The following is a 61,793-nucleotide window of genomic DNA, read 5'->3' on the forward strand; positions in this document are numbered from 1 at the left end:
CTATATATATATATATATATATATATATATATATATATATATATATATATATATATATTAAAATGAGATGATACACATGAAGAACTAGTACCTGGCACACATAAGTAGCCCAGAAGCAGTTGTCTTCAGAAGGAGATTGAGGACTCTGGGTGTTTTGGGTTCCATTGTATTGGGTGTTTATTCAATTCAATACCCTTTTTAAAAGAACAAATAATTAAAGCCCTATAACTCTTAATGAGTTTCCAGATACCGTGGAGGTGTCATACAAATTTTTTAGGCAGACTTTCACTCAGCATTAAGGGACTGAATATCACCAGAACAGGACATATGTCATAGTTGATGGGGACCTGATCCCTCTGTCTCTCTCCTTCTTAAACTAGATTATGCACTCATTCTAAAAAATAAAAAAAAAAAACAAGATAAATCAACATTTTGTGAGAAAGCTAAAGGATACTTAAAATTTGTAAGAAGTTTATATGTAATGAATCTTAAGAGAGTAAAGCCAGCAGAAATCTTTTATTCCTTGCCTTCTTCACTTTCTCACCACCCATCCACTCTTCACTTCTAATGTTCTTTGCTGAGGTCATCAGAAATCTGCTAATTTCCAAGTCCATTAGACTGTCTGCAATTGTAGTTTATTTGACCAATTCACCTAGTCACACTTTCCTGTGAACAATAAAAGCTCCCGTATTTCAAGTGCTGTGTACCAGACCTTATGCTGGAGAAGTGATTCTAATGGGGATAGCAATTTTGCCCCCTCCCACAAGAGACCTTCAATAACGTCTGGGGACGATTCTGGTTGTCACAACTTGGGGAGAGAAGAGTGCTATTGGCATCTAGTGAGCAGATATCAGGGAAGCTGCCAAATTTTCTACAATGAACAAGACAACACCACAGTAATTATCTAGCCTAAATTTTCAGTAATGCTAAGGTTTTACATATATAATTTAATCTAATCTAATCTTCACAATAACCTTATGAAGTAAGAATGATTTATTCTCTTTTTTTGCAAATGAAAACAGTTTATCATTATAAATTCTTTGAGAGTGATTATTGAGTTAATGAATTCTTTAGGTTCTCAGCTTCTCCCTACCTGAGACCAGTTTACTCTATTAGCATATTTATCAGAAAGAAAGGGGGGGGAAGCTCAGCCCAGCTCTGTGTTATATAAGTAACTGTGGTTTAAAAGAAAAATCTAAGGAGAAAAAATGTTGAAATAATTAGCTGAGAGGTAGGGAGCATTCTCGCATCTCACTCATCTCTGCTTTGATCTCCCACACCCACAACTCATCAGGCACTGCCTGGACAGCCACTGCTTACCCACCTGCTGCTATAAGGAATCTAAGACCCGAGACAGTACAATGTGAAATAAATAAATAAATCAGAAATTCATACAATCGAGATTCCAACATCAGGCTCAGAATTGATTTTCAGAGTTGAGGACTTCTCTTCTTATAATAAATCATTGACCCTTGGTTGTATTATTTTAAGTAGCTGTGAAACCTCTTGACAGAGTATAAAGTCCAGGAGATGATAATACACATTCCAATGTTTCATGCTTTCCTCTTACTTTACAGGTAAGGTGAGTCTAAGAGACTACTAGCCTGCTATAGACTCCAGGAAAGAGTGATTCTGGCCATGCCTTCCCAGGTGGCCTGGTTATAAAGGGAAAGTGTTCTGGGCCTGAGTCCCCCTCAAAGGTGAAATTATCCTTGAACAATCAGAAAGCATTGTATTTTTCCAAAAGATCTTGGCAATAACAATGCTATCTCCAGGGTAAGGGCTACCCTTCTCCAAATAAGAAAATTATTATGAAGAATTATTATTATGTTTAAAATATGTTGACTAGAAACAATGTGCCAAGATAAAGAACATTTTTAAAAACAATTCTCTGAATTCACTCCAAGTTGGTCACCCCTTTCCAATCATTTGTTCATTTTAACATTTTCACATTCCAGGCTTAAATGTTTCAAAACAAGGTACAGAATGATGGCCAATCACTTGATTCAAGTAAAGCTGCCAATACTGAGGTTGTGAGCAAATTCTAGCCACCGAGCCAGCCTCTGCTTCTGCTAGGATGTGAATCAAGAGTTCCCATGGCAGCCCCCATACACCAATAAATCACTGAATAAAATTTTTATCCTCCCACCTTGACAAATATAAATTTGTAACAACCTAATAGGCTAGGTTTAAATTTAGTATCCATAGGCCTCTAGGAATTCCATTAAAAATGGAATATACTCCCATCCCACTTAGGAGCTCTGTTCACCTCTCTTCTCACCTCAGCTACATTGACACTATTTATCTGAGCTCCAACAGAGAATCACTGCTTGGGCTCAAGAGCCCAAACATTCACATCACTGTGTATCCTCAGGGTGACAAATCCAGAATGAGGCCTATGATTCACTGGAACCAAGCAATTGATCAGGGAGTTCTGTGATCTTGACATCAGAAATGTGGTCTACATGGAGGTGTGGACTCTTAGTGGACCAGCTTCTAGGTGCTATCAGGAGGATATGGCTAGAAGAGAGAATCTTAATCCATTCAGACTTCTTATAAAATACCATAGACTGAGTTTTGTGCATGGTTAAGAAAAAGGTTTAATTTCATTTTGTTGCATATGGATTTCCAGTTTTCCCAGCACCATTTGTTGAAGAGGCTATCTTTTCTCCAATGTATGTTTTCAGCACCTTTGTCTAATATAATTTAACTGTAGTTATGTGGGTTTCTCTCTGTGTCCTCTATTCTGTACTTTTGCTGGTGGGACTGCAAATTGGTGCAGCCAATCTGGAAAGCAGTATGGAGATTGCTTGGAAAACAGGGAACAGAACCACCATTTGACCCAGCTATCCCACTCCTCGGTCTGTACCCAAAGGACTTAAAAACAGCATACTACAGGGACACAGCCACATCAACTGTTTATAGCAGCACAATTCACAATAGCTAAACTGTGGAACCATCATAGATACCTTTTAGCAGATGAATGGATGAAGAAAATGTAGTATATTTACAAAATGGAATATTACTCAGCATTAAAAGAGAATAAAATCATGGCATTTGCAAGTAAATGGATGGAGTTGGAGAATATAATGCTAAGTGAAGTAAGCCAATCCCAAAAAACCAAATGCCGAATGTTTTCTCTGATATGAAGATGCTGATTCATAATGGGAATGGGGGCAGATCATGGGAGGAATAGACAAACTTTAGATAGGACAAAGGGGAGGGAGAGGGATGGGGATAGCAAAGGAAGTGGAATGAGACAGACATCATTACTCTAAGTACATGTATGAAGACACAAATGGTGTGACTCTACATTGTGTACAACCAGAGATATGAAAAATTGTGCTATATATGTGTAATATAATACAAATTGAAGTGCATTCTGCTGTAAATATAACAAATTAGAATAAGTTTTTAAAAAATACTATCAACTGGGTAACTTATAAGTACAGAATTATATTTCTTATATTTCTGGAAGCTGAAAAGCCTAAAGTCATGGTGCCAGCAGAATTGGTGTCTGGTTCCTAGATAGCTAGCTTCTCACTGTGCCCTCATGAGGTGGGAAGGGCTAACTTATTCCCTAGGGTCTCTATTACATGAGCACTAGTTCCAAAGGCCTTTCCAAAGGTCATACCTCCTAACACATCACCTTGGAGGTTAAGATTTCAACAGATGGATATTGAGGGTATACAGACATTCAGACCAGAGTGCTGTCCTTTAAAGCACAGAGCCTGGAGAAGGAGTCACTCTTCTCTGGGTTTCAGGGCCATACTGTAAGGCACAGAATTCATGTCTTCTCCTAGAAGGTAACTTCAGTGCATACTGTCATTGACACACAGGGATTTTCCTTAGAAATTGTGAATTTTGTGACCCCAAACACCTGCAAACCTGGCTTTGAGAGCCCAGAGTGCTTTATTCAGGGCTGGACCCTACAGATTGGTGTCACTGGTATAGTTGATTGGCTCTGATACCTGTCCCACCCTATGTCCCAAATCTCCACAGTTTGATGGCCATTTCTTCCCAGTGGAGCTGTGATTGCTTTCAGATGCCAGAGGAGGGTATTCAAAGAACTAGAAGACCTGAATGCTAGTTCTGCCACTAATAAGCTGTTGGATTCAAAACATTTAACTCATTTTCCTGGGTCTCAGTTTCCCTGTTTGAAGAGTATGGGCATTAGTCTAGGTTAGAAGTCAAAAACTGGTGGGTCACTGGCCCATGAATGTGGAATTTCAGTTGAATGGAAAGGGAGAACTTCATAGGGCTTAAACATTTTTAGTTAGTAAACCAATCCTTTAAAAATTGGGAAGTTTCAAATAAAATCCCATTCATGGTTTTTCCCTAAATATAAAAACCACTGTACTCGTCCCCAGTAATGGAGATTTTCTTCCACATACTAGTCTCCCAAACCCTCCATGCCCTATGTAAGGTCTAAGAGAGAGACCTGGAGAAAAGAAAGTGAAGTCAGAGGGAGACCTAGAAAAGGCAAGTGCAGCTGCAGAGGTCAGGAAGAGGGAAAGGAAACAAAGAAACAGACTGATAAGGGGAACTAGTGAACATAGCAGTTGCATGGTGTCCTATGTGCTAGACACAGCTTTCAAAGTCTTACATATGTAACAGTTCATTTAATCCCCATAAAACCCTATGTGGCCAGTTCCATTATCCCCCCTTCCCCATTTTATACAGAAGAAAACTGGAACTCAGAGAGGTGAAGAAACGTGCCCAAGGTCCCAGAGCTAGAAACAGCAGAGCTAGGATTCTAATCCTGGCATGGCTTCCCATCTCACTCTAAGTCCAAGCATGGTTCTTTCAATGGCTCTGCCCAACCTCTGAACTGCATAACCTCCACTCTACCACAGCCTCAATTGGCTTCAGCCCCCTGATCTTCCTATATCTCTGCTGCTTGGACCACTCTCCCACCAGATATCTGGTCTGCTCCCTTACTTCCTCCAGGTATTGAGTCAGTTGCCAATATTTCCATGAGGACTTCATGATTATACTGTTTAAAAACTGTTGTCAGACACCCACTCCTCACAGACTCTCACCCACTTCTTACTCCCCTCTCTGATTTTTTGCCAAAATATATACCATCATTGAACATATCACACCTTTTATCTTAATCTGCCTTCTTATTCTGAATAGAGGGGAGGAGTTTTTGTCTATCTTGTGCATTGCTAGAACTCTGGTTCTTACAACAGTGGCTGGCATATAAGAAGACTCAATAAATATTTGTTGACATAACAAATTTTAAAATACATCTGAGCATCCAAGTTTCAAACAGTCTGGTTTTACCTACATTGTTTTCTGTCTCCTCTCAGAAATTCTTTGGGGTTACACATCCTTCCTTCTGGACTATGGCACCTCTGAACCATCTAAGTGGCTACATGAATTCCACCTGTGGGGCAGAAAATTCCACAGGTGCCAACCGGGCTCGCCCACATGCCTACTATGCCTTGTCCTACTGTGCGCTCATCTTAGTCATTGTCTTTGGCAATGGCCTAGTGTGTGTGGCTGTCCTGAAGGAGCGAGCCCTGAAGACCACCACCAACTACCTGGTGGTAAGCCTGGCTGTGGCGGACTTGCTGGTGGCCACCTTGGTGATGCCCTGGGTGGTATACCTGGAGGTGAGTAGGCTCCAGGCTGTGTTGCTGATAATGACTGTGTTTGTCTGTCTGTCTTTCCTGAGTACCTGGGCTTTAGGGCTCAAACTACTCCTTGCTGTAGTCTAGGAACTGGAAAAGGAGGGAGAACTCTTGTTCTCCCTATAATGAAGGAATTGAAACTCTCAAAGGTGGCCACCATCCATCCACATCAGAACCAGGGAGTTGTGAATGATTCAGTTCCTGTGTGTCCCATACCCAGATGACTGGACATAAGTGGTAGGACTCTTCTAAAATGATTCTCTGTGCCAGCCATATCTCAGAGAAGTGAGAAGCTAGGGGAAGCAGTCTGACGTGCATCTTCATCTAGGTTCAACAGTTATGGGAGTGAGGGTGTGAGGTAGGGCAAGAAGGAAAAAGCATTAATGAATGAGAGAAGAGAAAGAATGGTCTGCAAATAGATCAGATTTCTCTCCATGGTTCAGTTGCCTTCCCTCTTGGCTCTTTCTTCCTGGGTACTGACTCCATAGAGTCTGCTACTGAAGGAACAGGCTAAACCTGCTAATTTATGTTTTCTATGCCTCTGTTAATAGCGAAGAATCTTCCTCACTCAGAGAATGCAGCAAACCCTGGAGAATTCTGCAGAGAAACATTTCTTAAATTTGAAAGTATTTTCATTTAAAGGTGCAAAATAGAGTCAGGAGGTGATCAAGACAAAACATCCATTTTCTAGCAAGGAAATCAGGTACCTACAACTGTTCAAGAAATAGATATTCTTACCAGGAAAACATGCAATTACTAAAGAGGGTTTTTTTTCAAACTCCTTAATATGCTATTAATATTTCTCCTCTGTACTGTGTGTCATTCTAAAGAGATATCCAATGAAGGATCAAAATGATGCTATGATTAAGAGAAATTAAGATTCATCAAATTAATATTTCAGTTAATATTAATAGTAAAGGTGACAGTTAATTAAGTATGACATATCACGGGAGAGCAAAAGCTTTGAACATAGACTGCTATGCTAGTACCCATATTAAAGAATGGCTGGGAACTAAAATTAGACTGTGATCTCGATGGTGGGGGTGCATGAAGGAAAGAAATAAATAAAATAGATAAGGAAATGGAAAAGAAGAAAAATAAATAGGCTGATTGGAAGAGGTCTAAAAGCTATGGGGAAACTTGGGGGGAAATATGTTATTTATTCCTCCCAGTTAGGATAATTCTGACGGTGAAGGATCTTGTAATTATCTTGAGTTTTCTGTCAACTCAAATAGGCTGAATCATCTTTGAAGTCAGAGGCTATGCCTTTGTTCTTCTTTTCCTTAGTCCAAACATACTACCTGGTGCATAACGTGTGCTAAATAAATATTTGATATGAATGACTAAAGGAACCTGCTCTGATATGTATGTATCATATGGGTGATTTCTACTTACACCATCTGCATCTACATTCATTGTTACAGGCCAACTTAGTGGGGAGGGCAGTGAAGTTTATATATATATATATATATATATATATATATATATATATATATATATATCCAATAATAATGAGAAAGGGATTAGAAGCATGTGGTATTTCTGTTCAAGACTGAGGCACTAACCAGACACAGTGGGATACATCTGTAATCCCAGCAAAGCAGGAAGATGAGAGAAGAATCACAAATTGAAGGCTAGCCTGGGCAGCTTAGCAAGACCCTGTCTCAAAATATAAAATAAAAAGGGCTGGGGATATAGCTCAGTCGTAGAGCACCCTCCATTCAATCTCCAATAATGAAAGAAAAAAAAAAGAGAGGGAGGCACTTTATATACTACCAGATTAAAATCCAGCATGGATTGGTCAGTGTTTCATAGTACCTCCACTGCCACCTCAAAATGCTTGTCTGTCTCTATACATGATAGAGATTCTTTAGTTGGCTAGAAGGATAAATATCAAGAAGAAATGCAGGCATAGGATCTTCATTCCAATGATCATTTCTATTCCTTCTGAAATAAAAACTGGGTTTTGGTATAGATAATAAAGTCACTCAGAAGCACGCTTTGGCCATCCATTTGTGATTGCTCCAGGACTGTGGTTGGACCACATTGGAAACCCCTGTAGGTACTGGCTTAGAAGAAAGTCATTGTGACTTTTCCGCACTAGAAACCCATGGCCTCCCCTTCTAAACATACCTGCCAATAGAGATGATGTCCGCATTCTACTGCGGAATATGGGGAGGTGGCCAGCGCCTTGTTAGGGGGTTCTTCTTCCTGCCAAGGAAGGTGTAAGCCACTTAAGAAATTAAAGTATAGAATAATTAGTGAAAAAGACAAAGTCGGAAAGATAGTTTCAAAAAGGTGGAGCCCTTGATAGGTCCAGTCCACACAGGAGCTGGAGCTAGACAAATAGAAAATGGCTCCTGTGGCTTATTTAAGGGGTACATCAAAGGCAGGGATAAGGTTTCAGGGGTGGAGTCGTGCTTCGAGATGTCTTACCGTCAGCAGGTTGACTGACATCTTGGCAGGTCACATGCATTTCAGAGAGACTGTGTGGCTACAGCATGTCACCCCATCTCCTGTGCTATGTGGGATCTGGCTGAATAGAGCTCACAATGTGACTGGGCTGTCAACCAGAGGAAATGTCCACTGGAAGTTCCCAGGCACCAGATTCTCCTATTCATCAGGCTGTGATGGACTCTATAATCCACACACAGCTCATGGATGGCTCTCAACAGTGGAACCCAGAAGAGCAACCCAGTTTACAGAGAACCACATGAAATCTGCCCAAAGGCCTTAATGGAATTGATAGTAGTATCTATGGGTTTGCTCCCATGAGTAAAACTCTGATGCAGCTCTTGATTCTACTCTTTCTGTCCCCCACCAAAAAAAGAAAAAAAAATCGCTGCAAGGTTATTTGGTGTAGGTGTTCAGTAACCAAGAGCATGGTTAAAGAAATCTATATTCATTTTAAAAAATGGGAATTAGAGATATCTTTCTACTGAAAAATGGATTTTAGAGACCTCTTTTTGGGTCGTAATGAACTGTCCTCAAAGTCCTAGTCAATATCTACAAATCATTTTCTCCAAAATTCAACTGAGGATCCATTTGGATTAAAGACTTAGAGCAGATATCATAAATGGACAATTGGTTAAGATATTAGAAGTTTCTAGTTCTGAAGACCAGGTAGTCCTATCTTAACCAGTTTGAGTTTTTCTTAAATGTTTTCCTTTCTTTCCTTAGAGGCAGATGAGGTACCTTAATAAGAAAATAAGAGCACTTTGAGCCCTTACAAGGACTATGAATATATAAATCCACATGCCTCAGAGAAGAGAAAAGTGGTACTCTTACTAATTTATAATAATGATGTGCAGTTTGAGGAGCTGCTCTAGTAATTCCTTGTTTATTACTAGGAATGATAGAAAGGGTGCAGTGTTGGCCACAAAGATCTCTGTGGGTTTAAGGACCACCAGGAAGACAGGACATTCGTGAGAAGGATACCATTTGGGGGCCAAATAATTCACCAAGTCCATAGTCTTATGTTCTTTAATTTCCATACATCCATCTTCTATGAAGGAAATGGTTCATTTTGCCAGATACTAGTATGTACGAGGTAGAAATGGTTTGGCTACAAATATTGGAAAACTTAACTAGCTGTGATTTAAACAAGGAGGGGAGTTACTTTTCTCAAATACTAGAATTCTGGAACAAAGTAGTTCTTGGTGTTAATTTGGCTGCCCCATAGTATCATCATGACCATACTCTTCCATCCACCCTCTTCACTCTTCTTGGCAAGGTGGCCTATCTCTGCATCCGATCCTAGGATAACAAAGCCCCCAGGATCTTAGTAGTATCCAAAGATAGGATGGATGGAAACAGAAGAATGGGGAGAAAAGAGAAAAGAGAGGAGAGGAGAGAAGAGAGAAAGAGAGAGAGCCCTGGGCTCTATTTCAACTTGAAGCACTCCCTGAAGTCTTCATTTAAGTCTGACTGGTCAGAATCATGAAGCTACCTTTAGCAGCAAAGGAAGATAGAAAAGAAAATGTTAAAATTCAGATTTTATTTAAAAAGAAAAGATGGGGTGAGGAATAGCTGGGAAGTCGGCAATGCATTTCAACATAACATCACCTCTGTTGGAATTCTCTGGGGTGAATGTCATTCCAATACAGGGTCATTTTATGAGAACAACTCAGAACTGAGATTCAGATCACATGAAATTCAGTGAATAAAATAGACAAAAACAATACTTCTTGTATTGGGTTGACGTTAGGCTCAACCATCATTAATGGAGAGAGTAGTTTGGTAACCAAAAGGTGTACTCCATAAATAACTCACTGACACAATTGTAAGTAAAAGAAAGCACAACTCCATTTGACTTATGTTATAAACAATGAGTTGGCTTTCACAGGAACTTTAAAAGTCCTATGGTATAGTGAGCTATAGGCACAGTTTGATCAAAGTTCCAAACTCCATTTCTCTATAATTTTCCCTGTTTTGCCTTCAAGCATATATCAACTTTATCAATAGGCAAAGGCTAAGCCACAGGCTTTTCATGCACACTATACCATTCACAGCAAGAGAGAAAATACATGCCCCAGAATTTCTATAAGTGTAAAGATGTACTCTGATGGACTGGTTTATGCCATATGATTTTTTCTGAACTAACCATCAGTTAGAAGAATCAGTTTAGCATAGGTTATGTGTTCCTTCTTTAGATCATATCTATGACTCCAGAATCTCATGGATTCTCAGTAGAATCCAGAAACTATTGAAAGGAAGGCATAGGACAATTCTAAGTGTGAACTGTAGTCAGCTGTCCTTGGTGGTGTTCGCATCACTAAGTCACTCAGGCACTCACACTTGGGCAGTACATAATGGGGGACTCACAGGGGACAGCTGCTGATCCACTTCAACATTCTGTGTCCCCAGGCCTAGCAAAGAAGTTCAGAACAAAAACCAAGCAGGAGACTTCACAGGTTATATTTCAGAGGTTTGGAGGTTTGTCTGTCTAATTCAGTTTGCAGCATTTTCTGGAATACTCTTTTCAATGCCATACCAAATAGTTCTATCTCAGATTTCCTCTCAAGTTTTTAATTTCCTGCTTTACAGGCTGCAGTCTGTTTGGAGCTCCCTCTCCAAGCACAAACATCCCATTTTGTTCCACTTGGTTAAGCACCTTTTGTGATGTTTAATGCACTTACATCAGAACAGAAAGGAAAAATAAGTAGCCAGGGGAACATTAGAAACATAGACAGCCCCCAACTTTAATGGTTCAACTTACAATTTTTCAACTTTATAACAGTGTGAAAGCAATACACGTATAGTAGAAACTGTACTTTAAATTTTGACTTCTGATCTTTTCCCAGTCTATCCATATGGGATACAATAATCTCAGTGGTGCTGGGGGCAGTATCAGCAAGCCCCAGCTCCCAGTCAGCCACAGGATCCTGTTACTCCACAGGGTTCAGTATTGCCAAGCTATGATATTTGGCAGGTTGGCTGTATTAAGTGTGTTTTAAAATATTTTTAGTTGTAGATGGACACAATGTGCTTGTTTTATTCATTTACATTTATGTGGTGCTAAGGATCGAACCCAGGACCTCACACATGCTGGGCAAGTGCTCTACCTCTGAGCCACACCCCCAGCCATATATTAAGTATTTTTGAACTTACAATGTTTCCAGTTTCTGGTCGGGTATAGTGGCTCAGTAGGCTGAAGCAGGAGGATCACAAATTCAAGGACAGCCTGAATTGAGGAGGATCTGTACTAAATTCAGAGTAGTTGGGACTCAATATGGATGGGAGAAAAGCCTTAAGGAATAAGAAATGTACATATGCAAAATAAAACAGGATGGGTTTAGTCAGAGAAACACACCATAGAAAAAGTGATCAAGGTCAGACAGAGATGACAGGAAAGAATGATGTTTAGAAACAGAGGCACCTTTGGAGCTTGTGATGATATTAATAAAAATAACAAAGTCTTTTTAAAAGGGAGAGTTTTACCATAGTTTAAAAAAAAAAAAGATGATAGCTCTTGAAGACCTCCCACTGGAAAACAAAAATGAGATTCTCACAAACTCTTCACCAAACTCTGGATTTTGATTAAAGTCACAGGCTGTTAGTGCTGGAAAGGCTTACTGATTATTCTATCATCCTTTCTAAAGTGTGACTCAAACACAAGAAATTGCTGGCCACATCCTAGTGACAGGTTTTCTCTGGGATGGGCCTTGGAGTGTGAACTTACAATGAACTCCTGCAGGATTCCCTTTGCTGCTGTAGGAGTGGCTTGTTCAACATAGAGACTGTTGAGTCTACCCAAGATCTACCACACAGGGGTTCCAGGGTGGCCCCAGAAGTCTGTTGGATTTGTAATAAGCTCCAGTCCCAGTCCCAGCCCAAGTGACTTGTACAGCCAGCTTGTCATCTCCCAAAACAACATTTAGGAACCACTAACCTATAAAACCCATTTTATAGATGAGAAAACTGGAATTCAAAAAGGTGAAAAATCTTTATTTATACCCCCTTTTGTCCTGCAGCAAGCCCTTCCCCAAATAATAATAATAATAATAATAATAATAATAATAATAATAATAATAGGAAAAAGGAGAAGGTAGAGATTTTCTGGGAAAAAAAAATGGAGTGAAGAGGCTAGTTAGAGAAGCACTTGCATCTTTTGCCCCTTGGTTAGCTCCCTAAAACAACTAAACTCCATTCCTTCAAAAAAGGGATTCTTAACCTGAGGATGCCATCCTCTTGAATGTAAATAAAATTACTTCTTTATTCTCACTAAGCTGAAATTGAGTGCTTCCTTCAATTATGAATGTAGGCATCAACCCCTAGCAGAAGAAATCCTTGATGTCACTAGTAGAAATCACAGATATTTCCATTTTCAAATCACGTTCTGGTTGTTGCAGACATCTTAAAATATTATTTAGATTCGTCATTACTTTGAAATTAGAGGGATTTGGGGCCTGCCACTAGATGTTGTTATTTAGTGAATTATTTTAAAAGTACATTTACGTGGTAATTGTATTCGATATCATTAGTATCCTTTGTGATCCATTGTATGTTTTACTTTGTGCCTTAAAAAACATTCCTGTGAGGAGAGCATATAGCCAAAAGACCAATGGCATAAGGAATGCATAATTAGATCTTTCTTAAGGACATCATTCTGAAGATAATGTTATACCCCCCAAGACCACTGTTTCCCAAGCCTTCCAGGCAGTAAGAATCACTTGAGGGACTTATTATTTGGAGTGGGGTCTGAAATCATTTGTTTAACAAGAGCCTTGGGTGATTTGGGAAATGCTGCCTTATAATCAGTAAATTTGGGAAATGCTGCCTTAGGCTGTGTCTGTGGAAAATCAATAGCCAACTTCAGTACCTGAGGACTATGCTTGCTTACTCCCACCTTCTGTATTGCCAAAGGGAGTTAGTTAGATTCATTAGCAAGTAAGAGTAACACCACCTGGCTGCCTATAATTCTGAAGTGAGTTATTCATTAGAATTTAGAAGAAAGCATCAGGTCTCTAAAGAGCCTTACTTAAATCAATCAGATTTTTACTTTTTTTTTCTGCTTTAAATTTAAGTGTCGCTTTACCTTTCATGATCTCCCAACACTTTGTACTTATCTCACTGTCAGCACTTAGCATATTACATCATTATTATTTTCTTAGTTTCTACCTTTTAGGCCCTCCATTCCCCACACCCACTCATACATTACTCCCCCTAACACACACACACACACACACACACACAGTCTTCAGAGACCCTGGGAACAAAAACAGTTTTAATTCATTTCAATACACTTTCCCAAACCAAGCATCCAGTATATAATGGGGCACTCAATAAAGAGTGGGTATATGAGGAAGTGAGTAGACAAATGTCAACTCTTTTCCTTCCTGTGATATTAACGGAGTTAAATTGTACACTTCTCAGAAGTGATGTGCCAAGATGCTGACCTCCAAGAGGCAGAAGAGAATCATGGTTGATATTAAGGGGGTAAATTCCAGCTCCTTTTACTAGTTGTGTCCTAAGGAAAATAACCCCTCTATGTCTCTATTTTCTATAAATTGGAAATCATATTGACCTCACTGGGTTGCTATGAGATCATGTGTGTGAGGGTTTCTGCTGCTCTTTGTTAATGCCTTACTATTATTTACATGGTATGGAGAACTATAGTAAAATATATATTTCTATTACAAGCCCACCAATTAGAGACTCATTTTAATGAGTAAGCTCCAGGGAAGGCTAAGTGATGGCACCTTAGTGGGAATTACTTTAATCAGCTAATCAGGTTGTTTTCTTCTTGGCACTCAGCTGAGATCAAGGAGAGAATTAGAATTTTGATAGCATATTCTGGAGACAGGAAAAGAGAACAGCCAGAATGCCAGTTGCATTCTGGTGGAAGCCTGTAAGCCAGAGGACAGCAGTGAGAGGCTTGGCCCTCTAAGAGGGTTCCAAAGAAAGCTGTGGTGAGTGTCCTTTCACCTGGCTCCCAAAGGCAGCAGCCACCATTGTCTTTTACACTGTTTATCGAAACCCTGGAATAAAGACAATGAGGAAGGCATATCATTTTCTAGAAAGGAGATGATACAGTCTGTCACACACAAATCCCTGAGGAGCACTTAATTTTCTCCTTGCTTCTTGTGTCTACCCACTTCCGTCCCTTTTGCAACAGCTGCCTGCCGGGGCTTGATACCTCCCTATAGCAAATACTAACCATCTACATTCCAATGCCCTGTCAGCCTCAACTGGCCTTACAACCTTGGCAATGTGCTTAATCTCTCTAAGCTTTAGTTTCTTTCTCTAGGATGATGGTAATAATAGTCCTGTCCATTTAAAATAACAACTCTGCTTAAAGGAATAATAGTTTATTTTGAGCAAAATGAGTGACCATAACATGGGGAACATGGATTCAAGTTACCATGAGTGACACATTCTGAGGTGGAAGAAGTTACATGTGCTTTTTTTTTATAGCCACAGAATGAAGAAGGTCACAAATCAACACATTCAACAAATACATTGGTGGGAACATCATTAGGTGGGCTACAATAAAATGGGAAGTTCTTTCGTATAGGTTTCAGGTGTAATCGCTTTTTAGTTTTATGGCTGATGGAGGCTAGAGGTCAGCTAAGGTTAGTGATACATTCCAAGAGGCTTACCTAATAGTTACAAGACTGTTAGGTCAGTTACAGAGGTTGAAAGTAAATGGCTATTTTTCTAAAGGGTCTAAGATAGTCCAAGATAATGTAGCTTTTGACCTGCAACATTCCATCTATTCACAATTATGATGTTCTACTCAGTCAAGGTCAGTCTGCAGAACATTTAAGAGAGATGTGGCTTTTTCAGAGACTTTTAGCTTCATCGGCCTCTCTCATGGGATTACATTCAGCACTAGAGGCCATGTACGGAAAGTGCTTAACAGAACATCAGGAGCTTAGTAAGCACTCAGTAAATGTTAGTTTTTAGAATGAATACACAGTATGTCCAAAACCATTCGATCCTCCAAAATATATTCCCATGCCTGGGCCCCACTCTAGGAGCTGGGCAAGCAACAGTGAACAATATCTCTGCTACTATGGAGATGGTTAAGTAACCATCATTTAATCTCTTATCAAATGAAACATTCTTCAAAAAGCACTAAGAGCATACGCAGTGAAAAAAACAAATTCAATTTTCAAAATCTAAAGTTTCAGTTATAGAAATTCCTGGAATGGGTCATGTGGGTGGATGACTCATGTAGAATAATTTTTCAATAAATGTAAAGTTTGTATTAACAGTATTAGGCTTTCACGCTGGTCTGTAGATCTTGTATTCCAGAATGCCTTGCTTCCCAGTTATCTTGGAAGTTCTTTAAGGAGAGACTCTGTAATACATTTTGTTGAACTTCTTAACACACATAATGTCCCCTCCTTGTACAGAATAAATATTAGGAGTTTTACTGGTACTTGTTCTATTAATGCATGAGTAAATGAATGAGCACCCGGCAAGTTCTGAGTTTGGCTATTGTCCTAACTATCCTCTCTCATCAACACTCCCCCCAACACACAAACACAATTATGGGGAGAAAAAGTAGTTTTAAGACCAAATTAAGACCTAAGTTGACTAGTAGACATATGTTGAAATGAAATTTAGGATATAAAATTCAACTTCGAGGAGATTTTATAGCATGTAACTGTCCTTTGTGATAAGCAAAGTCATCCTTCATTTTCTCTCTCACTTAAATCCTTGTATGATTATGACTGTTTAGATCAGAATATTTCCATCTCCCTTTCTAAAAGTTTTTCATTCTCAGAATTCCTGTAAATTCACATTAGGACTTTATTTATATAAAGTAAAATGACCAAACTAAAAGAAAGTAAATCCATAACCAAAGTGAACAAAAATGATGACTTCATCATATGTTTTGACTTTCCATTGTTGCTTTTAAACTAAAACCCTCTGGTCAGCATTTCCCAAAATATACTTGAGATGACCAAATATAGAGAAAATGGGAGGCTCAAAAAGAAATGAATCCAAAGGGAAGAAATTGTTAGGAAGCAGAAGGATAGACAGACTTTCAGGTCCTTGCTTTATTGGGATAAAACAGAAATGAAGGGTAAAGAGAACTGGTTATACAAGAAGAGTCTTGGAGATAAATGCTGAACAAAACAGCAACATCTTTATGCACATTTAGTCAGTGTTTTTCTTTTTCTTGAGAAGCCATCTCAGAGGCCACCATGCCTATTTTTTACTCTTCCTTCCTTTTAAAAAGCCATGGGGCATGCTCAGGAAGGGCATCATGAACACACAGCCATCCAGAAGCACTGTGTCTCATGGGCTTCTCCTTGAGAATCATGGTCCCCAAATGGCAGCCCCATAGGCAGGAAGATGGCAAATGCCCAAGGCCCCAGGGCCCATGAACGGCAGTTTGTGGACATTTAGAAAGTGAGAATCTTCCTGGCACATTTTCCTGGTTCAACTAGGTTATGTAAAAGTCTAAAAAGTAAAATGGAAATTCTTTAGAATGTAAATTAAATTACTAAATTCCTGACTTTTTGTAAGTATGAAGACGAGGTTATGGAGCTTGGAACACATGTAAAGGCATGAGGTCAGAGCCATCCTTGCTAAATCCACGAGGGATAGAGAGAATTCATGCTCCCTTCCAATTCCCTGGACCAGCCTTTTCCCCCACCTCTTGGTGACTGGGATGTGGCAGTGGGGGTCAAAGGCAGCCATTTTGATATACACTTAGTTTATATAGGTTCTTATAGGTATTATTTCAGGATGCTTCCAAGATTTCAAACCAGAAGCCACACAGATTTTGCTTTGGAGTTATCTTTTATGAAAATGTGTTCTTAGCTCTTTTCCTGGGGACATGGTGAGCTCTCTACTAGGTAGCTCTTTGGCTACCAGCTGGGCATCTCTGGACATATCACTGAACCACCAGGAGTGTTTCTGTTTTTGACTTGATCAGTGATTCTCAAACCTTGGTATGTCTAAGACTATTTATTTAATAATGAAGATTCACAGGCCCCCAAACCATAGATTCAGATTCACTAGGTTTATGGAGGATTCAGAAATCCACATCCTTAATGAGTAACTCACTGTGGACCACAATGCACTAATTTATTTGGAAGATCACTTCCAGCATTACATCCTAACATTCTGTGAATTTGTCCCTTCTTTAGCATCCAGTCTTGGACAGCCTGGCATTCCCTCGGCACTCATCTGCCCTACGGTAACAATGGTACCAACAACAGGCAGGGAGCAGGGAGGGAATATGGGCATCTGTGCTGAGAAACACAAGGGAGGTAGAAGAGTTGGTTGGGTGGTTGTTCCTTAAACTGGAAAAACTAACATCCTTTTCATTTATGACACCCAGGTAACAGGTGGAGTTTGGAATTTCAGCCGCATTTGCTGTGACATTTTTGTTACCCTGGATGTCATGATGTGTACAGCCAGCATCCTGAACCTCTGTGCCATCAGCATAGACAGGTAGGGCTGGGACTCCCCTTCCATGCTTTGGAGAGAGGAGCCCAAAATTGGGGGGAGGAGGCACAGGCTTTGCATTCAAGATCCTGGGATTACTTCCAAATAGTACTTGCCACTGGGACATTTTTTCCCTCTCATCTCTTTATTTTATTTTATTCTGGGGGCTTTTTTTTTGGGGGGGGGGTTATTACTAGTATTGAACACAGGAGTGCTTCACCACTAAGTTACATCCCCAGTTCATTTTTTCTTTTGAGACAGGGTTTTGATAAGTTGCTTAGGGCCTACATTGTCCAGGCTGGCTTTGAACTTGCAAACCTCCTGCTACAGCCTCCTGAATCTCTGGGATTACAGGAATGCACCACTGGGCCCGCTCATTTTCTTTTAAATTATGGTTTGCAGGTGAGAAGAAACAAGAGAGAAATTATTACTCTATAAGCTTTCCCAGCCTTTCCTCTCCTCCAGACCCATAAAGAGGGTTTGCGTTTTCACTACCTTTGGGGGCTTTTTGTGATTTATAATTGGAAGGAAAGGGAGGAGGGAGGAGGGAAGAAAAGGACAGCGGTGAGCTGACTGTGTTGGTAGGAAATTTTGTAGCTGACTTATTTGTTTGTTCACTTGTTTTTGGTGAAACAGGTAAGGAGGATGGGTGGAAGAGACAGGAATAGGAGTATTTTCAGGAGGGAGAGAAAGGTGGATGCAGGAGAAAGGGAATTTTAGAAAACAAGGCTATGATCTATAGATTTTCCTCACAAAGTTTAAGAAAAGCAAGTAAAGAACGATAGGTTTTTAAGATTTGGTGTTTGTCCAGGCAAGGTGGTGCATGCCTGTAATCCTGGCTTCTCGGTAGGTTGAGATAAGAGGATGGCAAGTTGGAGGCCAGCCTTGGCAACTAAGCAAGACCCTGTCTCAAGAAACTAAAAAGGGCTGGGGATGGAGCTCAGTGGCAGAGCATTCCTGGGTTCAAGTCCTTGCACCGAAAAAAGAAAAAAAAAAGTATTTTGGCTCCTGGAATTTTGGTTCTACTCTCTGTGTATTCCATCTGAGCAACACCACTTTCTATGCTTAAGAGTACCTGAATTCATTGCCCTTACTTTGGGTCCTTTGTTCCTTGATTCGTCTCTCCTCTTCCTCCTCCTCCTCCTCCTCCTCCTCCTCCTCCTCCTCCTCCTCCTCCTCCTCCTCCTTCTTCTTCTTCTTCTTTTTGTCTTCTTCTTCTCTTTCTCCTCTCCCCCACCCAAGCCTTAGATTTACCAGGCATCAGCAGGCCCCCTGAGAGCTCTGTGGGAAGGAGGTGGTCTTTGAGCCTCTGCCCAATGCTGACAGTCAAGAGCCTCCAAGGTTCTCTTCTGAGTCCTGAATGTCCTCCCTCTCTTTTCATCTATTCTCTTTTTCCCAATAGTATAGTCCATCTACTCCACAGTTCCAACAGGTGACCCCAAATAAGATCTGACATTCATTGAGAATTTACCACATTGTGCCAAGTTTTCACATGCACTATTTCATCTTAATGATGACTCAGGTACTATTCTAATCTTCCTTCTTTTAAAAATTTTGCCGAAGTCTTGCATCTAGTATAGAGCCATGCCAGAATTTGAATTCATGTCTCTTTGATTCCAAATTAATACTGTTAAGTTTTGTGCTAATGTCACCAAATCCCCAGTTATACCCCTACCTTTTCTCCTGAATTTCAGATATCCCAATGGCTCCTATAATACAAAAAAAAAAAAAAAAACACCAAACCATCTTGACTTAGTGACCTCTCACTGACCTTATTGACACCATCTTTGTCCTAGAATTCTGGGTTTTGTTTCACTCCTCTGTCTTCCTAATCTCCCATAATCAAGCAATCTAAGTGTAGAGATTCTACAATTTTCAGATTTGCCTCTGTTTCCTTTCTTACTGCCCCTAATTACTTTAGACACCCATGACCTCTCACCTGAACTTCACGGCTTTCTAACTGGTCTTTCATGCCATCAGAATTCCCCAGAAGTATAGCTCTAACTTCCATTGCCCTTCGCAAAATCTTTCAATGTCTCCTTGATCCATGGAATAAAAACTAAAATTACCTCCACAGTCCAGGATTCAATATGGTCTCAATTTCCACAATATGGTCTCAATTCACTTTTTCAATATTTTTTCTTTTGGGGTTTCCTTCTATTCTTCCCATGCTCCAAGGTCTATCAGAACAGCCTCCTTTTCCATAAAGCCCTTCTGAATTCCTGTCATTTTATTGAGTCACCCTGAGACCTCATGATGTTTTCTGTGTGACTGTTGTGGCATATCCAGCCTGCCTTTTCTCACAGGGCTCAATGCTGTGTCCTCAACAGCACCGGCCCTCAACTTGCTTCCGTGTGCTGAAGGGGAACTTTGAACAATAACCAAAGAACAGATATGAAAATCCCTGCTGATGCTGATACCGCAAACCAACTAGCCAACTGGATTTTTTTTTTAACATTTGATTAACTAGTCAACTGAGAAGGAAAATTAAAGAACAAGTCTATAATGCTGGAAAGAATGCCATTTAAGAGTGTTTTAAAATAGAAGATAGGTTACATAATTCTGTAAATATACCAAAAACATTGAATTTTACTCTTTAAGTGGATTAATTATGTGAATTACATTTCAATAAAGCTGTTAAAAAGTGAAGAGATAGGTATTTTATAATATTTTTTAGCTCTAACATCTAAGTCCGTTGTGTAATTTCTGGACACGTAGTTACATGTTTTAGGGAATATATTATTTATAGAAATTGTGGGCTGCAGCTGGTTTACTTTATCAGGGCCTCCACCACCCTAAACTCATTTTAGCCCTAGGTCCTTCTCACCTGTCAATCTCCCTGCTGTGCCTATTGGAGAACCTTGAACAAAGAGTATTAAACTGAATTCAATGGTCTCTGGCTGAGAGTAGACATGTTCATACCACAAATAAGCATCTTTGGAAAGGACATGAAAGGATGGGAGAAGATTAACCTTGGAAGGAGGGAGAAGAGAGTATAAAGAGAGTTCTAGAGAGAAGCTGGGACAGCCCCTCCCACCCCTCTTGCCCACACACATTCACACACACACAAGTGGTATGGGTGCAGCGAGGAGGCTGTGCCCTGCACAAGGGTGTGGGAACAGAGTGCAGCCAGCCCTTCTCAAGCTCTGAGGCATGCCACAAGAGGATGCCTTTCTGTAATTTGCTAGCCAGGAGGGGGCACTTGTCTCTAATTTGCACCAACAGCGCCATTTTGCTAGCAGCAGCCATGCTTAACACACACTTCTACTTTTACCACTGAAAACACCATCAAGAATAAACCTTGAATTGACTGCTGTCCCATATAGGAAAATTCCCATAATGCATAGCACTCACTACTTGAAACCTGGCAAGGATGAGCTATGCCTTGAATCCCAGCAGAGGAGGCTCCTCTAGGCTTGTACTTCATTACAGATCAATCCTCACCAAACCTCAAAACATAGCCCCCTCCAATTTTAGGAATGAAAATAGGTCTCAGAAAAGCTGTCTCCATTGTCCTTCACAGCAGTTTGCTGTACACAGCATTAAAATCTGTTCATGTGATGCCAAATAGCTGGTCAATTCATTAAAAATGCAGTCATTCACACAGACCTTTGGTCTTCACACAATGCCAGTCACCAGTCTGACAAACTTGACCAAATGGATTCAGTATTTTTTGGTCATGAAGCCCCAGTCCGTAATAACAGGGTGGTAAGAGAGATAGGAAAGAAAAGGAAATGATAAAAGGGTTTTTGAAAGCAAGTAATACTATTGTCATTAGATTCTGAGGCACAGCTCTGGATACTTGGATTAAAGCCGCTTTTTCTTTTTTTAAAAAAAGCAGAGTGGGAAGTCCTTGGAGCACAAGCCCCCTCCCCTGGGGTTCCATGCCTTCCTAGTAGGTCAGCCCCCTCCCACCGCATCCTGGTTCAGAGCTAACTAGGGGATACGGCTGAGAATGTGTCAGAAGAGGAGGACACGACCAAGCGGTGAAAATTAGAGTCCTCCGAGAGGAGCCCGGGAATAATGCAACCAAATTCATTCACCAGGGAGTTCTTTAAGTGGCTCTCAAATGGCACCCATCACACAGGCATGCCTCCGCGCCTTTGCAGTGAGCACAATAGGTACCAGATGAGTCACAGGCACCTTGGATTTTTAGTTTGCATCTAAATAAGCACTTTATATTTGCAAAGGGCTTTCCAGTCATTTGCAAAAAGCTTTCTCCTTCAACAACTCCACGAGGGGAGTCCACGGAACTAAAGATTTATTGAGCCCCCTGTCTGACCAAATAAAAGGTGGTGAAAAGCAGCCCTCACAGAGCTCTGGGGCTCATTAAACCCAGGCGGGAGTTAGAGTCAGGCCCTCCCACCCAGGCCAGCCTCTTTCCTCCCACTGTCAGCTTCCTGAAGAGGCACCCTCGTCAATTCCACCCCCCACCCCATCGCCCACTTTGGAACTGGCCTCTGGGTGGAAATCAAACTCTGCCAGGGTACTGAGACCTTCAGTAGAGTGACAAGCCACATAGACCCTGCTGATGGAATTGTGAGTCAGAAGATACATTGCAGTTAATTCATTTAAACAAAAGTGCTCAATCCTTGCAGCAGTCCTGTAGCCGAGTCCAAAATTAGAAAAATTGGTCTTTTGAGTCCCCCACTAGTATTCTCTGAGTTGCAATCAGTAGCCCCTTTGCTATGGCAGCCCACCTCTATAGGTTCCATTCCCTTGGACTATGTGAAGCACATCCGTCTACCTAGCACAGAATACCCTGGCTAGTTCTGTGCTAATCCCAACTTGCATGAGTCTAAAAGTAACAACAGTAACAATGTTACCATTATTTCCGATGTTGCTATGTGCCAGACACAGTTTTTTGTTCATTATTGCCCATCCTCACAGCAATCCAGCCAGGTGAGTCCATTATCTCCACTTTACAAATAAAGCTTCTGAGGCTACAATGTGTAGGTAAGCCTCCCAAGATCAAGCTGGTAGATGCGAGGGTAAGGATTCAGTTACCCTCCTCCTGCTACAGCACACTGCCCCACATGGAGACAGAAGTGTGAACCTCACTCTGGGTCCTAGCTATAGAATCAACTGCCAGGCTAAAAGTCTAGGCGCTACCACTTAATAGCAAAGTGACCCTGGGCAAGTCATTTAACTTGACTCGATCTCTTTATCCATTTAGTGGAGATAAAAACTACCTCAAAGGAGTTTAGAAGGATTCATGAATTGTAAAACACTACTATTTGTAAAACAGTTCCAACAGTGCCTAGCACACAGAAAATGCTATCTACTCATTTATTTGATTAAATAAATAAATGTTAATATTCGCTGATCGTGAGGAGTAAGACAATCATAAGAACTCACTGATACAAGTACTGATCTCTTAGGGTACCACAGTAACAATGACAATGACAATAACAATAATAATAATACTGTCTTTTGAATATTAAATATGTACAGGCATTGTGCTAAAATATTTTTTAAAAGCTACAGATAACCTCCTCGAATATTTTTTAACAGCCCTATTGGACAAGTATCATTATCCCCATTGTACAGATGAGGAAATTCAATCAAGAAAGTCAAACCACTGGCTATGGCCCCATTAGTAAGCCGCAGAGCCGAGATTCAGGCCCTGCACTCAATCTGCCTCTCCTGCGGCTGCACTTGACCATAGTGCACAGAGCCAGCACTGCAGAGTAATCCACACCAGGAAGGGCCTAGAGAGCTAGGAGCCCGGGCACCGCGAGCGACAGGGACGACCCGCCAAATGTGTGGAGTGTGTCTGCGCCGGGCTGCGGCCCTGGAGCACCGTAGATAGCGCTGCAGGCCTGACCGTCCAGGTGGCCCCTGGCCCAGCCTTCCTCTCCCTCTCTGGCCAAGTGCGGCAGCGCGACTCTCGGGGGCTTTGACTGGCGCTCGCAGACGGTCTGTCGTCCGGATCGGGCCGAGAGGACACCAAAAGCTAAACAGTCTGCCGGGGTGGAAATTCGGGGTCCCTGCAGGGGGTCCAGGAATCAAGGGGTCGGGTTTTCCCTCTCTGCCTCCCCACGGAGCCTCGAGAGCCCCCAGGTGAGCAATGAACTTCTCACCCCGGCGGACGGGCAGAGTTCTTGCTGCATTATGGTGCCCTCCGATGGCTGATTCTGGAACAGCCTCGATGTCTCAGTCACCTATGGCAAGCTTGGGCCCCCTTTTATTGTTTCATCATGTTTGAAAAAGAAAAAAAAAAAAGTGTAATGTGACAGTGGTGAATTGTATTCTCATCTTTCACTTCTTCTTTCCTATGTTAACAAGTTAGAATCTTTGACAGAAACTTTCCCTAATGCAGACTTTTTCAAATTCATAAGATGCATTTGCTTGTTAAAAATACATATTCCTGGGTTCCACTTCAGAAGTACCAAATCAAAATCTCTACAAACGTGTCCTAGAAGTCTGCATTTTAATAGGACCTCCCTTCTTCCTCTTCTCAGTTAACCCCAGGCAATTAAAAAAATCAGCTAATTGGGGAAACTGTCCTGGGTACCCACAGTGCTAAGTACAACTCACCCTTGTCATTCTGACTTTAAGTATTGAGTAGAGATGCCCTTGAGAGGGAAGGGTGAACTCGGGAGACATACTGGCCTAGCCCAACTCAGTTGGCTGCTGAACTTTGGGTCCAGCATTAACCTCCTTATATCTCTGATCCCTACTTTATAAAATGGAGCTAGGTGGGGTTCCCTATATTTGTTGGTCCAGTGAATTAGTGGAGTCTCCAAGGAGTTGCTGGACATTAAAGTGTACAGATTGAGGAAATTAGTGTGCTAGAGCCAGCTTGTAACAGGCAGCAAGAACTGATTGGAAAAATTGTAGGAATTTTTTGAGTCAGTTATTAAGTCTTTGGTGGTGGTTTGAAATGGGCAATAGTAGATACACCTACATCATAGAAAATGCAAGTGTTACAAAGCAGGGACCTTTTTACCTGGAGAACCAGCTGTTAGCCATTACCAGCACAATCCTGTGAATGCACAGGATGGTCAGGTTCACTATGTGATGTGAAAGAAATGGAGAGACTTTGCCTAACTGCAGGTCTGGGTCAGAGGAAGTGGGTCCCATCTTTCCTTCCCCTGCCTTCAACTAATTGTTAGGCCATGACAGCAGATGCCTCAGGGTCACCACTAAGGGCAAGGCCTTGGTAGCTATATTTGACTTGAAACTCCAGCCATTTAAAGTCCTGAGGAGAGTGGGAGGTCTTGAGAAACACCAGGTGCTACTTGCCAGCTCCTGCACATACAAGGCAGGGATTCAAGGGAGGACATGTGTGTGCCTCAGAAGAAGGGAACTGGATTGTCATGACCTCCCTGGGGGGTTAGTGCTGGGATCTCAATTTGACCTTATTTAATAAAGACCCTATTTCTCCCTCTTCAGAAAGAACCCACCTTTGTCATGCACTATGGTGCCTCTTATGGTTTGGATCTGCAATGTCCCCCAAAGGTTCATGAGTTGAAGTCTTGGTCCCCCAATGCAGTAGTGTTCATTGGTGGCACTTCTGGGAAACAACTTGGATCATGAAGACATCCATTGGTGTCTTCATAGCTGAAGGGCTATTAAGAGACGGGGCCCAGTTGAAGGAAGTAGAACACTGGGGGCTTGATATAGAAGAGTATATTTTGTCCTTGAACTCTTCCCTACTTTCCTCTGCCATTGTCTTCTGCAATAATATTTTTGCCTTGGAGCCAGACAACCATGAGCCAAAATAAATTTTTGTTCCTTTAAGTTGATTTTCTCAGGTACTTTATCACATCAATAAAAAGCTAACACTGCCAAAGACAACTCTTGCAGAGTTTGCCTTCACCTCAGAACTCACAACTGTCTGTCTTTGAGCTGTTCTTTTAGGAATTCAAATGTTAACATTCTAAAATTAGATGCATAAGAGAGAGATTCCAGCAGCACTGGAGCACAGGAGCTGGACAAACAGGAGAAATATCAGAGAGCATTGCTCAATACCCATCAGACCAACATCTGTCCTTCCCTCCCTCAGTCCCAAGCCTTGAGGTACCCAACAAGGGTTAAGGGAGCTACAGCTCCAAATCTGGCCCCCAAGTTCCCTGAAAACAAAGAAGACAAAAAATGTTGATCCATGGCTAGGACCAGACATATCTTAGATCCCTTGAACTTTGCTAGGATTAGAACTGTTCTCATGGCCCATGAGGCAATTAGTCAACAGCTACTTACTACTTCCTTTGTGCAATGACCTATGGGGAATACCAAGACTATATAATGATTTGAGCCATTGAGTGACTTCAGTCACATGGGGGAATCAAGACCTGCAAGCAAGAGGGCAATGTAACTGATTGGCATAGGAGTAGTATGAGTTCAGAGGGAGAGGTCTTTATAAGGTAAAAAGGCCAGGGAAGATTGCTGGAGAGCTCATCTGAGATTAAAGGAAAGCAAGATTGAGTTTTGGAGGGAGGGAGAAAGGATAATGGATGGAACGAAGACACCAGTCTCCAACAATTGTAGAGTGCCCATCACGAGGCCTGTTTGTCTGGAGCATGAGCACGTGTCAGGAACTAATGGGGGTTAGGTTGGCAAAATAATGAAGTCATGTTGAAGGAGATTAACTTTAACCTGTGGGTATAAAAATAGCCAATGACAGTGTGTTCATTTACTACTGGAATATTTTCCCCTGCCCTCAGTAAATGGACAGCTCCCTCTTTTCTTTGCCCAGTTGTTGTTGGTTTGTCCCTTCTTTACCTCCTCCATTGTTCTCTAATGTGGCAACCAGCTTCCTTCATGGTAGTTTTTATTTTATATTACCACATTTGTTTGCTTTTTATGGTTCATTGGCTCTGCTTGACTCTAGGCTCAATGAGGACAGGGACAATGTTCCTTTCACATAGTTCTATATTTCCAGAGTAAGGTCTGGTATGTGGTAGAAATTCAATAAAATTGAATGAAAGGTAAATGAATGAATGGGGAAAGAATATGGAAGGGTCAATGGAAAGTTAAAGGGCCTAAGTTTTGAGTAGAGATGCCTTGAGGAAGGCAGAACATGGAACTAGAGTAAGGGGTGTGGGGCACTGGGGAGATGTTTCAGACACCTAGAGTTTTCAATGACTAGAGAATAGTCTTTCAGGCAAGTCCAACAAGCAGCTGTAAATACGTATGAGGAGTTGCCTCAGAAAATACAATTTCTAACTAAAGAACTAGGCTCTGACCATGTAAAAGTATAAAAACTGAATTTTAAATTTAGCCTTCATTGGATATAACTCAACTCTATTCTCATAACTCTATTAATTGGAATGGTATTCACTCAGGGGGTTTGTCCGGTGTTGTGAATTTTCTTCTCCCTTCTGCTAGAGGAACTCACCAACTCAGCTCTCTGCTCTCTGCAAGCACTTAGACAACCTGTGGGAAGAGCACCGAGGCAGCATGGTCCTGTTAGCCTGGATGCAGTTTCTTAAGGAAGACACCCTAGCATACCTGAACATTGTCTCTCCTTTTGAGCTCAAGATGGGCTCTCAGAAAAAAGTGCAGAGAAGGACGGCTCAGGCCTCTTCCAACACAAAACTAGAATTTGGAGGAGCTACTGGATCTGATGTAGACCAAGAGGAAGTTGTGGATGAAAGAGCTGTACAGGATGTGGAATCATTGTCAAGTCTGATTCAGGAAATCTTGGACTTTGATCAAGCTCAGCAGATGAAATGCTTTAATAGTAAATTGTTCCTGTGCAATATTTGTTTCTGTGAGAAGTTGGGTAGTGAGTGCATGTACTTCTTGGAATGTAGGCATGTGTACTGTAAAGCCTGTCTGAAGGACTACTTTGAAATCCAGATAAAAGATGGCCAAGTCCAATGCCTCAATTGCCCAGAACCAAAGTGTCCTTCAGTGGCCACTCCTTTCAAAGTTCAGCACAAGTGGAGGCAGAAAGCAAATGGTGTATTCAAAGGGGTTAAAATTTGTATTAGGACAGGAGTAGGGATAAACATCTTCTTTGGGCATAGTCCAGTCTGGAAAAGTGTGGGAGAAGGAAAGGCACCCAGAGCAGCACCCTGAGCTTTCAGAGTGAAGGGCATGTGGCTGCCAGGCTGGTTATGCTGGGCATTGACCAGAAGCTTCCCAGCTGCTCCATATTTCTGCGTTAACATTTTTATTCTCATTCCCTTGCTTTGCTCATCTTCTCCAAAAGAATGTTCTTCATCTCTCTTACCTTGACCTTTCTACACTTTTCATCCAAACACTTTTCTAACTTTTCCAATTAAAACGTTCTTCTCCTGCCATATGTATCAATCTAATTCTTTCTCTAGTAACCTCTTTGAATTTGTCTTCTCAGCAACACTTCCCCTTCCTGTCTCAACATGCCTACCCTCTCTCCCTTCCCTTTTGCAGGTATACTGCGGTGGTCATGCCAGTTCACTATCAACATGGCACTGGGCAGAGCTCCTGCCGACGCGTGGCTCTCATGATTACAGCTGTGTGGGTACTGGCCTTTGCCGTGTCCTGTCCTCTCCTCTTTGGCTTCAATACCACAGGTGAGATTGATGGTTTCACATTCAGTATCTGAAATTCAGCACACCTGAGTGACTTTGAATGGTGGCCAACCCTGACATTTCTGATCCCTGGTCAGTGTACTTTGGAATCAATTGAGTATTCTATAGACTGCAATGCTTGGGCCTTTGTTGGGCATAAATAAAATAAATACAAAGCCAAACCTCATCAATCATTGGCATAAGGGTAAAGTTTTACCCTGATTAATGAAAAAGTCTTTGAAAAGAAATATAATTTTGAAAGGCATATCATTGTACTCATTTGAAGACATATAGCAGTAAAAACAACTAATCTATGTTAACAATTTAGGTGAGGTTCGCCTAAAGATGACAATTCATAACAGACGTATGATGTAAGTTAACATCATAAAAGTCTTGGGGTATAGTATATGTTTCTTTTAACCATTTCTGACACTTGGGAACTAGTATAGATTCCAAAATTACTGAAGTATTTTTTTTTAATATACAAAAAGTGTGGCTATGATAGTTGGCACATGATATATCTTCTACTGGATGGATGGATGGATGGATGGATGGATGAGTAGATGCATGAATGGATGGATTGGATGCATAATGTGTATATGTGAGATGTTTGAGATTTTAAGCATATGACACCATTCCAAATTGATACCTCCCATGAATCAGTGTCTTTTTTGTCTGACCCATGTCCATCTCAGCCTCAGGAAATTCATATGATGAATGAAAGCTATGACAATATAACTTGTTAAGAGATAACTGAATTAGTAGAGTTCTAGTGTTCATCTGGATTTCTTATTTTGTCCATCTGAATTGATTCATTCAATTCCTACTATGTTCCAGATTGGTGAATTTCTGGTGTACATGTACTAGTCACATAGCCAGGTGCTTATGTATATGCAGATATTATAAGTAACATAGTACATCCAAGTACAGGCAAATCCTAAAGTAAAAATAATTTTCCAAATGTCATTTCCTGGACAATGATTTAGCGGTCAGAACATATTAGGAAAATAGGTTCTGGAGTCAGAAAAGTCTAGGTTCAATCTCCAGTTCTATTTATCAGCTATGTCTCCTTAAACAAGCTACTTTCCTGAGTTCAGTTTCCTTATTGGTAATTTTGGGATAATAATACGGTGGAGTATAAACTTGAGTAAATTCAAATATAATAGATTCAGTCTGTATATTTCGTCAGAAAGTTTTCAAAATTTATTTTTACATTTGGTCCCCTACAAATAAGTCCAGTGACTTCATCTCTAAAATTATATGCTCCATATGAGCTCTATAACATATGACATATTAATATATGTAGCATTCATCTTTACTTATTACTGTTCAGGGTTATAATAAAAATCATGCATATCTTTATATGTGATTTAGGGGATTTTTCAAAGCAAATTTCAAGTCTATATAATTTTTACTTCATTCATTGATCTTAGAATCTAACCTTACATACATTATAACTTCACCATACCTCCTTCATAGAGACATTTTGGGATAAAAAAAGGATTAAATTGAGATAACATCCGTAAACATGCCAAGCATATACCACCTACTCAAAATCTTCTTTCACTGTCACTTAAAGGTTAAGTGTCCAAGTAACCAAAAAATATTTCCCTAGGTAACCCAGAATATTCACAAAATATGATTGTTATCATTTGCTATTTTGATGTTTTTTATTGATTTTTTAAAAATAAATGACAGAAGATTGCATTACATTTCTTATTACACATATGTAGAGCACAAATTTTCATATCTCTGGTTGTATAAACACAAGACATGTGCATATTGCATAATCACTGCAAAACAGCACCCCTATGCTGCTAAAGAAGTTGGCCCCAGTTGGATGTGCTGGTGCACACCTGTAATCCCAGTGACTCAGGAGACTGAAACAGAAGGATCATAGGTTCAAGGCCAGCCTCAGCTATCTAGCAAGACCCTGTTTCAAAATAAAAAATAATTTAAAAAAAAACGAGTAGGGATATGGCTCAGAAGTAGAGCACTCTTTCCATTCCCAGTGTCATGAGGAAGGAGGAGGAAAAGGGGAAGGGGAAGGAAGATGAGGAAGAAGGAGAAGAAGAAACTGACCCCACTAAAATACCCTATTTGGTGAGTGTTAAGTTTACTTTATGGATTAGTCATATAACCAAGTTACCTTCTATAACCTTGTCCCTATGCACAAATGCATTCTAAGTGGAAATTTTTACTGTGGGGAGCTCACTACCATTTCTAGACCAAGGGACTGCATACCTGTGGACCTGCCGCAAATCCCCAGCAGAGTCTATCCAGAGTCTACCCACAAGCAACTCGACTTTCTCTTACTTGTGCAGAGGCTGGTGGGGGACATCTACTCTCATAGATACACACACCCTGGGGACAGATGAAAACATCTCAGATTCTGACATTAGACACACATCCCAGTTCATGTCAGCATCTAAGTGAAGAATGATGAGCTAATTGCAGAGTTGTTGTCCAGTGAGATCATTATTGTTCCAAAAACAAAACTCAGTAAAATCTTTGCAAAAGGATTTTCAAATTTAGAATGGAGAAGGCAAAAAAGGCCTGTGACTAAGCACATGTACTCTGGTTGCTCTTGCTTCTCTCCAGATTTCTCTCTAAGTTTATTAACGACACTGCAGTAAGCCCTCCAATTATTCACATATTGTCAAAATGCCAGGTGCATTGTAAGAGCCTAATAGACAATAGCTGGTGTTATTGTTATTATTTATTTTAAAAGTTTTCTTCTTAAAAAAAAAGTTCTTTTTATTTTCTTCAAAAAAAAGTTTTTCTTTTGATATTAGAGATGGAACCTAGGGGTTCTTTCCCTCTGAGCTATATTCCCAGTCCTTTTATTTTTATTTTGAGACAGTATCTTTCTAAGTTGCCGAGAGTCTCTCTAAGTTGCTGAGACTGGCCTCAAACATGCCATCCTCCTGCCTCAGCCTCTGGAGTCTCTGGGATTACAGGCATGCATCACTGCAGCCAATTCCATGCCTCAAAATTTAATGATACATTTGCTCCAAGGAAGATCTAAACAGTGATGATTCTGCAGGCGTTTGTAGGGGAGACCAGTAGTTCTTCTTAGAACACAGTTCAGAGAATTAGTGAGCAAAACCCAAAGCAGAGAATCCCAGCCATTCTTCCCTGCCTCTATCTGACCTTTATAGCAAAACTTCATTATCTTGATAGATGTTGATTCTTCTGGCAACAAGGAAGTTCCCAAGTTCATTCAAAAGAAAGTCCAAGATAAATGACTTCTCTCAACCATTCTTTCTATTTACTCTGTGAAAAGTAGAGGGGGAAAGGACAGGATGCTGCCAATAACATCTAATCATGGAAGTAGCTGGACTTTCACTAAGAAGTGCCAGACACCTACAAAAATATATCTGGCAGAGCTCTTCTTTTAAGGACATGGGGCTGCCCCATGCTGTTGTAAATTGTTAGAGAACACAAAATAGAGAAAATTTGAACTTCAATCTTTTCCAACTCGCAGCTGCTTTTATGCTCTGAGGAAACGGCACTGGTAGGTGGGATCTGGGATCACAGACTTCCACAGCTGTGGGGCCTGGCTGACCAGTGTTGCCCCATCTCCCAGCAGAGGCCCAGCAGTCTACTGAAACATCACATCAACAGCCCTAACAACTGCAGAGCATAGTGTGTCGGTGCTAGAAGCAGCCTGAAAGATCTCTGAAGGAGTAGCTCAATCCTTTCATTTCACAGATAAGAAAAATAACTAGCATTCAAATTTCTGCTAAATCAGATGGCTATTGTGTTATAAAGAAAAAAAGAATTCTAGAATGAATAAGCAATAGATGGTGACAAGGGTTTAAGAAAACTTCAAGGAAGGAAAAACTTAAAGTTAAGAAAATCCTATCAGCTGGCTTGATTTTCCTTTCAAAAAGAAATGGAAGAGTGCTATTTATTTGATTTTGGCAATAGAACATCTCACCTGACTTTCAGAACACTGAAACCCTAGGGATGGGGCCAAGCTTGGTTGCTCAGAAGTTAAAAGAAGAATAGAAGCATACAGTTAAAAGAATAATGGCTCATCCTAAAATCAGATTCATCAGCATCTCCTGTCTTTGGAATCAAGCTAAGGTCAAATCCTGCAATGAGTTTAAGTTCATGAATCTTTTTTGTTGTTGTTGTTCTGGTACTGAGGATTGAATCCAGGGGCCCTCTGCCACTGAGATTCATCCCCAGCCCTTTTTATTATAAGTCAGCTAGTGCTTATTTTGAGACAGGGATAGTCTCCCTAAATTTCCCAGGCTGGCCTCAAACTTGCCTCTCACCTCCACCTCCAGAGTCTCTGGGATTACAGGAGTTCATCAATCTTCTTTTGGCCTTGCTATTCACATTTCTGTGGGGCTCTCAAGTTCCCAGGCTGGTCCACAAAATCCTCTTAGATCCCTTAGTAGAGCTTTCTAATGTTTTTATAAGATAGAACAGACCTTCATGCATAGTAATTGCTCTATAAAAGTTTGTCAAGTAAATAGACGACTCTTCACCATCATCCTTTCTTCCTTAAATGTTGAGCTTAGTTGAGATTGGAGATCCTTCACACCTACCTGGCCTTCCCCTTATCCTCCAGCCAATGAGTGTTTATGGCTGATATAAAATGCTCGTTTATACATTTTGCTCATTTATTCATCTTTGTGTAGTTGTTCAGTAACTGTCTGCATGGTATTGTTTGGCTTTCATCTCCTAGGAAGCCTCGGCTTCCTGGAGGGTTCCCTGCCCAGATCACCTCTTCAGGACTCAACAGAGAAGCTTTCAGAATCCCTGCTGTGTGCTGCCCCTGGCTGCCCTGCTGACAGAATCCATACCCAGGCCAGGCCTGCTAGAGGCTGGGGTGGAGCCACATTCATGGCCCCTGACTTCAGGGGCTTTCTGTGCAGCCCCAAGACCACACAGCATGGGAAAATTCCAGGAGAGGCTACAAAACTTGATCAAAGGGTGGGCGGTGGTTTACTTAACCAGGGGAGGAAGGAAGGGCTGGCAGTGCCAGTTCAGTGGTTGTCTAAGAGGGCCTGCATTGATCAGCCACCCTGAAGAAGCTATGTGCCCTCTCTTCACTTTCTCTCTCATACACACACTTTCAATATTTTAATAGGAAAATAAATGCTTGCACATGATAAAACATTCATAAGGTGTAACGACATAATACGTAAGTTTATGTAGGTCTCCCTCCTGCCCCAGATTGCTCGCTCCCTCAGCCCCCTCCCTAGAAGTAAACACTAATAATCTTGAAAGATCAGGCTTGAAACACGCACACTCACGAGTGTGTGTGTGTGTGTGTGTGTGTGTCCATTTTTACATAAATAGAAGCATCCTATACCCACTTCTGACCCTGGATTTTTAAAAGTAGTAGTTTGTAGTTCATCTATAAAATTTAGAAGTTGGGTTCCCAGGACCCAGACGAAGGCAGAGAACAGTAGAGGATAAAGTGGGGGTCAAATAGGGAATATCCAGCTCACCAAGGATGGCAGCAAAATGAATCATGGAAAAGTAGCCCTGCCACCTGCCTGGCTGCTTCTCGCAGGCAAAAAAACAGCCAAGACTCCTCATTATAGGACACATTTCAATCATGGTCAGCTGCTGACAGCAGGGAGCTGATTTCAGGAGAGGGATGTTCACTGCTTACATGGCTCCCTAGAGATTCAGAAAGACCACCAACTGATACCCCATCCCTCCTCCAACCTCATCAGACCCTGAATAATAGCAAAAGATGCCAGTTTGGTGACCACTGCCTAGGGACATAAGAGCCATTTCCTAAGGGATGCTGAAATGCTTTGGTTAAGATGATAAGGTCTTTACCTGCTTCACAGGAGAATAAAGATTCTGGTGGCAGTGTTGTTGTCATTAAAATGCCTCACTGACCACTGAGCACACTCCCGCTTGTCATTTTAATTCTTAGCTATTGTTCCCTTCCTTTCCCTGCAAATATTGTCCACTCTAAGTCTCTCTCCACATTACCACTCCAACTGATACCTTCCCTCTCAAGTTCACAAAGCTCAGGTAGGTAAACTATAGAGTAAAAGATAATAATCACTGCCATTTATTCTCATTAATTGTCACAATCACTATTCAGGAAATATTTTTATCCTTTTTTTATGGGTAGTGAAAGTGAGACTTGGTGTAGTTAGGTAAGATACCCAAGGTCACACAGTTACTGAATGTAGACATATAGGTCTCACGCCTAGGCCATCTGGCCTTTATCTACCTCAGAAGACCAAGAAGCAGAATGAAGGCCCCCATGTGTCCGTCAGTTTCTTTCTCCCAGCTCACATCAGAGGCTGTATCTCCCAAAGCCACATTTGGGTCAGGGAATTCCCAATCCTTTATGAAGATTGGGCCAAGTGTGCCAATAGTTATCAAAAACAGTGCTGGACAAAGCATAAATGAGCCATGTCACAATGGTAAAGGGAGGTGGGATGCCAGAATTACAGAAAGAACATGGAGTTTGCAGTCAGACTGGCTAGAGAAATGCATTTTTCAGGCTGTGTGGCCTTAAGCCACTTAATGAACCCATCTGAGCCTTAGTCTAACCATAGGAGCAGAGAGAGTAATGGTACCTCCCTCATATAATATTGCCATAATGATTAGGTCAGATAATGTGTTCAAGGCTCTTGGCACATCACCTGGCAGAAATCAGTTAGGTTTCCCTTTCAAGGTGGAGCCCATTTCAGGCCCTAACCTGGGTTCTGTAGGGACCTCAATATCTGCTACAGAAGAAGGCAAGCTAGAGGGACCTCCTAAAGAGAGTGGCAGGGACACTTTGGACATAAGGCAGGGACAAGGACTCTTCTGAATTTGCATTCTCCACTGTGACAATATACTTCCAATTCTCTTCCTATCCTACCCTGCCCAGTGCTAGGATGCCCTAAAAAAGCAAATGCTTGTCTTACATTCAGCCACCACCTGCCCCACATCCTGAATTCAAAAGAAGCTGCTTCCTTCCACTGATTTCAGCAGCCCACTCCTGCTTCTACATTAGGAGGCCCTTTGCTGGGGGCCACACCCCTCCTAGAGTCTCTGTCCTCCTGCTCTGCACCCCACCGCCAGACTCCAAGGCTGGATTTCCATGTGACACCACACCACCAGGAAGGGATCATTTGTCTATCTGCGCAGTTACCTTCTTCAAGGGCAGACATAGCGTCGATTCATCTTTGCAGCCCTAGTGCAGAGTGGTGCCTAGCATATAATTGTGGCTGAATTTTCTTTTTAAGTGAACTGTAAGACACTCAAAAATCGATTAGACCTCTTAGCCTCAAGGAGCTTACAACATAGTTGTCTGAGACTGCCTGTCCCTACCCTCCATTAGAAGGTGGAAGCAGTGCGGGTCACCTGGGTCCAAGCTCCGTGTTCCCTTCTGAGGTCTAACGGTTGACAAACTGTTAGCTTTCCCCTTCTCTCACCCACAGGGGACCCCAGCGTCTGCTCCATCTCCAACCCTGATTTCGTCATCTACTCTTCAGTGGTGTCCTTCTATGTGCCCTTTGGGGTGACTGTCCTCGTCTATGCCAGAATCTATGTGGTGTTGAGACAAAGGAGACGAAAACGGATCCTCACTCGACAGAACAGTCAGTGCATCAGTGTCAGGCCCGGCTTCCCTCGACAAGTGAGCACCCTGGAGGGGGCAGAGGGTGGCAACATCAATCCCGGGCTTCCAGCCTGTCCTGCCACATGGGAGACAGAGATCTGGTACCACCTTCCAACCCATTGGTATTATCTATGCTTTGAAGGTAGCAAATTCAATCTCAAGCGTGCACTAACGGGCTCTGCTAGAACTCATTTTCTTGGCAAGATAATAGGAGAGTTTCTGGCTCCTTCTGCTTCCCTTCAGAGCCTTTTGTTTCCTCTAAAGGGCCAGCAGTTCAGATGTCCAATAAGGATTAAGGATTTATTTTATATTTTATTTTGCTGTTTTTGGTTGCAGGGCTGGGATGGAGTAGGGTTTCAGAGTTTAGTGTGGCACTTGTACAATGCACTGCTGGTGGGTTCCCAGAACCAACTTTTTGTTCAAATCACTCAATCTAAGAATCACTGGGGTCTCTTGAAATCTTTTTTTCCTTCCTGATCTGCCTAAGGCACTGACTAATTGGTGGAATGATTTGGGTCTTTCTAGGCTATAAAGAAAGGTTTTTGCATCAGTACTGATCTGCAATTGTATGGATTTTAAATTCTGCTAATTCCAGTGCCTGGCACATGGTAGCTTAGCACAAGTTACTCACTGAATGAATGAACTAATACCAATTGCTTATAATCTACTAGGGAAGGGATCATGGGAATGTTATGTGCCCTCTGTCTTCATGGAGCTTTGGATCTAACAAATAAAGCTCACTTCCACCCAAAACCAATGAACAGCTCAGAACTGAGCGGGATGTTTGCCAAATGTGAGGTGAAGCCAATTAAGCATCCAGGTATAAAATGCTGTGGAGATCATGAAAAGAGAAAGACAAAAATTCTCAGGAAAAAAACTTCTTAGACACAGTAGAACTGAGATTAATCTTAAAGGCAGAACCAATTTGGATGTCTAGATCAATTTCTGATGACCTAAGTGAAAGTCTGACTCTCAAAGTTGAAGTCCCAAGGATATGAATATGTTGCATTGAAAGCAATGTCAGGCTGCATGATTATATATGACAGGGCTCAACTATGCAAAGCTCAGCCCAGAACTGACTGCCTCTCCTTCAACTTACCCTAGTCTTCCTGTCTGCGGCTACACCCTACTCCGCAGTTTTCAATAAGGTCCAGGTTTCCATCAGATACCACAGGAAAAATGGTAAGTAGGCCATGATGTGTATCATAGGAAAAGAATAAGATGCTGATTTGTCTTGATTCCACTCCCATTTCAACATGTAATCTAGTCCTGATTCCACACATATATTTGCACTACCTGACAAAATCTGAGAGTCATGATTTAAGCTTCTGAATGGGATTCACCAAATAATATTCAGAAAGCATGTGACTGTTGGACTAGATCCCAATGACTAAAGCCAATGACTGTTAGATGTGGTTTGAAGATGCCACAGCCACTTGCATTAGAGCAAACAGGATGTCAATGAAACACATGTGAACAGAACCTAAGAAAGCAGGGAGAGGAGACTTTCAAGTGTCATATTTGCCATTGAACATGAAGAAGACCAAGAAAATTTTATGGTCACCTGAGCATTCTCCTTCTAATTCAAGCCAGCCTGCCTCCCTATCTCCCAGAATCAGAATGGAGCCTGGAGGTGTTCAATATAAGTTCAGTATTCCTCTCCCTGAACTCCACATTAGGGATAAAATGTCAGAAATCCATAAAGGTTTGAATCTTGTCCAGTCTCTTTATAGTTAATTAACCACTTTTTACACAGGTCTTATGTAGCAATTAGAGACTCTTGTTGTAAATCATGAAAAATAGTTAAGCAGCTTAAAGTTGCCCATTGTAAATCCAAGGTCTGAGGAGCCTTCAAGGCCAAAAGAGATGTGTTGACTACAAAGGTGAGATTGAAAAGCAGAGCAGCTTCATTGCCAGAAGTGTGAAGAATTAGGCTCTGTCCTGCCATCTGGAATTGGAGATCTCTGCCAGCCATACACAGGAATCCAGTGTTTTCCTCAGATCAGGGAGGTAGTAAGAAGGATTTGCAGAGAGAGCTGAAAAATACTCACCAACATAATATCTTGGAAGAATCACTTTTTTCCAATGTTCTCTAGTTCTAGATTTCATAGGTATTTCCAAGATTTTGATGCCATACCCCTGGTATCAAGAACAATGCATTAGCTGGCACAGTGGCACATACCTATAATCCCAGCAGCTCAGAAGCTGAGGCAGGAGGATTTCAAGTTCAAAGCCAGCTTCAGCAAAAGCAAGGCACTAAGCAACTCAGTGAGACCATGTCTCTAAACAAAATACAAAATAGGGCTGGGGATGTGACTCAGTAGTCAAAAAAAAAAAAAGAACACTACATTAGAAGTTAAATATTGCTATTATAAAAGATCAATACATGCCAGCTTTATCATAAGTGTAATCTTGATTATAAATTATCAAAATATAATATGCTCATATTAATTAGCAGGAAATTCCATCAACATGAAAAACAGAAATTTTTTGTTTTTTGTTTTGCAGGGGTGGGGTTGGTTTGGGGGTTTTGTTTTATTTTGTGTTTTAGGGGGCAATACTGGGGATTGAACCCAGGGGTACCTTACCACTGAACTACATTCTCAAGCCTTTCATTTTTATTTTAAGACAGTCTTCCTAACTTCCCCAGAGTGACTTTGAACTTGCATTTCTCCTGCCCTTAATATCCCAGGTCACTGGGATTATAGGCATGTGCCATCCCTCCCAGCTTAAAGCCAAAAGCTTTAAAAGTATATATTCTCCTAGAATTACTTTTTGCTAAGCAGTTTTTAAAACACTAGATCACCTTGATGACCCCCTTGCATTTACTCAGTGTTTATGAGTATGATTTCTTGAACTAAGTAGAGAAAAGCAAAGGATTAGGGGGACCAACACTGACCATTTATGTAGAAAGGAAATGTTATCAGAAAACTGGTCAGGCAGCTCAGAGACTCAGTAAGATGTCTGAAGAAGAGCTCCTAAAGATGTTGTTCATTATCAGGAATAATCTGGTTAGAAGACCTCACACATAGGACATTGAATATCACCACTGTTAGAGGAATCCTGAAGTCTCCCTGCTTCACTAGTTCCAGTTCAAAGCCACAGGTCTGAAATCTATGATTGCCCAAGTTTGGTTCATGTACCAGAGCTCTAGCTGCCTGGCAAGACTGGAGAGAGGACATGTAGTGAATAGTTGGCTTTATGGTAATGAGAGTTGGGTACTCCTGCCTGCTATTCAGGGTTGACACAAATGTCTGATTCTTCAAACATAAAAAGAAGTTATGATATTGAGCACAATATTCAAACTGCCCTCCCCCTGGCAAAATACCGGAAAAAAATAACATTCTGTTTTCTACTCTCAGAGGCCACTCATCTTAAACCCATTTTTCCCAGTTTGTTTTTGGTTTTATAAATGAGGCTCAGAGATATCAAATTAACTTACTAAAGAATATCTACTAAGTGAGAAATATGAGATGAAAATCCTTGGTTTTTTTTTTTTCCTTTTCTTATTTTTTTAAACTTTCTATTATGGAAAATTTTATTAAAAAAGTAGAAAGACAAATATAACAAACTCTGTAGTCACAATCAACCACCTTCAGCAATTATCAACTTGTGGTCAATCTTGCAAATCTGTGCTCCCTCCTACGTTTGCACACCCTCCCTGGGCTATTGTGAAGCAAATCTCAAATACATTATTTTAACTGAAAATATTTATGTAAGAACCTCTAAAGGATATGGACTCATTTACAAAGCACATTATCCCAATACCACATGACACCAAAAAAATTAATAATAGTTCTCTAATACCATTAAGTGTACAGTCAATGTTCAAATTTCCCCAGTTGTCTTATACATTTTTTGTTTATTTGAATCATAATTCAAATAAGGCCCATAATTTGCAATTGGTTAAATGTTGTTATTGTTCTTGTTACAAAAATGTTGAAGAAAACGAATCATTTCTCTTGTAGAGTTCCCACATTCCATGTTTTGCTGCCTATATTCCAGTTGGGTCACTTACTGTATTCCTCTGTATAATCTGCTCATTCTTACTCAAAAGGGCCAGACTACAATCTTCTGCTACCCTCCTCAAGGGATTGCTGTGATCCTCCAATGTTCTATATGTGGGAGGCGGCTTTTGAGTTGTAAAGTCAAAAGCAAATTCCATTTCCCTTAACTTGCCATGGTCCTGCCCACTCTCTCAGATAGTCCTTCTGTGACTTTCATAAATGATGCCCTCTTCTTCCTTCTTCACATTTTCTGTCGCCTTCTGGAATATACAGAAGCTAAGTAATATTCTCAGAAATTTCAAAACCCTCTCTTTTCACACCTGCAGCCCCTCTCTCCTGGCCAGGCACACTCGGAGCTGAAGCGCTACTATAGCATCTGCCAAGATACTGCCTTGAGGCAACCAGGCTTCCAAGAAGAAGGAGAGTTGAAAAAGGAGGAGATGACGCGGAACTCCCTCAGCCCCACTATGGCACCCAAGCTCAGCTTAGAAGTTCGAAAACTCAGTAATGGCAGGTTATCAACATCCCTGAAGCTAGGACCCCTGCAACCTCGGGCAGTGCCACTTCGAGAAAAGAAGGCAACTCAGATGGTAGTCATTGTACTTGGTAAGTGTAAGTTGGTGAGTGTTGGGTTGGGCTAGATTAGATTGGGTTAGGTTTAGTTAGTTGGAGTTGGTGGTAGGTGCTAGAGTAGCCACATTTGACAAAAAATGGAAATTCAATGATTATAATTTTATAAAATGGTTATAATACAATTAAAAACACTTTTGTATAAATATTAACACTGGTGGAAATTCAAAAGAAATTTATGAAGCTGAACAAGCTACCTAATTGAGTTATATTTTGCTGTCATGTGGAATTATAATGTATAAATCAAATAATAATGAAATAAAAGGATCTGAGACATGTTGGATATTTAACAAATGCTTACTTATTTTTAAATATTAAATTAAAAAATAGGGATGCAAAACACTTTGTCATTTGTATGGTAAGATAACATCTAGATTATTTTAATGCAAAGAAAAAAAACTGAAAAGAAATTCAGAGAAAAGTCAAAAGTGATTATCTTTGAGTGGTAGGTGGTAATTTTTCTTCTATTTTTCTGTATTTACCAAGTTTTCCATTATGTATATAATCAAGGCTAATTTTATGGTAGAAAAAGTATAAACTTTATTTAAATAATGAAGTTAAAAATTGCTAAGTCACAAGTGCCATGTAGATTAATGAAAGCAATTCAGCCTGTTCAGAGTTACTGACAAAACCCAATGAAGGACTTGACTAGAACCCCCACAAGGTCCTCTCCCCCACAGCAGGAACCGTGACAACCACATCTTTAGTCTTTGTATGAGAGCCTAAGATCATGTCTCACATATGTAGACACCGAATAAATGTCTGAATTGAATTGAGAAGGAGAAAAGACTAGTTCAGAATTACCTAACTACCAAACTAAAAATTGGTCTAGTAACATACGCCTGGGGTGAATCAAAGGCATTAGCAGTTTTCTCATCTTAAAAAGTGGCACAGCTGGCATAGTGGTGCACACCTGTAATCCCAGCGTCTTGGAAGGCTGAGGCAGGAGGATCACAAGTTCAAAGCCAGCCTCAGCAAAAGTGAGGTGCTAAGCAACTCAGTGAGACCCTGTCTCTAAATAAAACACAAAATAGGGCTGGAGATGTGGCTCAGTGGCTGAATACTCCCCAAGTTCAATCCCTAGTACAAAAAAAAAAAAAAAAAAGAAGAAAGAAAGAAAAAAAAAAGTGGCTAATTGCAGATGGTTATCTAAAACTTTTAGTATAGTAGCTTCATAAAGCAGATACTCAGAAGTCATTTTCATGTTATAATAAAGGGGAAGCAAAATCCTTACCCACTCTTTCTTTCTTTGCAATCTTAGGAGCCTTCATCGTCTGCTGGCTGCCCTTCTTCTTGACCCATGTTCTCAATACCCACTGCCAAGCTTGCCACGTGTCCCCAGAGCTCTACAGTGCCACAACATGGCTAGGTTATATGAATAGCGCCCTTAACCCTGTGATCTACACCACCTTCAATGCAGAGTTCCGCAAAGCCTTCCTCAAGATCCTGTCTTGCTGAAAAAGAGGTGGCAGCACTCCCTGTATCCACCTCCAACCACCAGGCTGTTGGACCCCTGACCAGAGCCTGCTCAGAAAGACCATGCATTGTCCTCTGGCATGTGGTAGAAGGAAGATTGCTGGAATAGGGTGTCCCTGCATGGCAGGTGTAACCAACTGCTTCCTCCAAAATAGAATGTTCTACCTCCCCAGCTAACATCTGATTTCCTTCTGACAATCTTTAAATGGTTGAAAGCCCCTAAGTGATGAGCAATAATTCATAGAAGTTGATAAAGCATGACTCTACACAGACACACTGTTGTCATTGGAGGCCTGATTCATCGCAGTGAAGGAAAAATGAACAGATTTCATCCTTCTCAACTTGCCAGGGGTCCTTGAAATCTCAGCCAGTAAACCATCTTGCGGAATAGCCCATCTCTCTTCTTTCAGACCTCTAATTAACTGTCAGTTCAAATAACCTTGTACTTCTGTGTACTTTTCCCTCTTGGTTGCTTTTTTCCTCTACAGTATCCTGAAATTTGAAAGGCAAGGCCAGTGCTTCTACCTCTCTGTAGATTCTAATTGGCTACGTTTGATGAGGCAAATTCCTCACTACAAAGGAGAGACACTGTCCCACATTGGGACCTGGGCTTTGTTTCAACCTTGCTATCCTTGTATCCTTATATTTTAGTTCTAAGAAGCTCTTTGACTCTATTCCCTTCTTCTCTGGGCAATCTCAACATCTCAACATCCAGAGTCATTCAAGATGGGTATGTCCATGAAAGGAATGACAGTTCCCACTGTAGTGACACTGTTGAACTTGGTGGTTCTGAACATGCTTTAGACATACTTTCCATAACACCAGAAGGTTCCTAGCTAGGGCACCTCCATCTGCTGCTTTACAGAGATGCAATAATTTCAGACCCTGTGACTTACTAAGGAGTGAGTGTATGTGAAGTGACAGTCATCTCCCAGGTTTTGAACAAATATCAATGACCAACACAGCTCCTATCCTCAAGGAGCTCACTACCTGCTCCTGTGTTTGCTCATTTATTAATAAGCCTAAGGGTGTTAGGAAGTCACCTAGACTGCCAGAGGACCTCAGAACCCAGGGTACTGGGCAGGGTGGCTGTCCAAAGTCATGATACAGATAGTCTTTGAAAACTCCTAGTGCAGATCCTAAACATCATCAATCTAACAACTGAGATAAAAAAAAAAGTATAAGAGAAATAATTTGTAAATGTCATTTAAAATTGCATTTAGAAGGAACTATTTATAATCTCACCTACAGAAGCAATTTTTATTGATTGTAGACTCAAGATAAAATTTATGGATAATTTATGAAATATTATCATCCTGAACTTTGATAAATTTACCTTTAAGAGGTATTAGTGGGGCTAGGGTTGTGGCTTAGCAGTAGAGCACTCACCTAACATATGCGAGGCCCTGGGTTCCATTCCATCCTTAGCACCACATAAAAATAAATAAATAAAGGTATTGTTTCCAACTACAACTGAAAAATAAATTTAAAAAAAAGAAAAAGAAGTATATAGGCATGACAGATTCCTGTTGCAATACTATTAAAATTTTAAAGTGCACAAGAACTTGACAGGGAATCCAAGGCCTCCCTTACTCCATCTTCTTCCTCTAACCCTGAAGTTTATAACAAGGAAATAGATATGCCTCTAGTAAGTTAGTTACCTGTTACTCGGGAATGCTTTTAATTCTAGCATTTTAAAAATGTTATTATCTATAATAATGCTTATACTGTCACTTGGTAAGAAAATTGTGTCTGCTCACTCATTCTTGTACCTGGTGTCAGCTAGAGAGCAACAGGAAGAGGCTTCATTTCTGAGGACCTTCCACAGGTCTGTTCAGGTGGTGGCTGAGCTGATGATGCCACCTTTTGCAGAAAATCTCCACATCTTGTTGGCCTGCCCCCCATGTGGACAACCCACACTGTAGAACATCCACTACTGTTTTGTTTACTTCTCTCTGAGCTACCCTGGGTTTCAACAAATGCAGGATTAAATTTGAGTTCTATCTTTTCTCTGAAAGAAAGGGAAAGGCTAGTTGAATGCCCACGGCCTCAGAGATGGTTGACATTAATGGTTCAGAGTCTTTGGGTCCAAAACCAAGGGAGGTCAGAAAAGAGATTTGTTTTTGTGAATGCTTGGGTCAGAACTAAACAGAGAGGCAGAAAGGTTAAGAGATTCACTCAGAACTGGTCGTTTCCTGGATGTCCTAACTCCCAGCTATGTGCTCTGATCATTTGGTATCTGCTGACATTAGAAAACTGAAAAAGCTTAATTTGAATCAATACACAGAGAGCAGAGAGGGCATGACAGGCAATTAACTTGATTCCTCCATTCTACCTAATTGTCTACTCATCAGCTTAGGAAGGGAGTGAGTTTCCATGACTACCTCCTGACACAAAGACTCACTGCAGGTGATGCCAGTGTCAGCTCTGCTCTGCAGCACACTGGCAGAGACAGAACCGAGAGTCCATGAAAAACACAAGGCCTGGGACCTCTTGCTTCCCCCAACCTCAATTAATCACCCCACCCCTGTGACTGTGCATTGAGTCCCTGCTTTGTATAGAATCTTCTGGGTATGGGGAGGAGAGGCTGACAGCCTCTGAGGGTAACTGTTCCCCAGACATGGAGCTGGGCTGAGCCCAAGATGGCTCTGACCACCTTATGTAAAAAATGGTGGGCAGACAGTCAAAGGCTGGAGTTCTGGTGCTAGTACAGATAAGTGACCTTGGGCAAGTGTTTCCAACCTCTCTGAGCCATTTTCCCCATGAGGAAAATGGGGATCCAAAGACCTGGCCTTTCTTACTAGAATGTTTGAAGATTAGATAAAATCACAAATTCACGTTGTTTCCATTTCTTCCTGTTGCTATGACAAAATACCACAGATTGGGTAATTTATCAGTATCAGAGATGTATTTACTCAGAGTTCTGGAGGCTAGAAAGTCCAAAATCAAAGCACCAGAAGGTTGATGTCTGGCAAGAGCCAGGTCTCTTCTTCTGAGGGTATCTTATGACTGCATCCTCCAGATGGGCAAATGCTGTGGCATTTGTAGACAAAATGCCTAGGGCAAAAGTAGGCCTAGCCAGTTCTTCTCTGATCCTTTTATAAGGCACTAATCCCACAAATGAGGTCAAAGCCCTCATGACCTACTCATCTATCTCCTCAAGATTTCACCTCTTAATATGCTGCACTGGAGATTAACTTTCAATGTGAATTTTGCAGGGGACAAAAGCATTTAAACCATAGCAGAAGTGCTTTGTCAACTGTAAAGTCCTAACAAATGCATAAGATTATTATTATCGTTGCTGTTATTTTTCCCCCTAAGCAGCTATTGTTGTCACACCTATCTGGTTCGGTCTACTCAGAACCTCTTTCTCAAGTTATTTGGCACAATCTTTTTGCGCCTCACCCGCCTTGTGAAATCAGATTTTTCTCTTGTCTTTTATTCCCTAAATGCACCCAGGATACTCCAACTTTGTAAGCTAATTGCTAGACAGAGGAATAGCACCTAAGAGGACACCCTTTCCTGTTTATATGTCACGTGCCCTAGTATGTTATGATCTAACACCCAGGTTGACAATGGCAGACACTTGCCTGCTGAAGGCTACTTGTGTCCTCTGTTTTGCAAGACATCTTTTTGTCCCTTATGATGTCTGAACCTGACAACCCTTCCTCTCACTTCACCTCTTCCTGCCTGGGGGAATGATCTTGGATATGGTGTGTTAGTTTCCTAGGGCTGCCCTAACAAGCTACCCCAAACCAGGAGACTTAAAACAACAGGAATTCCTTTCTCAGTTCTGGAAGCTAGAAGTTTCAGAGGCCATGCTTCCCCTGAGGTTCTTGGGAAGGACCTTCCCTTGCATCTTTCAGCTTCTGGTGATGGTTGGCAACTCTTGTTGTCTTATTGTCCCTTGGTTTGTGGCAGCCCAACTCCAGTCTCTGCCTCGTTTTCACACTGGGGCCCACCCTGATCCAACATGAACTTATCTTAATTCTATCTCTAAAGACTATTCCAACAATAGGATTACATTTATAAGTTCTGCAGTTTTGTACTAACTTACCTTTTGGGGGACAAAATTCAACCCATAAAAATATGGTGAGAGTGGTCTGGAACACAAGAGGATATGGAATTTGGAGAACTTGGAAAAATATTCAAAAGTTATATCATTCGGAAGGCAAGAGGCCAGATTCCAGCCTTGGCACATAGTTCCTTTAGTGGTCTGGGTCTATAAACTTCCTGGAGCTTAACTTCCTTATCAGTGAAAGTGTTAAGTCTGCATTCCTAAGACTATGCTGACAAGCTAAAAATAATTCCAGAAGGATATAAATTATCTTCAAAGCCCTAAAACCCTGTAAACATGGTTATCAATAAAAGTCAAAGCTGCTCAAAAACAAGTCTTTTTCTTTTCTACATCTTACACAAGGAATTCAATTATAAGCTCACTGAGGATGGGGAAAGCTAAATGGAAATATCACCTATGTATCCTACTCCATGCACAACACTCCAGACTGACTGAAGGTGACAGAGTTTTTTCCCTTTAAGAAAAATTAATATAATTGAGTCTTACATTTTAAGAAAAATTAATATAATTGAGTCTTACATTATGCTTGAGCAGATTCCATAATTCTCCATACTAAGGACCCTTAAAAGGCTTGTAATTTATCACAACCTATAATCACAGGATCTAAGAGATGAAAAGGACTTGAGACTAGTTCCCAAGTCATAGCAGAAATTCCCTCGAACACTTTTGACTTATGATCATCTAACTGTATTGAGACACTCGCTCATTCTTCCCAAGAAATGTGACAGGTTGCCCTTTAGAAATTCCTCCCCCTTACTTAATCTGAAATCTGCCTCCTTATAGAATCTATCCTTTGTTCCCATTCTCCCCTCCAACACAGAAACCTTTCCATCTTCCCCATGACGGCCTTTGTGGGATTAAGACAGTTCTCAAAGTTTTAATTCCTTTCTCTCTACTTCAAGTAAAATTTTCTTACACTATTCATCTTGGTTGCTTTCCTCATTTATGAGTTTCTCTTAAAGACCCCAAATAGAATTTAATTCTCTAAATGCTGTTCAACCGGTTTAGGATTCATTATTCCCCATGATTAGATAATCAATTTTTAATGACCCAACTCCACTTGCTTGACTTTTTAGGGCTCATATAGAAACTCTGAAGAAGGGGTTTGCCTACAGAATGGAGAATTTTAATGGATATGACTTAGGGATCAACACTTATAGGACAGAGAAGGAAGTAGGAGTCAGCAGTTGAACTGTGATGCGAGTCACACCAAAACCTCAAACAATCACTAGGGAGCTGGGGGAGGGGGTGTGAATACAGCATTTATGGCCACAGCCAGTTATTGGATGAGAGCTTCTACTTGGCCTCCTCACTACACTAGTTCTTGATCCACAAGCCAAGCAAACAATGGAGATTTTACCAACTACCACATATGTCCATTCCAATTATAAATTAGAATGTATAATATTTGGGAATGAATGAATCAACCCACTGTGAGTCATTATTAGACCAGTATTACATTTACTACCTGGCTTCTGTATGAACCCAATATAACAGTGGGACCATGATGACACTTTGTCCCTAACAAATACAGTCTCTGAGCTGGAAATTCCCATGTAGAAAGTTTACTAGAACTTTAGGATCAACAGGATTAACACCTATGTAGGATAAAGGAAGATTGGGCAGATAAGAAGTAGAACTCTGAAACAGAAAAAAAAAAAAAGTGGAACTCTGTTATAATAAAGGCTTCAGTAGGTCCCAGAGGGGCCTCTACGTCTGAGATGGCCCTTCAGACTTGTCCATGCTTTAAGCATTTAAACCAGGCTTTTCTATGCCCATATTGATCAATTCTAGAAAGCAGCGATCTCTAAGGAGATGGTGCAAACTAATGGTGATAGCTCTCTTCAGCTGAAGTTCAGTCCTAGAGAGGGACTCAGCAGAGAACCATTGGCCACTGGCCACAATACTCCCTGCCACTGGAGAAACAACTGCTTTGGTCTTAAAGGGAGACTCTAGGTAGTAGACCATGATATCCACTACATGGCACAACTAAAACTCTCAGCTATTCTGCTAAATCATGCCTTGCTCATCTTGAAGTTTTACAGTAGATTTTTGAGCCAATGCTGCATCTTATTTTGAAAGCTATTCAACTTGTTGGTTTTATTCTAGCATTCCAGCCTGCTAAGTCCCTTCAAATTTTAATTCTGATATCTACTGTCTTAGATTTCCCTCAAGATTTGAATTATCTTCAAAGGAAAGAAGACATTAAAGGAAATGTTGTCATGTACTAATAAAACACTGAGGCCAGGATCCTCACAGTCACAGTTGTATGATATTTGCAGGACACGCACACACTATCACTGCTCTCCCAGCCACCCACAAATGCACTTTAGATTATTATTATTACTATTATCATCATTATTAGTAGTATTATCTGTTCCACTAGTTACCTTCATATTAATGACAATATGAAAAAAATTCATAAAATATTTTATTGAATTAAAATATATGATTGTATCAGTTAGACTGTCTTTGCCCCAAATTAAAAAAAAAAAAATTCCTGACTTGAATTGTCTTAAACAGTGAGAATGTTTATTACTGTTAAAGAAGAAGTCTGAAGGTGGAATGAGCTTCAGACTGGTAGTTTCAATAGAAGTTTAGCAATGTAGTTGTGGATTCACACTCTTTTCATCATTCCTCCTGTCTGATAGCCTCAGAGGATTACTTTGCTCTCAAGCTGGTTTCCCACTGCCCCCCAACTCCACGGGTACAAGGTTTTGATGGGGCAGTTGCAAAAGATAAACAAAACCAGAAATATATTAATCTGCAACCCTTCTTCAACTCCCATTCTGTTCAAATTTTAGATAATTCCACTAAAATTTATTAATTGCTTGGTATGAGCAGATTTCTTATGGAACTGGAAGATGGAACTCAGCTTGACTTCCTTAGGGGACCTGGGGAAAATGAAAGCCAACTTCCAGATGCAGGAGTCAGAGGAAAGGGACACCAGGCTCTAGCCCTTTGATTTTGAAAGGAAGCTGAAGAGAGAACTGAAGTCCCACACAGGTGAGAAAGCAAGAAAACACATACCGTTGGGAAGTGGATTTAAATTTCTAGAGCTAGAAGAATTCATTGCTATGAACTTGTAATCATATTGAGCCTTTATCAATAATCTGTTGGCATTAATAGCAAATAAGAGAGGTGCCTGAAGGCCGACGACTTTTCTTAAAAGGGAACAGATTAGATTCTAGACACTAGAGATCAGTAAGCAAGTCCTGGCATCCATTCTACTGCAAAAGGCTAATTTAAGCCTCAACCACTCACGGTATTACACTCACTGTGCCAGGATGGATTGCTATTGTGATTCAATCCTGGTTAGTAAGACAAGAGGGAAGTCTGCTAGGGCTATCAGGCAAAGAAACTCAGTGGGAGGAAGAGTGCTTCTGCTGTTGTAGACATTCAGTTCTTCTAGTTCTCAAAGCTTACATCCATTTCCAGGGGTTGCATTTTTTTCTTGCCTTCTCACCTGTGTGGGACTTCAATTCTCATTACACCTTCCTTTCAAAAGTCTAGCCTTGTGTCCCTTTCCTCTGGCTCCTGAATGTGGAAGTTGGCTTTTATTTTCCCCAGTTCCTCTAAGGGAATCAAGCTGAGTTCCATCTTCCATTTCCATAAGAAATCTGCTCACACTAAGCAATCAATGAATTTTAGTGGAATTTTCTAAGATTTGAGCAGAGTGGGAGGTGAAGGGGGTTGCAGATCACCTGATTCCTGATTTTCTCTCTCTTGTGCCTGCTTATCATCACCTTTCCCTCAAATTTGTCCTCAGGGCTCCTAAATCTTTGCTTGATGCCCAGACTCTGGGGATCTCCATCCCCTTCCCAACAGGGCTAACATCAGTGTATACTTTCCCCTCAAACATGCTACCTCTCTAAGAGAACTACCATTTTCTCCATCTTGTCAAAACTACTTTTTGTACCTTGGGGAAAAACAGAAGCAAAATGAACAGAGAGGTAAGAATTACTCAACTTCTCTTAACATTGCCATACTTACCCCCAAAGCAAATTGTTCTGTGTTTGTGCTTCTCCGTACTCTAAGTAAAGCAGCTGTTAGCAGTTTTTGTAGAGCTCAGCTCATATCTACTTCATCCTCCTTTATTCTGTTCTTGAAGGTTCATGAGTCTTTTGTGTTCAAGCTTATCTATAACCCCCTCCCTCTGCCTTTTGTTCATGTCCTTTTCAAAGCCTGAGTTATGCAGAGCTCCCTGTTCAACCACCTCTCTCTCTTTTTTTAAAATCTAACTCCCCCTTTATCACTGGAATTATTTCCTATTATATTATAACCAGGAGTTTATTGTTTAAATCTCCCACCTCTCCCAAGTCATATTCTTTTCTAAAGTCTCACATCACAGAATCACACCTGTGGTAAATACTCTTTTGAAGTGAAGAGTTAATTTGTAATGCAAATAATTACTTCTTTATTTATCTCATTTTCAAGTAAGAATTCTCACATATCAAATTTTCATAAAGATAAATTGAGGGCAAATTATTTCACACATTTTCCTTCTCTGTCACTTACTCTCCTTCCCCCTCCCACTTTCCTTCTGTCCTTTTCACCTCTAGTTGTCTCCTGCCTCCTTCCAGAATTGGTGTAAACCCCCTGGGTTTCTCTCTGCTTTTATTGAACTGAAATACTTTATTTTCCTGTATTGGAGCAAACCTTTTTTTTTTTTTTGTACCAGGCAAAGCCACCTACCTCCTGCTTCCAGGAAAAAAAAGAAAAAAAAAATCCTTGAGTGGAGGAAATTGGCTGTATCTGTAAGCCCTGATAGCTGAAGATTTCCATTTCTTAACTATCCTGCTTTTATCAAGTTTGGTTAAATCCACCTTCTGCGGTCAACAAACTTTAAGGGGTAAATTTCTCCATGAAATAGGTTCCTCAGACAATAAAATGAGGACAGTGATCTTTGTGCTGCCTACCTTACAGAGTTGTTGGGGGAAGATAGGTAAGAAAATATAAATTGGAAAACATGAATCATAGATAAAAGAGTATGCATTACTTGTCCTTAATCATAAATATGTTGCCTGAAAATATCAAGGACAAGATTTTTGAGTGTGACACTAGGCAGAAATGAATTGTCCTTAGGGAGGATTTTTGAGCTAGGAATACTAAACTTTGTAAATCAAGAATTGGCCTCCTTGCCCACATGGAGAGGAAGGAAAGGCCAAGGAAATAGGAGTACTTTGTGAGAGAACAATGGTACTGTCCTCTTACCCGGTTTATTTCACTTTTGAAAATGTTGTAAATACAAGGTTGTCTAGAAGGAGGAGAGTGGAAATAAAGGCAGGGCTTGCTCAAGAGGGCCAAGGGAGCTAAAGTGAGGGAGAAGTTTCCATGAGATAAGTGAAACTGGTTTTCATTGAGTAGAAAAAAAGACGGAAAAAGTTTTCTCAAAGGAAATCAGTTAAATTCTGCTCCAGAAAAGGAGAGAGAGATGCTGTTAGTGAGAAAGCAAAAATTCAGTTAGAAAGAAGAAGAAATCCTTTCAGTCAAGAAGAAGATAAAATCTTCCCTAGAACTCCATCCCACCCATCTTTCCATTTGCACCCACCATTACAACCTTCAAACCTTCACCAGGCCTTTATCAATTTCCCTGAGGAAATATAGGAGGTGTTTCAAAGTTCTTGGATTATTCATTTCATTATATTGATTGATGAGCAACCCTGTAGGGGTGGAAATCAAAGCATGAGTTTCAATTCCTGTCAGAATAAAAAAGGGGGAGGGTACAAACAAACACAGCAGTTGTTTTGGGTGCTGCTCTGGTGATTACACAGACAAGACCTCAGACCAATTCCCAAAGAGCTAAGAGGAGAGCTGGAATATCCAAGTGGCAGAAACACTAAGTTCTGCTTATTTTATTTTTGAAAATATTATAAAATATATCAAAGACTTAAAATATTTTAAAGAATAATACCTGTATCTGATGGTTTTATTAAACATTGATATTTTGTCACCATGCCTAGAATCCCAGCAATGGGAGTCTGAGGCAGGAGAATTACAAATTCCAGGCCAGCAACTCAGTGAGACCATTTCAAAATTAAAAAATGGCTGAGAATGTTGCTCAGTGGCCAAGCACCCACAAAAGAAAAAGAAAGAAAAGCTACAATGAGTACCTTTGTACATATATCCTTGGGCGTGTATGCTGAATTTTCTGTAGAATATAAGCCAAAAAGAGACATCCCAGGTAGAACTACTTGCCATCTTCTACTTCAGTAGATATTATCAAACTTCTCTCCAAAGAAGTTGTATTAATTAAGTTTCCTATCTCTAGTATATGAAAGTTTCTATTTATCCACATTGTTTTTAATTCTTTAAGTTAAATACAGACAGTCTCTAAATTACAGTGATTCAACTTATGACCTTTTAGCTTCACAGTCATGCAAAAGTGATATGCATTCAGTAGAAATCATACTTTAAAATTTGAATTTTGATCCTTTCCTGGACTAGCAATATACAATATGCAGTGTAATACTCGTTTGAGAGCTGGGCAGCAGGAGCAAGCTGTGCCTCCAGTCATCTCTGATCATAAAGGTGAACAACCAATATTCTACAATGTACTGTGTTGTTAAGCTGTTTGTTAGGTTAGGTGTGTTGAATGCATTGTTTACTTAAAATATTTTTAAACTTATTGATTGGGATGTAACTGATCGTAAGTTGAGAAGCATCTATATTTAACTCACTAATATAATGGGTATGATTTCTAGACACTTCATAGTTTTATTGAGATTGTTAGTATCATTATGGTTTGCAGTTTCAATGCCTATTCCTGGTATATAAAAGTTTAATTGAATTTTTATGTTGTTCTTATATCCACAAGCCATCAGTGAGTAACTCTTGTAGTTTATAGATTCTCTGAGATTTCCCATATAGTCAAATAGCTTAACTACAAATAAGATCTGTGCGGGTACCTCATGTAATTTTTGTACATGAGGTACAAAAATTTATTTTTTTTTCCCATTTATTGCACTGTCTAGGATTTCCAGTAGAATGTAGAGCAGAAGTGTCAATATAGTTTAAGGAAGTTTCATCATTAACATTCTGCAAGGTTTTTGATAGATATCTTTTGACAATTAGCATTTTTTCCTCCTATCCATAGCTAATAACAGTTCAGTTGTTTGTTTTCTTTGTGAACTAAAAATCCACTGCACACACTCCCATCTCGAAGTTTTTATCCATTATTCCCTAAAATATCAGCATGGCTGGCTTCCTCATTTCCTTACCCTGCTATACTCAAATGTCACCTACAAAAGACATACTGTATATATACAGCAGCAATTCTCCCAACACCTACTCTGAAAGTCTCTTTTCCTCAACTGAATGAATATGAGAATGCAGGAATGTTTACCAAATGTGCTTGCTTTTCTCTATATCTAAGTTGATTGTATTTACCCTTTTATTGGTTTGTGTAGATTCGTAGATTTTCTGATATGAAGTCATTTGCGTTCTGGGGGTCAATTCATCTTGGCTAGGAGCAAAGTGGCAGGGGAAGAGAGAGACTGAGATTTATTTAGGATGTTTAAATCTATGTTCATAAGTGAGGCTGATCTTTTTTTTCTTAAATGGCTTTATCATCAAAGATATAAGTTCATAAAATGAATAGCTTTTCCTCATTATTTTTCAAAAGGTAGGGATTATAGGTTGAAGATTTGTTTAATTACTCTGTTAAAGAGAAAAAATCGACTGGGACTTGTGTCCTAGGGTGAGGGCCCTGGGAGAAATGCTATGGAGTGAAACACTTTCTCCTAATGGGGTTCTGACTTTGTACTAAGGCAGAAATGGCCTATCTGGAGACTTCTGCTGGTATCTCACTGCCTGGAAGCACTCACATGACTACCTCAGTTGCAAGGGAAGCTAAGGAGTCAAGCATTTTTAGCTTAGCACATTGCCTCCCTTCAGGGAGAATCAAGATTATGCTATTAAGGATGGAGAAAAGGCAATGGTGTTTGAATAGGCAGGCAGCAATGCTTTCTACAGTATTAGATATGCTGGGATGTTGGACCCTTTCAATCTATCCCTCATGTCTCTTAACTGAAATAGATCAACAAACAAATCCACACATGTATATATTCTGAATAAATACACACACATTTTTGTCTCTCTGGGTTATATTTTGAATGAATTTCACAATACTATCTTCAATTTACTAATTCAGTCTTCAATTTTTCTACAGATTAGGGTTTTTCTTTCTTCGATTTGATAAAGTACAGTGTATTCCCCCTCCATAAACAAAAGATATGTTGAAGCGCTACTTTCTAGACAGAATGTTACCTCATTTTGAAGTAACCAGAGATCCCCGGAGTGAGCACTAATCTAGTCTGACTAGTATCCTTATAAAAATGGGAAGTTTGGGGATAGACACACACAGGGAAAATGCCATGTGAAGTCAAAGACAGTGATCAGAATGATATGCCTACACACCAGTGGAGGTCAAGATGGTCAGCCAAGCACCAGCAGCAGCTAAGAGAGAGAGGCATAGAATAGATTTTTCCCCACAGCCCTCAGGAGAAATCAATCCTGCTGATGTCTTGATTGTAAATGTCTAGTCTCCAGAGCTGTGAACAATAACTTTCTACTGGTTAAGCCCCCCAGTTTGTTGTACTTTGTCATAGTAGCCCAGGCAAATCAACATTATTACCTGTTGTGTCTTGTTTGTCTTCAATGATATATTTTTTTTTTATTTCCAAGATTTCTAACTGGTTCTTTCTCATATCTATATATTCTTATTTTGCTTTTCCTTATTCTGTTTCATAATTTCTTGAGTTTTTCAATGGGATTAGTTCTTTGTTTTTTCTTTGAGCCTTCGAAATACATGTATTTTAGAGACTTTGCAGGATGTCCTATAAAATAACTTTCATTTAGAATTAACTCATGTTATAAATAGTGATTTTCATTGACTTATTATTGATTTTATTTCTTTGTGTGATTTAAAATTTTGATTTGCAGGCACATTTTAGATAGCATACTTTTGTTCTGTTCCCATTGTGGTCTGGCAGACTTCATTTACTTCTAGCCAGGCTCTGGGTCTTATAATTCCAGACCAATGATAATACAGAGATTTTTTTTCCCCAAAGCCTATACACCAAACCAGTGGAGGCTTGATTTGATTCCTCATTATGAGACTATCTGTCCTCTTAGTACTTTGACAGCTGCTGTTTATACTTGAGCCCTAAGAGAGGTCAAGAAACTTTCTTGTGTATGTGTGTGTGTATTGGGGATTTGCTTTACCACTGAGCTATAGCCGTAGTCCTTTTTATCTGTTATTTGATACAGGGTCTTGTTAAGTTGCTTAGGGTCTATGTTACTGAGACTGACCTCAAACTTGTGAACCTCCTGCCTCAGCCTCCTGAGTCTCTAGGATTATAGTCATGGGCCACCACACCTGGCTAAAAACATTTTCTTTTTAAAGAGCTAGATACTAAGTAAATATTTTGGATTTTGCCAACCATACTATGTGTTTCACAACTATTCTTCTTTGTAGTACAAAAGCAGACAAAAAAAATTACAATTTAAAAGAAGACAATATGTAAAAGAATGAATATAGTTAGGTTCCAATAAAACTTTATTTATAAAAACAGGCAAAGAAGCTGGGGGTGTAGCTCAGTAGTAAAACTCTTACATAGCATGCTCAATACCCTGAGTTCTATCCCCACAGCACCACAAAAACAAAAACAAAAGCAAAAACAGAAAAATATCTGGATTTGGCCTATTATTTCCACCACTCCTGCCCTAGGAGATAATTAAAGCCATTTTCCAAACAAAATTGCCTTAAATAAATCTAGGCCCTGGCTCTGGTTCCCTGTCTTTCTCAGGATATATTTTATTTTATTTACTTATTTTGGTACCAGGGTTTGAACCCAAGGGCTCTTTACCACTAAGCCAAGTTGAATCAGGTTCTTGTTGCTTAGTTTGAGACAGGGTCTCACTAAGTTGTTTAGGGCCTCGCTAAGTTGCTGAGGCTGGTCTTGAACTTGTGATCCTCCCATTTCAGCCTCCCAAGTAACTGGGACCATAGGCATGAGCCACCTGCCGAGCCATTTTATTTTCTTTATCTAGAGCATAGGAACTCTCAGATATCACTATCTGCTCCCAGGCCCAGAGCACAGATCTGTGGCTTCAGTTCCCCTCACTATTTTGCCATTTCTTAATGAAAAATTTTAATATTTTTCAGACATTGTTCTAGGCCCCAGAAATATAATGATGAATGGTACAAGTATGGTCCTTTTTCTCATGGAGCTTACAGTTTTGTGGGAAAGAGAGAGGGAGATGTTATATAAATATTCACTCATGGGTCTATAATTATAAATTAGAATAATGATCAAAAGCACAAAAAGGTTTTTATGAGCAAAATAATAGGGGAGGCCAACCAGAAAAGACTCCCTGAAGTTGGAGAATATCATGCTAAGTGAAGTAAGTCAATCCCCAAAACCACCAAATGTTCTCTCTGATTAAGTGGATGCTGATCCATAACAGGGGGTGGGGGAGGATTAGGAAAAATGGAGGAACTGTGATTGTGCAAAGGGGAGGGAGGGGTTGGAAGAAGGCATGGGGACAGGAAAGATGGTGGAATGAGATGGACATCATTACCCTAGGTATATGTATGACTGCACATATGGTACGATGCTACATCATGTACAACCAGAGACATGAAAAGTTGTGCTGCAATTGTGTACAATGAATCAAAATGCCTTCTGCTGTCATATATACCTAATTAAAATTAATTAATTAATTAATTTAGAAAAACAACGGAGATTTCAAAAAAAAAAAGAAAAAAGAAAAGAGAGAAAAATAAAAGACCCCTTGAGAAAGTAAAAGAGGCCTCAAGGATAGCAATGAGTTCTCCTTGAAATGAGTCTAGGGATTGTTCCATGGAAGCAAAGAACATGCATGAAGGTCCCAAGCAGAAGAAAAAAAGAGTGTGAGTTCAAGCTCTGAATGAAAATCTAAAGAAGGCTGGTGAGTCCACAGCAGTTGTCCAGTACTATAGCCATTGACCACATACAACTGTTTAAATCTAAATTTAATTTTAAATAATTAAATAAAATTAAAATCTAATTCCTCAATTGCTCTAGATATGTTTCAAGTGCTCACCAACCACTTATGGCTACTATATTGGTTAACACATACATAGAATATATTTCCACCATAGAATATATTTCTATTGGACACCGGGGGCCAGAGCATATGCAGAGATACATAAAATATTTAAAATAATACTTATATGGAATTTTCATAAAATATTGGTACATACATGAAAGATTTGTAAAATAAGACTGTATCGACGAGGAAATAGAATGATTTCAAATATATTAAAAAATTAATGTGTAGAGACTTATGATTTTAGCCTCACCTTGTAAAGAGCTTGGATGACTTTATTCCCATACATACAATAATAAAAAAAAATCTGAGCAAACTGAAAAATCAACTTCTCTTGTACCCATCAGAGAATTGAGGTTTCTGGGCACACCATCTCCTAGAAATCTGGTGAGATGGGGAAATACAGAAAAATCAAAGTTGTTATCAGCTTACTAAGGGCAAAAGTTGTTGGAGCCATAAACTGGTGGGGACTTTAAAGTGGTACTTTTAACAAATTGCTGGAGGTTATGCATGGACTAGTATAAAAATGAGAGACTCTCAGGAGTCTTGGTATTGGGAGGGCCCCAAAACCAGCTCATCATGGCAAAGAGTCAGAAAAATTACCCTCTGGCAGGGGGAGAGGAAATACAATCATTTTGAAATATACCAAGTGTATATTTGCAAAGGTCTACATTGCAAGGAGAAAGACTTATCAGAATCTTGTATCACCTTAGGGAAAGGACCATTAGCCAAATCCAATCATCTCTAGCCTTCTTGCCTCATGCAAGAAGGTGTGGGGGTAAAATGCTAAAAAACCAAGAAACAGTTGTGAAGGCACAGTTCAGGAACATAGTCACACTGAAAGACTGAGATTCAATGATCACATTATAGAATACTTCACCTCCCACACACTGAGGCACCACATCAGCAGGGCTCTGATATATTTATTATGGATTGTAGCTAGAAGAGCTGCAAGGTGCAGATTCTACTTAAGATGGAAATCTAAAGAAAGCCCAAAACAATAGAGGGAGAAAATACAAAGACACTTAGAGGAATTGGAAGTCTTCAACAACTATAGTTATCACCAACATTAAACTCAGCCCAACTCCTAGCCAGATTAGCATACAAACACACACTAAAGGCTTATTGTTTTTATTACCTGATATATCATGTCCAGCCTTCAACAGAAAGTTACAAAGCATACTCTATTGCAAGAAAACTCTAGAGACTATCAAGCACTTGCTTTTGGAATTACCAGAAGGAGAATTTAAAATAACTATGATAAATGTTATAGGTTTTAATAGAAACAAGGGACAGGATGCAAGAACAGATGAGTAATGTAAGCAGAGAACTGGAAATTTATAGAATGAAAAGTAAAGGCTAAAAATCAAAAGCACCATAACATAAATGGAGAATGCATTTGATAGGCGTATCAGTAGACTGGATATAGCAAGGAAAGAATCAGTGCTATTAGATATATGCAATAGGAATTCCAAACTATAACACAAGAAGAAAAGAAAACACAATAGTCAAGAGCTATGCAACGATTTCAAAGGTGTAGCTATAAGTCACTGGAGTACCAGAAGCAAGAGAAACTGAAAAAAGAGCAGAAATATTTGAAATAATAATTGCTAAGAATTTTCCAAAATTAGTAACAGAAGTCAAATGAGAGATTGAAGAAATTCAGAGAACACAAAGAAGTACAAATATCTATATCTATCTGGTTATCTATATAAATATCAAAAAAATCTAAATTTAGGCATATTATATTTAAACAGAAGAAAACCAAAGACTAAGAGGAGTAAAAATCTTGAAAGGAGCCAGAGGGTAAAAAAAAAAAAAGAATTAGAACAAGTACCTCTTCAGAAATCAAGCAAATAAAAAGAGTAAAGTGAGGGGCTGGGGTTGTGGCTCAGAGGTAGAGTGCTCACCTAGCATATGTGAGGCACTGAGTTCGATTCTCAACACCACATAAAGTAAAATAAAGATATTGTGTCCTCCTATAATTTTTTTTAAATAGAGTAAAGTGAAACATTTAAAGTGTCAAAAGAAAAACACCCTTATCCTAATTAAATATTTATGGTTAATAAGCAACCCCCCAAAATCAAAAGCAAAATGATATCAAAGAATGTGATCAGAGTTGATGGCTACATCACAGAGAAAAATCATCTCAAGTGATATTAAAACACAGTAATTTGTAGATCTCTAAGATGGGCACATCTCCAAGAAAAAGAAAGAATAATAAACCTTTCAAGTATTATAAGACATTGCACTGTTACTCATAATATTGACCTCGTTGTTTGAATTCGGTGACATACGTATGTGGGTATGGATGAAGCAAAACACTTAAATCTAAATTTGATTTTGAATTTATTTTGAGAATTGAAACCCAGGCTTCATGGATGCTAAGCGAGCTTTCTACCACTGAAGCTACATCGCCAACCCATGTATTTTCTTTTTGAAAAATACGTTTTTCTTTGCTCTGTTTATTGAAAAAACTTGGAAGCAATGACCATAAGTTTAGCAAACCAGATTATGACTTCTAAAAAGCATTTCCCAATAAAAGGGATTGGAATATCTTAGGAAAATGGTTAATTCCCTATTAGAGATAGGAAATGTAAAATGTGTTCTTGGAACATCTAATTATGCCAGAAAGAAAGGGAAAAAAGAGAAAGAAATAGAAAGAAAGAAAGACAAAGGATTGCATCAAAAGAATTTGGAAGTCAACAGGATAACTGGAATGGTTTTGGAAACACAAAAAACAACTTAAAATGCTTAAGTTCATACTTAAAATATATTTCAAAAAAATCCTTGTTTACTTTTGTAGGAGAACTGGTGAATACAAGTAAAGAATCAAGAATTTATTCTGTATAATTTGAATCTCCGTATAAGCAAATAATCAATGATGGAAAGGTTTTTCTTTACAGGAAACATTCCTATTAATAAATGCAGAAAGTGTGATATACCATCACCTAGATGGTATATCATCACAGTCATTTCAGGCTGCTGTAACAGAATACCAAGGATTTAGTGGCTTTTCCAACACATATACATATTTCACTGAGTGAACATATATATATATATCACTTGGTTCTGAAGGCAAGGAAGTCCAAAATCAAGGAGAGTGCAAATTCAGTGTCTGGTGACATCCTCTTCCCTGAGTGCTGACAGTCACCTGCTTGCTGTATCCTCCCATGGTTGAGAGGAGGAGGGCAAGAACATTCAGTACATAGCATGCCTTAATGAAGTAGAGGACATGGGAAATAATCATTAATGGCTGCTAAAACTGTTAGCTAAAAAACTTTTGGAGGATGGGGGGTTAGTTCAGTGGTTGAGCAATTGTCTAGCATATGTGAAGCCCTGGGATCAATCACAGTACTCTTAAAGAGGAGGAGGAGGAGGAGAAGGAGAAGGAGGAGCCGCCAGGATACCTGACCTGCATGAATCAGGATGAATAATTGGACCACGGATTAATCAGCACAAAATAGGAACCAACCATTATGTGCCTCCACGTATGAAATAGTTTTGCCAAAAAAAAATCAAACCTAAACCTGATCAATCCTTTAGATCATCACTATCTAACAGAAATACAAAGCAAACCACACATGTAATTTTTCTACTAGCCACATTAAGAAGTAAAGATAAACAGACAAAATAATTTTAATAACATTTTATGTAGCCTAATATATAAAAATCATTGGGATTATTATTGAAACATGTAATCAAAGTAAAAACAATGTTGTTCATCTTTTGTAGTGAGAGTTTAAAATATGCTATGTATTTTACATTTTTGGCATATCACAATTCAGACTAGCCATACTTCAAGCATTGACCAGATGCTGATTCAAATAAACAATAGGAAAAAAACTTGTGAGATAATAAAGGAAATGTAAATACTATCTAGGTATTTGGTTATACTAAGGTCTCATTTTTCATTTTTAAGTGGAGTAAAGTGTTACGTTTAAGTTTTTTGTAAAAGGAGCCCTTATCCTTCAGAGATACTTGTTGTAATATTTATGAATTAAATTATAAAGTGTTTGGTATTTGCTTCAGAGTAATCCAGTGGTGGCAGTAGGAGAGTGGATGAGAATGTTGAAGATATAAGACTGGCTATGAGCTGATGGGTTGACACTAAGAAAATGGCACCTGCTTGCTGGTTCGTGTTACAGTCAAAAACAGAGAGGGTCTTTTTCATTGAACCCACTGCAAATGAGATAATGGAATTAGGATTAGCTATTGTTGAGAGCCACAGCCGAAGGGGCCCCAGCAAACTTCCAGCTGCCAGCAAACTTCCAGCTGCCGGCTGATGATTGGCTCACAGCGGCCCCAGCAACATCTTGCTGATTGGCTCCTCTGCGGTGATGCTCATTGGGCTGTTTCCCTGCCCTTTCAGACCACGGAGCTACTCATTGGGGGACTTTTTTGGCTCCGCCCACGTGACCCAGCTAATCGGCCTCAAGAGCAGGAGGATTGTGGGAGGTGGAGAGAAGCTGGTGTGGGAGAGAGAGGCTTGTGGAAAGCCGGTGGTGGCAGTTGAGGCTCTGAGGGTTTTTCCTGAGAGGCTGTTTTGTTTGGTGTGTGTGGTTCTAAAAATAAAGTTAGTTTCTTTTGACAAGTGGCTCCTGATTGTGCCCAGCCAGACTGCGGCATTTGGTGGGCCGCACGAGGAGCGACTGAGGGTAAGTGAACTGCTCGCCCCTGAGGGCAGGGCAAGAGGATGGGTAGCCATTTTAAGATTCTTCTTTTGTTATTTTGTTTCACTTTTGTTTTAAGTTGCCTGTCCCTGGAGATGTGTAAGATGGAAGAAAAACCGCTCACATCTGAGGAACAGTTAGGGAGAAAGGATGGATGGACATTTCAGGAGGCTATTATAATGATTTT

General features: G+C 40.1%; 1 protein-coding gene across 1 annotated transcript; it reads left to right on the plus strand.

Annotated features, from left to right (window-relative positions):
* Window positions 1-5,335: 5,335 nt before the first annotated feature.
* Drd3 (dopamine receptor D3) lies at window positions 5,336-46,122 on the plus strand. The gene is given in 7 exon segments (XM_048803281.1): window positions 5,336-5,621; window positions 17,443-17,555; window positions 27,912-28,054; window positions 35,470-35,666; window positions 36,753-36,828; window positions 39,917-40,261; window positions 41,547-46,122. Coding segments are annotated over 7 exon segments (1,341 nt in total). The 5' UTR covers window positions 5,336-5,351; the 3' UTR covers window positions 41,744-46,122.
* The last annotated feature ends 15,671 nt before the right edge of the window (window positions 46,123-61,793 follow it).

This window comes from Marmota marmota, unplaced genomic scaffold, assembly GCF_001458135.2.
Source record: "Marmota marmota marmota unplaced genomic scaffold, marMar, whole genome shotgun sequence".
NCBI classification, from domain to species: Eukaryota; Metazoa; Chordata; class Mammalia; order Rodentia; family Sciuridae; genus Marmota; species Marmota marmota.